The sequence below is a fragment of the Helobdella robusta genome (genome assembly GCF_000326865.2).
Source record: "Helobdella robusta unplaced genomic scaffold HELROscaffold_7, whole genome shotgun sequence".
Classification (NCBI taxonomy): Eukaryota; Metazoa; Annelida; class Clitellata; order Rhynchobdellida; family Glossiphoniidae; genus Helobdella; species Helobdella robusta.
In genome coordinates, this window is record NW_008705398.1 from 4109296 (window position 1) to 4172592 (window position 63297).

Consider the following 63297-nt stretch of genomic DNA (forward strand, 5'->3'; position numbering starts at 1 on the left):
ATGGAAATAAAGAAGTTTAATCTTGTGATATCTCCCATCTTTCTTTTTTTGCCATATTTTTGTACTGTATAAATGTTGCATTAATTGTTTAGACACAAACAGAAAAGAGGTGTTAGGCCTTCAATGACATTTTAAAAATGTAGAGCTGAGGATTCTGGATTTAATTTTAGACAAGATGTGATTGGGTTCAGATCCAAGCCTTGGGTTAAGATAAAGGTTGGGATAATTGTTTGTTCAGTAAAATTTGGGACAAGTTAAATGTGGGTTGACCTAAACAAAGGTTTGGTTGCATAAGGGTTCAGTTTAATGAGGGTCTAATTAAATTAGGTATAAGTTAAATGAGTTTGAGATTAATGAGGTTGAGATGCATGGGGCTGAGTTGAATGTGGTCTGACTTGCATGTGGGTTGAGTTGGATGTGGGCTGACTTGCATGTGGGTCGAGTTGGAGGGGGTTGGCTTAAATGGGGTTGAGTTAAATAGGGTTGGCTAGCCATGGAACCCTACAAAACAGCTACCATTTAAGATACCATCAACCGTAAACAACAACATTTCAATAATAACAAAAACACACAAGACGGAAGTCTTATTTTCTACTACAGAAACTATATGTCATTTGTTCTAAAAAAATTAGTATTTTCAAAAACGTGAATCCAAAAAATACAGACGGTAGAGTAAATCTACGAATTTATTATCAAAATTCAAAAACGGCAAACCGGACAAAAAAGAACAATTGCTCGCCTCTCCAAAATTCAAACCTGGAAAAAATATATGAGTTTAAGTGCCCTCTTGACGGATGCACTCAACAGCCACACCCATATATTGGAGTAACAACTACATCCCTACCTCGTCACTTTACTAGACACAAATGAGAAGGAGCCATTAGAACTCACCTGGAAACAATACATCAAACGATCCCATCACGAGGGATATTAGTAAACATTACTAGTATAATATAAGGTAACAAGAATCACAGCCATCTAAAAATTGCTGAAGACAAAAAAAACCGCAAATCAACAAGCAGCAAAATATGGCAACTACCGACCAGATGAATATTATTGAAATACATTAAAAACAAAGAGAATGAACAGAACAAACATATAATAAATGGGCAAAACCAAGAACTTAATAAAGGAACAGGACAAAACAGAATAAAAACACCTTGCACAGGACAAGGCAAAATAAATGCACTTCGCATACACAGAGAATTGTAAAACCTTGAAATATTCCTATATAAGCGCTGATGATGAGTAAAATCGAAATATGGCCACGATGAACACCAAAGATTTTCTAATTAATTTAAATAAATTGGATGATAATTACAAAATTACTGTTAAAAATATCGAAAAGCTCAATTTTCAAAAGTTATAAATTCGGTATATTTCATCAGATATTATATATATATAAATATATATTTATTTATATATAAATATATATATATATATATATATATATAAATATATATATATATATATATATATATAATTATTTATATGCACAATTAATAAGTGCTTTAATTGTATTAATTTTTTAATAAAATATCTAACTTTACACCTTAATCTAGTATGAATTTGACTAAATTGTTGGCTTTAATCCTAAAATTATCAGCATCTTTTTTATATTTTTATACCATTAATTAACATTAGTGTTCATTTGCAGATTACAGAAAAACGGGAATAGCACTTTGCACAAGGAAGAAGTTTAAAAACGGTAACCACGGGAAGATGAAAGAGAAATATGATGACGAGGAAAATGATCAATTAAAGATTTGACATAATAAACAAGCAATTTATTTCAATTCAGGTAAAAAAATTAGCGTATATTTTAAATTTGATACAAAATTCATATTAATTAAATAATTAATAATATAATTAATTAATTAAATAAATGAATAATTGATAGAAACAAAGTTAAAAATTTACATCTCTCACTTATATATAATGATAAAAGGCTAAAAACGCTATTAGTTTATTGATATACATTTTTCCAGCATTGTTTTGAAATAATATAAGTTGTTTTTTCTAAATTAATTTTTATATTAAGGTTTCATGATAAAAATTGTTAAATCCAGATCATCTGTGCTAGATTCGACTTCTACGTTGTATGAAGATTCATTCTCAAACCTCTGCAAGTACTGTATGTTGTAGAAAAAAAATTATTATTAGGCAACTTACAATTACATTTTAATGAAAATGCGACCTATCACATAATCTAATTTAATCTAAGATTTTTTTTTTATAATTCATGAACATATTATTTAATTTCATTCTACAGATTATATATTGTAGAAAACTTTATTTAAAATTTTTTTGCTATTTATACAAAATATATGCAAAAAACAAAATGCAATGGCAGACAAGAGAGTGGGAGGATTTGGGAATGCAAATCCCTCCACCAGGTGCAAAAAAAATGATGAAAATGAATTTTTTTTTAAATATTTAATTAGATTATAGGTTAGGTTAAACTTTTTTGCTCCAAAATATTTCTTCCATTTTTAAAATATTTTTTCTCGTCAAAAAAACAACTATAAACATTAAATAATGATAATAAATGTAAAGTATTTAGACGCATGTGTTTGTTACGGCTAAATCTTCTGTAAATGATAATGCTTTCTTAATGAACCGCTTTAATAATTAAAAAATTGATTAGTTAATTAACTAATTAATTAATTAATTAATTAATACCAACATCATCAGTAACATTGATTCGTGTACCATCTTTCAATAAGTGAATTTTAAATTTACTGGTCCTCGTTGGAATCTGGCAAACGCTGATCAACTTTTCGATGAGTTCTTCGACAGAACATTCTTGTAAATTTATAGGTTGGTAGACGCCTTGGCAAGATATGTGAAAAAAAAAAATAATTCATCAATTTTATATCCGCTTTATTGATAAGTTTGCATGGCAGACAAATTATTTAGATAAACTAAACCAAAAAATTATTTATTGTAATATTTCATTTGGTAACCCTAACGCCTGATCGGTTTCTGGTACAGTTTTTCAATACCTTGTTCAGTATTTTTATCATTGTTTTTTTAACTTATTTATATAGAAAAAGTTTTTAACTACTTTTCTATTCATTTTATTTTATATGGAGAAAGCTTTTTTCGGTAATCCTTACTACTTTCAATGTAGTATGTTATGAAATATTGTTTGTATCTCATATATATCTATATTATTAATTTATTGGCTCCAAAGTATCACTTTTTGATGATCCATTATTTCTCTTTTAGTAGTTTCTTTGTTGGTAGCAAAGTTACTGCATTCTGTTGGAAATTTATTTCTCTTTGTTTAAGTAAAGTGTTTCTGCAATTTTATGCTGAAACGGATTTAGTACAATAGGATATAGTTGTGTTATTCTTGAGTATTTCTCTACTCTAGTAATTGCTGTTCCGTCGTTATCGATTAAATAATTTTTTATTGCAACTCTGTGCAGTTAATCTTTTTGTCTATGTAGTATGTCCGATATATTCTAAATTTCGGTGCCCGCACTCACCGACATTATATCGTCAAATAGATGGACTAGCTATGGGCTCACTATTTGGAGTACTATTTTCTAATTTTTATAAATGTACTATTGAAAATTAAGTGTCTAAAAAGTTTCGAAAATTAATTATATATTAACGATTCATTAGCTTCTATTAATTGGAACTGCATTTTTCCTATAAAGGACTCAAATTTGGCTTTTTCTTTATTAATCCACGTATCCAATGAACTTTTTCATTTTATATCGTTAAAAAATGAAAAAAGTTACCCTAGCTTACTAAAGGTCACTTACTTTCGTCTTATAATATAAATAAATTGCATTCTTCTATTTTTTAAAAATTGTACTGCTGATAACAAATTACTCTACACTAAATACACAAATATCTTTACTTGATTGAAACGGTTGGCAGAAAACGCTATATTGCTGATTAATTGGAGAAAAATAAAGATAATATTAAGCGAACATGAAAAGTCATCAATAACTTCATGAACAAAAACATCAACAATAAATACCCAAATTGCTTAAATGTTCATGATGAAGTTGTTGACAGCAAAAGTGGTATAAGCAACGCATTTAATAACTTCTTTTGTTTTTTTTCAAAGTCTAATAACTTTTGTCTCAATTTCCTTCTTCATTTTACTAAATACCTATTTGCTCCCATTTTTCAAATATTTTCTTTATAGATGTGGATAAATCAGAGGTCTCAAGAATAGTACACGCTTTGAAAAAGTCTACCACTCTGGCACAGACGACTCTTCAAATTTCCTGATCACACAAACTCTTGGTAATATACTAAAACCCTTAAATTATTGTTATTAATCTTTCTTTTCACTATAGTATATTTCTAAATTTCTTCCTCTGCATGAATCTGGTTTAACTAATGTTAAAAATAACTATAGACCCATCTCAATAAGTTTTACTTTTTTTTAAATTTTGGAAAAAACATTTATTCTCGTTTAACACACTTTTTAAAAAATCATTCTAGAATTTCTAATCGCCAATATAGCTTCAAGTCAAATAGTTCTACCGAATTAACTGTTTTAGACCTTAATCAATATTTACTTGAAAATCTTGAATCAAGTCTTATGCATTACAAATGCTTTTGATACTGTTAGGCATGATATTCTTCTTCTGGTTATTTAAATGATAGATTCCAGTTTGTCTCAACAAAAAATTAAAACTTTTCAACCCTGCCAATTAACCGCGGCGTTCACCACGATTCCATCCTTGGCCCACATTTTTCAATATTTTCATCAAGATCTTATTGCATCTTTTTCTAAATTAAAATTCATCCAGTGGTCCATCTATGGACAATGTTGTTCAAGTTTTCAACGAAGAATTAACAAAGATATATGTTTGAACCCACCCGGATATGCTCCATAATCTTAAATGGTAAACAGATGAAACAAGCTTCAATTATCTCGAAAGTCTTATTCCCTCAGGTTGTAAATGAAATATGGATATTAAAAGAAGGATAGCTATGGCGAAAGATGAATATTCTAAAATGTAAAACATTTTCACCAACAGTAAAATCAGAATATCAACAAAATTAAAACTGTTATGGTGTTACATTTTTTTTAGGCTAACTTACGGCTCTGAAAAATGGAAAAAAAAGAATTTACGCCACTGAGATGTTGTTTTTGAGAAGAATTATGAAAATTAGTTGGACCTCTCATACTTTGAATGAGGATGTATTAAAACAATTTGGTTATGGAAATAGGAAATTACTACAGGTAATCCCACTAGGGCAATTTCGTCCTTGCCACAGCTTTTAGTATTTTTGAAATTGTTAACGATGCCGATTATTTCTCTTTCCTCACAATCCAACAGAAAAAAGAATTAGATTGATAGATTCCCAAATACCCGGATATATCCTGTGAAGAGGAGTCACTTACGGATTCTGCAAAAAATTATTAAGTTTATTACAAACAACCTTTTTGTCAGTAATCAAGTCGTTAGTCGGTTAGTAAAATCGTCTTTAATGCGTAGTTTAGTACTATTATTATGTGGCTTGAGAGTTGTTTTAATCAAACTCCATAACTCTTTAGTGTTTGGTTTGTATAAGGCAAACTGAATATAGTAGTATATAAAATCCAAGCCACCACCCGATCTATTGACAGGATTTTTACATAAAAAGAATATCCAGGTAAAGAGATTAAAATAGAAATGTTGTTGTTTAACCAAGTTTCAGTTAGGCAAATTATTGTAAATTGAAATATTAAATTGAATATATTCAATTCAATAATAATTTATTTGGCAAAAAAAGCACAGGAGATCACGATACTTTTGTATACGCAGGACCATCTTAACTAAGTAGTGAAACTGATAGTATATTAATTATCCGATAAAATGATAATGCAAGTTCATGATATAAATAATAAAATATATAATATAATCAAGGATATATATATAATATAATATATATATATGTATATATATATATATATATATATAATATATATCTATGAATATAATACATAATAGTACACAATTAAAGAAAATAATTAGAACAAATTAACTGATAAATGTTAGCCTTAAATGATTCTAACGAGGGTACACTTTTAACATGAACCGGTATAGAAAAGGAAGAACAGAATAAATCAAAAAAATTGATCTGGGCTTAAATAAATAAAAATCAAGGTTATGTTTTAAACGTCTGGTACTATGGTTATTATATACAATGACTTGATTATAGAGGGAGTAACAATAATTTAATTTAAAAATTAAAAAAAGTGTTAATGAATAAATAATATGCAACTGTTTTATATTTAAAAAACCAGCTAAATTATAATATGAAATTATATGCTCAAATTTGTTCAAATCATATAATAATCGTAAAAATTTTTAGGTTCAAACTTAACAGATGAAGATTAGTGTTAGAACTGCACCCCCAGATAGCGAAAACAGTAAGTTAAAAAAGGCAATGTTAAAGAGTTATATAAAGTTATATACAATATGAACCTAGGAAATCTATGTTTTAAACGATATATTAATCCTAAATTTTTAGATATTTTCCCCGATATATACTTAATATGATTTCACCAATTTAAATTTTCAGAAATAACAACTCTCAAAAACTTAATAGCATTTACTTTTTTAATATTTCTATTATTTTGTTGTCTTTTATTTTGTTAAGCTAAATGTTTATCAGGTTATTCGTAAAACAGGCTATTACAATAATCAATTCGTGAGTGCACGAAGGCATGAACCAGAGTCTGCAACGTAGTAGTGTCAAGAAATCTACGTATTTGATTGAGCTTTCTTATTTGGTACATGCATTCAACGGAAAGCATTCTAATGTGATCTTTCATTGACAAATTGGAATCTAGAATAAATCCCAGACTAGTAGCTTTTTGGCAAAACGGGATGACACTGTTTTTGATAATGATTGAATCAGTTTCTAGCTTCAAAAGCTGTTGCCACGTACCTACCGGCAAAAGTTTCGTTTTACTCTGATTCAATTTAAGAGCATTGTTTTGCATCCACAAATCAACCTTTGATAAACATTCAACCAATCTGTCCAATTCGGCCCGGAAAGTACCAAGCTTACTGGTAACAATGATTTGTATGTCATCCGCAAATGCATGATATGAGAAACCAAATGATTCGACCACTTTGAATACTTCAGATGTATACAGAAGAAACATGACAGGACCCAGAACCGAACCATGGGGCACACCAGACAAAACTATATTGACCTCGGACACTTTACCACCAAATGATACTTGCTGAGTTCTACCAACCAAATACGATTCAAACCACCTTAACACAGCACCAGAAAATCCAAAAGTAACACACAATCTCTTTAAAAGTATTTTGTGATTTACACAATCGAATGCGGATGACATATCGTGGAACACCATCATAGACGTCTTCTGTTGATCGATAGCCCCATAGACATCAGACAGAACCTTTAATAGAGCCGTTTCAGTTGAGTGGTATTGTCTGAAACCTGATTGATAAATCGGCATTAAATGATTATTCTATAGGTGAGTGAGTATCTGTTTAACAACCACACGTTCAATTATTTTAGATATGAAAGACAGATTGGATATCGGTCTATAGTTTTCAACATTATTCTCATCAAGATTGTGTTTTTTTAGTAGTGGAGTTATTATAGCATGTTTGCAAACAGAGAGAAATTTACTTTGATTTAAACACATATTGACAAGGCATGTCAAAAATGGCAAAAATAGATTAATAAACTTTTTGAACATGTGAGTCGGTATTGCATCTTGTTGAGAAGACTTTGTTGGTAAATTTTTAACTATGTTGATCATATCTTCCTCAGAAACATCTGAAAATGTTGCGAACAAATTTTTGAGATTTGATCTGCAGTCAGACGAGTTAGACCAAACTTTGATTTCGATGCTGTCTATCACCTTACTCAGTTTGTCGTTGAAGAAGGACATAAATCGATCCGGCGTGAGTTCATGCGTACTAGAAGAATGATTGTAATCATAAACAACATTAAACTTTGTAGAAATCGACCTTATATTTAATAGAACCAGATTTAATTCAACCTCATTAGAACCAGCAGATATATCAAAACCAAAACCTTCACCACTACTACCACCACCCATCACACTCCTAAAAGCAGCCCAGCCACAACCCAATCCATAAAAATTTACTTTTTTCCAACCGGGAATCTTACAATCTTCTATCTTCCCGGAGAACCGCGAACCTTGAATAAAAAATCTTTATTAGCAGCTTCCTGCATCTTAGCATCATCTAGCAAAATTTTCAATTCACCTCTCTGTTTTTTAGTCAAGTCATGACTAATGCCAATTCGACCAAATTGATCAACCAGAGCTCTTAACAGCGATATTGTCCAACATGATAAGCAAAGGTCTCGACGTGCCATCAGTTTTTTTACCCAATCTCACAATTTTTAGAACATTTTTATCAGACATGGCGTCATCCGTTAAATGATTCAAAATTTTGAAAACTCGCTCTTTATCGTTGACACCTTCCGGCAGTCGAAATAACATTATATTTGTTTCTCTATCTTTCACATCGGACGCTTCAATCAAAGTTTTATGTACATTTTTAACTTCGGCATTAAGAACGTCAACGTTCTTTTTGACTTCTTGACTAACAACCGAAGCAAAAGTTGACTTTACATCATGTTTTAATGACTGCATTTTGTCATTCAAATCTGACTCCGAACCACCAAGTTTATTTAACATGGCTCGCTTGAATTAATGGCAGTTTTTATAATTTCCATATCTGACTTTATTGCAATATTCAAGTCATTCAATTTATCAATTTTTTTTGACAATTCATTTGCTTTGGACAACAACATGACATTTGATGTAGTCTTGATGCATATGTCACAAAACCATTTAACATTGCTGCTTGTACGTATAAAAGTAACGACATTATCCGGTATTGCTGTACAAGTTGAATGATAAATAGATTCACATTGGCAACATTGCAAACATAAACTATCTTTCGCAGACTTTGTACATTAAGTACAATTTTCACGTGTATCCATTGCTTTATGAAAAACAAAAAACTTATCTCCTAAGTCGACTAAACAAACAACACATGATTAAAAAATTAACTCAAATTTGCAACAAAATAACGAAATAACCACTTTTACAATTTAAATTAAACAAAATTAAATTAAGCAATTATCCTAAAGCAACTATTTATATATATATACATATATATATATATATATTATATATATATATATATATATATATATATATATATATATATATATATATGTTGGTAATAGACCATAATTTTTACAATATTCTATAAATTCTACCGAATGTTTGGCGTTAATATGTTTGTAGTTCGTTTCTTCAATTTTTTTCACTAAAGTTTTTTGGTGAACGTTTAGTTTATTAAAATTCAAAATAAACTTATTTTCCGAATTCATGCTGCAAATAAGGCTATATTTCGATTCCGAATGAATCATCATCATTCATTCATTCATTCATTCATTCAATATCCATGTTAACAAAGGCCTGTCCATTCGGTACATGTCCAGACTGTCCACCAGCATGGTTTCTACAAATCATCGCCCCATTCATCTCCAGCACCTTAAGTTCACTCTACAATCACTGCTTCATGCATTCATTCATCCCATCACAAAGGAAATTCAGCACAATTCATCCAATTCCTAAAACAAAATATATTATTGCCCAATATCTTCAACCCTATACTTTCACGTATTCTAGAAAAATTCATCGTTAGGTCATTCATCTATCCATGTTTCAACCATCCATCCATCAAACCACTATTACAAGATCAGTTTGCATTTCGCCCTACAGGTTCATCTACATCCGCCATCATCTCTCTTACTTCCGCAATAACATCTTTTCTTAAAAATAATAATTATGCTCATCTTAATGCTCTCGACTTTTCTAAAGCTTTTAACACTCTCAATCACTTCTTTCTCACTTTTAAATAGGTTAGCCTCTCTTCCTCTTACCGACAACACTTACAATATTATAATAAATTTTATTTCTAATAGGAGTCATTCCATTTTCTTTAGCTCTACTTTTTCATCCACTTTACCTATTAATTCTAGCGTAGTGTCATTGGACCATCTACCTTTATCATCAATGCTTTTATTCTGAAAACTTTTTATAGCTCTTATCTCATCATCAAATAGGCTGACGACACCTACCTTATCATCTAACTCAAACACCATTCAATCAGAACTCGACTCCTTAACTACGTGGTCAAAACGATGCAATCTGTCAATTAATCTCAATAAATCATTCGAACTCATCATTCACAATAGCGTAAGAAAATAACATTACCTCCAGAACACCTATCAATCACTCGCACAAGTCAATTAAAACTATTAGGCATCGCATTCACCTCCACACTTAATATAGCACCTCATATCTATCACATCATCACAAAATGCTTTCAAACATTTCACGCACTCAAAACACTCCCTTCACATAGTCTCAGAGGCATCAAATTATTCGACATCACTGAATCACTCATAATCTCACGCATCAATATGCAGCTCCCTCCTGGTCTGGTTTTGCTACACAACAACAACTTCAGCAACTACAATCTCTCATCAAAAAACTAATCCGCTTCAACTATTTTCCTTGGTCACATCCTACCGTCACTCAGATATTCAACAAGAAAGTAGAAAATAACAACTATCACCCCAAATAAAAACTACAACACACACAACCTTTGACAACGCAAACATAACCATCAAGTCGCCACCCAATCTACATATCAGGAAAAGACTTTAATCACAAGACACCTCAAACATATTAACACTCAATAAAACTTTATCATTCACACAACTAGTTTTTATTTGTCAATTTATTTTATTTTCTTTTATTTATATTAATATTTATTATTCATTTTATTTTATTTTATTCTATTTTATTTTTCATGTTTAAGCATTTTTCTTTCTCAATTTATTTATTTACTTATTCGTTTAATTTTGTACTACTGCTTTGCATGCTGTAACAGTTTCTGCGTCTGTCAGATCCTGATTTTTAAAGAATATGAAGTAGGTGAAGTAATTGAATGGAAAGGTGAAGAAGTAATGGAAGCAAGTGATGAAGAAGATGTTAGAACTGTTACAACTTTTATTGACAAAAAACGAACATTCAACAAGTTGTTGTTGAATGAAGTTTGCATTTGGGATTAATGAAAACGGACAATTAGTCTACAAATAAACATGGAATTCATATGCATGTTGCACTTGTAGAGTTGAAAATATATTACGAACATTGATTTAGATCGGTGTTTACAATTCCAAAAATAAATCAATTATTGAGTTGTGAAACTTAATATAATATAATATCCAAAAACAGGTTTCAAAAAATTTCGAGAGCGATGAAATTTGATAGTGAAAACACAAAATTCCAAAAACTTGCAACCCATAAGAAATATTTGAGTTTCAGAACCCCAGCTTAAAAAAAGTGGTATACCATTTAGGATTGTGTGACTGTAGGTGAGCAGTTGGTAGCAATTAGTGGTAGGAGTCCATATAGGCAATAATAACTCTAAACCAAGGTAAGATGGCATTAAATTTTGGGTTATATATGATAGTAACTCTTATTGTTGTTGGAAAACAAAAATATGTGTATATTTATGATAAGAACAAAGTTAAATGAGAGAAAAAAAATCAATCTTGCAGAGTTGTTCTGGATTGGTGCAAGATTTGCAAGAATCATTGAAAATTTTTGCTAGCGTGCCACTAAATAACAAAAAAAATCTTTTTTGAATATGGGTATTTGTTAAAATAAACATATATTAATGTTTCTGGATAAGTTATTTAATGCAAAACTGAATTGGGTCCAACAGACCCCAATGGTAATTAATGCTATAAAAAAATGCTGGTATTTTTAAGATTAAAAAAAGAATTACGGCCGAAGTTTACTAAAAAATTAAAATATCTTATTTGTGTGTTTTTAAATAAAAAAAATGAGATTGGAAACATTATTATGTCACTGTTCATGTTTTAATAAATAATAATTATTTCTAATAATAAAAAACTGTTAAACCGAATTAATTTTCATCCGATTTTAAATCAGACTTAAGTTTTTCTATTTACTAAATCTTCATAACATTTAATTATGGTTACTTACTTGTCACTTCCCAGCCATCGACCATCAACTCTTCTAGCTGTTTACTCTTTTTAGGGGCGACTATCAGCAGTTGCCATTGAGACGGTCGTTTGTCGCCGCATCTGTTATTGATAAATTTAAAAATGACAGCATTTAATCAATTTTAAAACCAACGTAAAATAAACTTGTTTCACATAAATCATACATTTAAATTAGCTTTAAATTAAACCATTTTAAACCTTTAATATTAAATGCAGGCACTAGAAAACTTTTTTGAGGAGGGACTGCGAAAACGTATCCTCGACGCAAAAGAAGTAAAGTCACTTTTGATAAACCGCCTAAGTGACGTTTTGATAAACAAAGGTAACGATCCTGATTTTCTGTATCTTATGGAAGAAATAATTAGAAAATTGGATCAACAGAGAGTCGAACTACGAACAGCCACTAAAGGAACAGCACCAAATGAAGTAAAACGCGTCCAAGTGACAATCGAGAACAATACGGAAATTAAATTCGAGATCAACCGGAGGAGCGTGAAATGTAGCCTACCTATCCGAACTAGCAACAGCTGTACAAATCTTAACATCATCTCATCAGCTGATTCAACTACTGGCATTCAAATAAACATTTTAGACAAGTCTGTGTTTGAAGCAGTTGTGCCTATCTATCAAAAATCGGTAAAACTACTGTAGAAAGAATAACTTGACAATGGTGCAATATTTAATATTTTGTTAGGCTAATTTTTGTAGCATTTATATTTTTACGGATTTAATAAGATTTTCCAGATAAACTTAGATATAAACTTGTAAGATTCATATGAAATTAATAGCATAAATATTTAAACATATTCTATTAAAATTTTCAGATCAATTTCTCATTAAAAATAATGTTTTTAATAACAAGCCATGTAATAACATTATCCCGTTTTTAAATAACTTCATTTTTTCTCACATTACCTCAAAACTGGTAGAAAAGCTTTTGTAGCATCAGTTTTAACGTTGTTGTCATTTTCATCATAATTTGTTGAATTCTTCACTTTTTTGAGTGTTTCCTTTTCCGGTTCATTGCTCTGTTGAGTTGGTAAATAAAAATGTTGATAATCGAATATTTCTTATGGGGTTCTTGCGTTAAATTTAGATGGTAAATATGTAAAAATTGTTTCACCTGATTTTCTTCAATGTGCTGATTTTGAGGTTGTTTTTTTGAATATCGCTTTTTATGCGTTTGATTGTTTTGAAAATGCTGAGAAAGATACATGTTATCAATATTATGCGCGAGATTGCTGAAGGAACCGTTAGAAACAGTTGAGGACGTAACGTTGTTAGGAGAGTCCGGAGCCACAATATCCGAAGACATCCATCTACGCAACAATACTTTACCTGGTTAACAGTTGAAAGAGTTATTCCGTTCGCAATCATTCGATAAGTTTTTTCAACTTTGAATAAAGTAAACAAACTTTCATGATCCGAAAAATTTTTCGGACTGACGAAAAGCAATAGTTTTGTTGTTTTCATTCTGCAAACGCAATTTGTGTTTTTAAATGAAAGATAAGCTTTTGGTGGTGATCATTAAAAAGCGAGTATATATTTTAAAAACGTTTCCGATTGAGCAAAGAGCACTTCAAAAATCAAAATACGTTGTACAATAATAATAACTTATTTACAATAATTTTTCCATCCGAACAAACTCTAGATAAACCTCACTTAACCCTTTTATGAAATAGCACATTGGAATCATTATGCAAAAATGCTTGCCTTAACTGCTTAACAAACCCTTTTACAAGTGCGTTGAAAATTCGTATCCCTTCAGCTACTCCACAAATAATTTTCAGATCATCACGACTCAACCTGTACATGTCCTCACCTATTGAAGGGTAACAAAACAAAATATTTCAAATTAAATCTAATAAACTCATATTGAAGTAATGTTATTGGTGCAAATAAAATCTTGCCAGTTGTGGTTGCATAACGATCAAATGTTCGAAATTGTGTTTTGCAACGTCCAATGATGCATTTGCATATAAATTTTTTTTGAAAGAATAAGGTAGTCTGAGGTTGTCTGTCAAAACGGTAGTACAGTTTTAAAAAAGAAATTATTGCAGCAATAAAACAAAACAACAATATTGTCAAACATTATAAATTAAATAATTTTATGTAAATATTTGTAGTGTTTAAACATTGCTCCAGTTTGAAAAATTTTCACCGATACCAACTTTTTGCCGTGTATTTTATAACCAGTTAGAAATCCACTTATGTGTGTTTTCAGTGATTCCACTTGCGTCTAATTTTAAGGCCAAATTTCTTTGCGGTACCTTATCAAAAGCCTTAGCAAAATTTAAGAACATAATATTTCTTTTTGTCCAAATTTTCATAAAAATCATGCAAAATTGTTAGGCACTAAGGCCTCTCCATAAATCCATGTTGGCTTTTGTATATGATAATATTTTTTGCCAAGTAGTTAACAATTATCTTCTTAATTATTCTTTTGAGTATTTTGCATACGGTGCATGTTAAGCTAATTGGTCTATAATTTCCTGGGTCGCAACGATTTCTTTACTTGAAGAGTGGCGTTCTGATTGCATCTTTCCAATCTGATGGTATTTCACACGTTGCTAACAATTTATTGAATAGTGTTAACAGTTGTTCATATTTTTCAGAAATTCTGGATTGAGGGCGTCGCTTCCGGGGCTTTTATCTTCTTTTAGTCTTTGCAGTTTATCGACTATCTGTTGTTTCGTAATTGTCACATCATCTAAGACAATCATTTCATTTCCAATGAATTTACTGATTAGTTTTGGCAAAAATGTACAAATCTCCCTTGTAAATACAGAACTAAAATAAGAGTTAAATATATCTGACATTTTTTGTTGGTCAACAGTAACGATACCATTCTCAGTTTGAAAGAGTCCTATCCTGTCGTTGTATTTTTACCTACTTCACACGTAGCTGAACAAAATTTTTACTGATAATTTTGATGTTATTTGTTAATTTTTCCTATTATGTTATGTTTGTATTTGTTTTCTAGCTGCTGCATTCAAATAGATTCTTTTGAATTAGCTGCCCTATTACATTTATGGTTTTTAAACTCATGATAAACCTCCCATCCTTGTATTGAGCTCGTCTTTTCTTCTGTACTTTTTCTGTTATCCAAGGCCGTTTTTTTATTGATTTTTATACTTCGGAACATATTCTGAAACCAACTTATTTATCGCTTTCTTTTTCCACATATAGAGCTAACTCATCCCTTTTGTCGATACTTACCAAATTTTTGACGTTAGCATAAAAAATTTTCAAATGTGTTTAAATGTTCTTCAATTGCTTATCCTCCCATTAAATTATAAAATTTTTTTTTCAATTTGAGAATTTTCATTTTGCCTGGTAGGCCTCGTACCCGATATATCCATTTCTGTCTGTCCTGTTTCGCGCTCAGTTTTTGTCATAGAATGGGTAATTGAAATCTTGAAGAATTTTTTCTTTGCAAATACATTATTGCATTTTTTGCTGCTCTATCCCTAAATTTTACCAAAAGTAATCTGTTCCCTGTTTTTTCCTTCCCCAGTCTAAAAACTTTCTTTATGTCTTTTTCATCGTATGTAACTTTCAATGACACTTCCACCAGTTCAAAAACCATTTTTAGTCGTCTATTCTTTTTTACTCATCATTTGTATCATTACTCTCTTAAAGTTTGTAAACAATAATAATGTTACGTTAAATATAACGTTCCCTTTCTTTTTTTAGGTCATAAAAACTTTTTGGATTTAGTTAGGTTACTAACTTCATTTTATCTTGGACGACCTTCTTCAGTTTCAGATGTAAAGGAGCATGTGACTGTAATAGTGTTCCAGACAGTAATCAAAAAAATTTACGTCGTCCAAGATAAAATGAAGTTTTTATTATCTAGAAAAAGAAAGGGAACGTCGGGAAATGATGAGCAAAAAAGAATAGACGACAAAAATGGTGTTTGAACTGGTGAAAGTTTAATTTAATGTTTTGTTTTGATCACCACAATTTTGTTTTTAATTTGAAATTTTCTCTCATAATGTTATTCATCAAGTTTTCGATTTTTGCTAATTTAGTGTTAGTATCAATCAAAGTAGCCAAGATTTCTTTAATTTTCCTGCAGTTATAACGCTCCGTGTGCACCATCCCGCAATTCTCGCACTTTTTAATCTTATAGATTAAATTTCGACATTATCTTTTTAGTCTATTTATTTTATGAATTTAATCAATAAACCAAATAAACTAATGGATTTATTGCTAGAAATTAGTAATTAAAAGATTTAATTGTAAATTTTGAATATCGCTCAGTCAGATGTTAGGTTTCCGCTACGCCAAGGCTAAACTTTTTTTTCATTGCAACAAATAAACGTTATGTGAAATTGGTGAATAAAGGAGCTCAAATATTTTTGAAAAAATGAAACGTTAAATAATCGTGATATCGATTTAAACGAAGTGGTAGAAAGTCAAATTTATAGCTCTAGAATAAGCATAAAAGGCTTTAATTTAAAAAACTGCTGCAAAGTAGCACAAGGTGTTAACAATAAAAGTTATAAAAAATATTGAAGTTTACTTACTTACCATTGTAAAACTTAAATTGATTGATAAGATCATCGCCACAGTTTTGTGATTTGAGCCAGTCAGTTACTTCTTCGGATGTTGCCCCGACTGACAAATTTGATGAGGATAGCTGAAATATATTAAATTGTAAATTTGTCAAACAAATTTTAAATATATAATTTTTTATAGATTACAAATTAAGCATTACTTTGACATTTTCTCCATTTTTTCGAATGATGTTCTTAATTGCTAGTGGTGACGATCTACTAGAAGATGGCGAAAGCTGAAAAGATGACGGCGTTGAAGCAGCTGAATTAAAATTTTTGTTATCGTCTTTTTCAAATGATTTTTCAATGTCGATGTAATTTTGGTTGCTGTTTAAACCGTCTTTGATGTTGGTGTAATTAATAAAATTGAATGTCCTATCCGTTGATGGGCTACTTCGTTGATCGAAAAATTTCTGTTTTATATTCAATCTGAAATTATTTTTGATAGTTTTATTATTATCATGTTATTCTTATTATATTATTATTAGTCTAAATAATATTAACATAAAATTAAGTGTCAATATTCGTCAAATGTTAGTAGCTAAAATTAACATAATAAATGTGTCTTGAGTAACGTTTAATCAGCTGATAATAACACACACTTGATAATCTTCATAAAAAGTTTGATATTGTTTTCTTAACATATAATCTGAAGGCAGATTATTCCATAATGATACCTCCTCAGAAAAAAATAGAAGATTTAGAATTATTTAACCTAGAAAATGGTTTATAAAAGATATAATTTTTCCTTAAATTTTTGATTTTGTCATATCTAATAAAAAATTTCAATATTTTAATTGGTAATGAATGTTTATAAATTTTATACATAAATTTTAACGCTATTAATTTGTAGAGTCAGCAAGTTGCTATCTTTAAAATAGCATGTGACGTGCGAGCGCTTTCGTAGCATTAAAGACAGCGTATATAATAGTTGTATGATGATCAAAATGTGAATTAACACTATTACCCCACAATATCAGTCCGTAAATTAAGTATGGAAAAATCAAACCGTAATATAACTTTTTAACAATATCAAAAGAAAATCTAAATCTAATTTTAAATATTAAGCCTGTAATTCTAGAAATTTTACTGGAATCATATAAAATGTGGTTTAACCAAGTAAAATTATCCTAGGTTACAAATCCTAAAAATTTGTTAATATAAACTCGTTCAAAATTATGATTATTTATAAGGATATCTGCATTCATTCTATTAGTGGCTATTTTAAGTCCAAATATCATGAACTTAGTTTTATTATAATTGATGGATAAATGGTTAGCGCATAACCATTTATAAGTTAACTCTTAAGATGCTTGTTTAATTTAATAGCAATATCATTAATGTTTTTACCACTGCAGAGAATTGTCGTATCATCCGCAAAAGGAACAGTTTTTATTGATTTTTAAACGTTGGGCAAGTAATTAATAAAGATCAAAAACAACAATGGGCCAAGCACCGATCCCTGGGGCATTCTCCACTTAACAATGGCTTTTGAAGAATTACAAGACTCATATGACACATACTGACACCAATCATGGAGCTAGTCAGCAAACAAGTCAAAAATAGAACCACGAATTCCAATTTTAAACAGCTTTTTAAATAAAATACCATGGTCTATTGAATCAAAGGCTTTCCTCAGATCCACAAATAACCCAACAGTTATTAGTTTTTTCTCCATATTTTGTAAAATAATGATTAATATCCAAAAGAACCAATTCCGTAAACTGGCCCTCCATGAATCCGTAATGCGAATTTTAAAAAATTGTATACTATCAAGGTAATGACGAATGTTTGTCGACACAATTTTTTCCAGAACCTTGGATATAGAAGAAATCAACGATATCGGTCTATAGTTAGAAGAAGAATTACGCTCACCACTTTCATAAATAGGGACAACCTTAGCTATTTTAAAACTCCGTGGGAAAACTGCAAGCCTACAAGACGCGTTGAAAATATAATTTAATAGTTTCAATACATTATAAATGGTATTCTTCACCATAAATGAGGAGATACCATCATGGCCACACGACTGAAAGTTTTTCAAACTAAAAACATGTTTGACAATTCCAATGTAGCTTATGTCGTCAAAATAAATGGAATTACTGATCGTATTCATAGTAAACAACGAGTTAGTATCATTGTATTTAATGAAATTATCATCATCAGCGACACAAGAAGCAAAATATTTATTAAACGCTTCTCATATCGCAGATGGCTCATTTATTGTTATGCCATCGTGGAGTAATTCAGTTACGATATGCTTGTCCGTGCGAGCAATTAAATTATTGATTGTTTTCCAAATAATTTCTGTATTTTGTTTATTATTTTCAAAAATATCGTTATAATATTTTTTCAGAAAATTTTATTAATGCATGTAATTTATTTCTATAATTTTTATAGATTGAGTAATTGCTATCATTAGGATTTTTAAGTAACGTGAGTACAGTTTAGATTTAATTTTAAATGACTTTAAAACTCTTTAAGTCAACCAAGTACTCTTTATTCAACAAGGTCTTAATGCACGTTTTGGACAGGTTTTTAAAATTGCTTCATTATAAATATTCAAAATGTTTTCTGTGTAGTCATTTAAACCAAGAGTTAAACATTTCCCAATCAACATTAGCTAAATAATTATTTAAGTTCAAAAGATTTATCTGTTTTAATCTAGGTACATATGTACTTTTGAAGAAACATTTGCATGCCTATTGGAGGAAAGAGCAAATATTGGGAGATGATCAGACAAGTCCGCATAAATGGCACCCGATTCATGGCTTTCAAAAGTATTGGAAAAAATGTTATCAATGAGCGTGGAAGTTGAATTAGTAATAAGGGTTGGTGACTTTATAAGTGGAACAAATGAGTACGATTCTAGAAATGTCTGTAAGCCATGTTTGGATTTATTGCAATCGTCATTTAAAAGATTGATGTTAAAATCCCCTACTAAGTAAATTCTGTTTTTGTGAGAACCAATTTTACATAGCGAACAATTTAATTTATTAATAAAAAAATTTATGTCAGTATTTAAGGGCGATATGTGGAGTAAATTACTACACTTTCGTTTTTATTAGCAACACAATTAATCTCAATTGCAAACCATTCAAAAATCTCATTCTTACTGCATAAATTGTTACGAACTATATACATAATATCTTTTTGCATTTCTATGCCGGTAACTCAACCAGTTTTAGAAATTGTATTACTATATTCAAAATTAAATCCTTCTAATTTTATTAGACCCGCAGAATCGTTGTTTAACCACGTTTCGGTTATGGAAATTACCTTCCGATTATTTATACCTGATATAAGACAACTAATGTCATTTAACTCACGTGGTACATCAGTAATTGAATAATAATTAGATAATGAATTGTGAAAAAATAAAGTAAATGATTCAGGATCAGAGTCAGGAACCATCAAATTGGTTCCCAAAAAATTTATTGCTCTCCATTGCTGATGGAGATAGGTTCATCATCGGCATTCAGTGTATGGTGCTCGTCATTGCAGATACCTCCGCCATCAACATCATCGACCACTTCGTCATCACAGCCAACAATTTTACCACTGTCTAAAACGTCATCGTTATTATTGCAAACATTGATGAATTCTATTACATTAGCGATATCACCGTTGTCAATTACATTCTTATTGTTAGTAGTTTAAAGCTGTTGAATTTTGGGTTTAGAGAAATCATTAAAAACCCACTTCCAAATTAAAACTCCATTAGGCCAGATATCTGGATTGCTGAACTTGTCAATATCATTGACATTAATTATTATAGCCTTGAACGACGTAGGCATCACATTTTCAGTCAATGGTTTTGGCATCCGATTATCAACAAAATGTTTGAATAAAGAGTAACGTCCTAGCACGCTGATGTTGTGTAATTTTAGGTGATCTACTACATTTTTCGACATGCATCTTTTGATGTTGCCAATATGAAAAACTGTTTCTTTTTTAACTGCTGACTTGTTACATTGTATCAACCCATTATCACTAGTATCTCTACCCTTATTAGTTTTACGGAAAGCTTGTTGATTTCAAGAAGCCACTTTTAATTTTTTGAATAGACTTGTAACAAGTTTATAACCATCAGTGTCACATCATTATTTAAGACGCCAGGTTCAGATTGGCAAAAACGCTGAAGCTGAGATTTATTATTAATATTGCTGTTATTTAGACCTTTCAAAAAATGTTGCTGAGTCACCGCTAATGAGCTCTTTAAACTCACAATAAATGCAAATAAATAGTAAGAAAAACATTTATCCAGCAATAACTGATTATCAACAGAGTTAATGTTATTTATTACAAAAAATAATAAATCAATTATAACAATGGTTTTATCAGTACAATGTATTAGACGCCATACAACTTTAGCATGCACAACGGCATGCACTTATTAAGTGGATACTATTAGAAAACATTGGCCAATAATTTAGAATAACAACTGGGAATATATTAAATTTACCAAATTAAATTCAAACAAATACAAATTATAAAAAATTAATGAAAGAAAATAACAAAAATTTATTCTCCACAATTAAAACTGTTGAATGAAACCAAAATTAAACGCAAAATTCAACTTTAAACTAATTAATCTAAGAAACCTACGGAAAATAAAAGATTTTAATATATTTATTTTTAAAATTGTTTATAAAAATATTTATGTAACCATGATTAAAAAGCATTAAATTTTTAATACGCAAAAATATTTTTATGAATATTTTAATTGAAAATATTAATAATGTACTTGTCAATTTGTTTTGCCTTTCTTACGCTGTCAGTTTCCTTATTATTACAATCAAGATCTTTTGTTGGGTCCGTTTCAGCAGCTGTGATATATTGGCTTGGTTGATTTATAATCAAATTGGTACTTTCTACGTCTTTATCAACGTTGTCGTTTGAAACTTTTGCTAGTGGAAGCTGTAAAACATATTAATTTGATTTATTATTAAGCTGGGGTTATGAAAACTTTATTAAAATCTTGTTCACGTCTAAATCTATTTATTAATTACCCGGGCACTGGCCGGGGTGCACTGGCTATGAGGAGCGTTTTCAGGTGGTGGATTGGGGAAAGTCTTGAGCAGGAAGATCATCTAGGATTGCATCGAATGATTTGGAATAAGATGCCACGAACCAACTGCACCAGGAGAAAGACGACAATGGTGAAAGAGGCGGAGGATCCTAGGACAACGGCTACAACACCAGATGATCTTCTATTCTAAACCCACTGCATTGTGGAACAGGGATCTTTGATCCAAAGACTAAGTGCACTGCTTATAACAGTGCTATCTTGGGCACGATCACGAGATATACTGCAACCACGCTGCCGTGTGTGCTTCCAGCAAAAAGGTAAGGCCCACTGATGGTGGATGTCGTTAGGAATTGGGCAATTTCAGATATAAAATTTTTTTGACCCGAACATTATCCATGTCATCACAAAAAAGAAAAGATCACCTATTTTTTGGAAGACCTTAAATGGTCAAGAGGTGACAATATCCAGGAAGTACGCAACAGTGGAGGGATGTTGCGAAAAATTGAACGTCCTCCTTCTGGAATATCAGACTTGGCACTTTAAATACTATATCGCTTACTGGACGCTCCATGGAGATTGTCAACCTGATGAAAAGGCAAAGGGTTGACATCCGTTCTCTGCATGAAACACGATAGAAATCAAATGGTGTTTCTCTTATTAAGAGTTACGAATTGTTCAGGAATGGCCAAAAGACAGCCCAAAATGGAGTGAGAATCATCATACAGAAATCACTGGCACAAAATGTACTGGAAGTGATTTAAATCAGCTCACGCCTAATGCTGATTAAATTCAGAATGGGAAAACAGGTTCTGACTGTTTTCTCTTCATAAGCATCACAGACCGATTAATGACTTCTGGAACACACTCTCAGATGCCGTCAGGAAAACACCATCATCAGAGATACCATTGATATGTGGCCATGCTAGAGATAAAGCAAATGGATTTCACGGTGTTCATGGAGGCTTTGGCTCCGGGTCTCAAAACGAAGACGGTGTGCGAATTCTGGAATTTGCTAATGAACATGAACTTTCTCTGTTGAACACCTACTTCAAGAAGAGGGCAGAACATTTGATCACATATAAAAGCTAGATGACGTGCACACAAACTGACTTTATTGTCGTCCGACAACAACACAGACGGCTATTCAGGAATACTAAAGTCATTCCAGGCAAAGCATGCATTCCTCAACATTGTTTGCTGGTGGCCGATATGATCATGAAACGATAACACCCTGTGACTGATCGAATGTCTACTAGAATATAGACATGGAAATTGAAGAACCCATGTTCAGGGAAAAATTCGAAAAGTTGGTATTGGCACGGCTGGATCGTCTGGAAAAGTAGACATTAATCTGGAAATCAGGTGGAGTCTACGTAGACAGCTTGTTCCCAAATATCTGGTTTGGCTAGTTATAACAACGTACTCTAACACAAAAACTCTGGTCAGCACAACAACCGGTAACACACATGAATTTGACATTAACGTCGGCGTCCATCAGGGATCAATACTCAACCCCCTGCTCTTCATCACGGTGATGGAAAAAATAACTAAACCGATACGGTCACATAACATGTGGAATGTGATATATGCAGATGATATTGTCCTGACGGCGGCCTCGGAACAAAATACAGCCAGAAAGTTTGAAATCTGGAATACCCAACTCGCCAACCACAGCTAAAGGTAAATCTTAACATAACAAAAACTATGATCACTGGTGGTACCGCTGAGCTTGTAGTCTGGTCATTGGCCATGTTTGTTGTGTGGGGCTAGAGTTAGAAGCAACTCGATCAAATGCTTACGATGTCAGCAGTGGTGTCACAGACGATGCTCGAAAATTACCGGCTTACTGAGGAAAGTGACTGATTTTGTATGTCCCGCCTGTATCAACCCGCAACAACGGGGCCTAGATGAGGATACGATTACCGAGATCGAAACTGTTACTACATTTGAGATGTGCTGGATTGTACTGGAACAGCTGATGCCACCGTTCGTTGCCTCAATACTGATGTGACGTAGCATTCTTTTACCGCTGCGCTCAGATCTATACAACACAGTTATACGTTCTGTCCTGATGTATGGTGCAGAGACGTGGCCGAGGACAACAAAACTCGAACAGCAGCTTCACCGAACTGACATGAAGATGATTTGTTGGATGCAGCACGTTGACCTAAGGGACCATATCCATACAACCAAGATCCTGAACCGATTGGACTGTGCACGTGTAAAGGCACTTGGAGACGCAAACTGATGAATCGAATAAAAAAGTTCGACCCATAACGGATGGAGATGATAAACGAGGATTTGATTTGATATTTATTAATTAACAAATATCCATGAAACATATGCCTTTTGTATAGTTTAAAAATCTAAAAAAAATTAATTTATAAAAATATATTTATAATTATTATTAATAATTTAATGACAGTAATAAAATATTGTTTAGTTTGCTTGAATAATTAACTAAGTTCATACCTCTGCAAAAGTTGTCACCTCGTACGAAGGGTGATAAAGATCCTGTGGTGATGATTCAAATGAATATTTAAATATAAATATGTGTATCTTTGTATCTTTGAAAACATTTAACTAAAACGACAAATTTTTAGTTTAGTTTAATGTTTTGAATAATAATCTGATTGTTTATATATAAAATTGCATTCCAAAATGTTAAAAGTGTATTTTAAGCTTCCAAATTACTTTAACAATAATTTCATGATCATTTTTGCGACTGATTTTTAGTTAAATTTCATAACTGATTGTTAATGAGAAATAAAGTAAAAGTTTTGCGTTTTCAAGCAACACTCCTTGTCAATTTTTATATAAATATCCTTGCATTAACACAATTGAAATATTCCCTACGGCAAATATGAATTAAAATATGTATTAACTTTGACCAGAGAGAGGTTAGCTCTTTATGTGGAAGAAGAAAAACCTGATATTATCGGCATAACCAAATCTTAGGCAAAAGATAATATGTATGATTGAAAGTTTTGTGTCAATAGATATACGTTATTTAGAAAAAAAACAGAGAAAATCAAAATAATCATAAACATGGAGCAGAAGGAGTTATGCTATACGTAAAAAACAACTTGAATGCTAATGCCTAGAATGACATTAAAGGGAATATCAATTTTAAGAAAACAGTAAGGTGTGAAAAAAATTAAAAACACTGTTATTGAATGGAGTATCTTATCAACCACCAAAATAAAAAAAAGATGTAGATAGAGGACTGCGAAAACTAATGAATACTGTTAGTAAAAACTCTTTTATTGTGATGGGAAATTATAATTATCATATAGATTGGTATAATCAAAAAATTGGAAAAAAGCAAGACAATCATTTTTTGGATTATATAAATGATAATTTTCTGTCGTAGCATGTAGAGGAACAAACTCGAGTAAGCAATATTCTAGACTTAGTTATCTCATCTAATGATAATCTTGTCCAGGACATAAAAGTTAAAAAACACTTTTTATTCAGTGACTATTGAATTATAAAACTCAAGTTACAATAGGAACCACAAATCATATCAACATCAAAAGGAATAAATTTAATTATTTCGAAGCAAACTATAACCAAATTAAAATTAAACTATGGAAATTAAATTTGGCAAAAGCTGTTGAAGCAGTAGGAGTGCAGCATGATTGGTATTTATTCCTGAAAGCGATGGACTAGTTGGTTTAGGATAATGTTCCGCAGTATAAGAAATCAATAAAAAAAGTGGAATTGGATAACAGGAAAAAAGTACGGAAGAAAAAACATGCTAAATAAAAAGCATGGAAAGTATATCAAGAGTTTAAAAACCATAAATGTAATAGACCAGCTAATTCAGAAGAATTAGTTTGAATGCAGCAGCTTGAAAACAAATACAAACAGAAAAGACAGGTAGGATATGACATTGCATAAACTTTTCAACAAATTGTTGGCGACGGGTAAAATACCATCAAATAAGAAAAATGCAACCATAGTGCTACTCTTCAAGAAAGGAGATTATTGCGACTCAGAAAATTATATACCAATTAGCCTTACAAACACAGCATGCAAGGTACTCAAAAATATAATCAAGAAGATAATTGTGAACCACTTTGCAAAAAATAATATCATATACAAGAGCCAACATGAATTTATGGAGAAGTGTTAATGCCTAACAATTTTGCTTGACATTTTTGAAGAGGTTTATGAAAATTTGTAAAAATAAAGCAAAGTACATTGTGTACTCGGATTTTGCTAAAACTTTTGACGTTTGGCCTTGAAATTAAAAACAAGTGGAATTGCAGAAAACACACTCAAGTGGATTTCTAACTGGTTGCAAGATAGACGTGTTATAACTGTCTTGGTTGTTTCAATATTCTTTTTTAACTTTAGGCGCGTGTATTGGTGGATGCTGTTTAACCAAAGATTGTCCACAAAATTTGTTATTGATTGTGGGACTTTATGTAGTACGCCATATTTCATATCAGTTGGAGTTCTTATTGTACTTCTAAAAAGGATCTTTGAGAGAGTCTCCTCAGTAGCTATGTAAATGGCACTTCCATATGTTGTGAGGGACAGTGGTATTTGTCAATTCAAGTTTTTTTGGTTTTCGTCAACTACCTTGTTCAATAAGCGTTTAGTTGAAACGTTCCAACATTCCCTCTGACTGAAGATGGAGATGAGTTGTTCCTATCTTTTTTATACCGATTAATTAACACAGCTCACCAAACCGTTGCGACTTAAAGTTTCGACCTTGGGAATACTTGGCAGCTTCATAGGAACACCATACCGACTGATCCAGTTTATTACAATCTCCTATTTGGTATCGGATAAACTTCTGGCCACCTGCTAAAATAGTCCGCTACAACCAGAATGTAACGGTTTTTATCATTTGATTCAGGAAATGGTCCAGCAATGTCGATAGCAATTTTTTCAAAGGTCACACCAACATTATAGATTTGCATTTTTTCTCGTAACCTTCTTTTGGGACCTTTCAATGTTGCGAACTTAACATTTTCGACACCAACTTCCCACATCTTGTCGAGCGTTAACCCAGTAGAACCTCTCACGTATTCTGTCAAGCGTCTTATTAACTCCAAGATGTCCTCCTGATGAGCCACCATGCATTTTTTAAATTTCTGCAATTTTATTCCTAGGTACCACAATCTGCTTGCGATGTTTTGATCCATCTGTTAATTTCTATTTCCGTTTAAGCCACTCATTCCAAATGCTAGAAGTCCCACTGAACCCAGTAGTTTTCTAACGACCAACTGAATTTAAATATGTTTTGCCATTCAGGTCGCTGGCATGATTTCTTTTATCCAATGACGTAGGTAAGCCTTCGTCCGCAGACTGTGCGTTTGCCAGTTCTTTCGGTGTCCATTCTGTATCTGCTGTTATCTTAATTTTTTGTACACTTTTTGTTTGTACTTTCTCTCCCAGTCGACTGCATTATTTGCTACCTGGTAAACAAGGTCGACAAGAAAGAGCATTGGCATTGTTGTGGGAGATTCCTTTACGGTGCATAATTTCAAAGTCGTACATTTGTATTCGTTCTAACCATTATGCCACCTGTCCTTCTGGATTTTTAAAATTGAGCAACCAATTTAACGCTGCATGATCCGTAGAGGTACTTGTGAAAATGTTTTGTTCCCATGACCATCGCTAGCAACATTTTCTGGTGACTCAGTAGTTGCGTTCAGGCTATGTAAGACTTTTGCTTTAATAGGCCAAAATCTATTCTTCTCCGTCAAAAATTTGTGACAAAACCGCGCCAATTCTACAGTTGCTTGAACCCGTATTTAGCACAAATGGTTTATCTGAAATTGGATATGCTATCAAGGGGGCACATAATTCTTTTTTTAGTCATTTAAAAGCGACTTCCCATAATTCATTCTAATCAAACGCTCGATCATTTTTCGTGAGTTGTAGTGGTCGTACAACTTTTGCAAAATCATTTACGAAACGTCGGTAGTATGTAGCTAATCCGATGAAACTGCACAAATCATTTTTATTTTACGGAGTTGGCCAATTTTTTATAATTTCTTCTTTTCTTGGATCTGTCTACACTCCATTGGAAAATATGACATGTCCCAAGTAATTCACTTTTTTCGCAAACAATTTGCACTTTTTAACGTTCAGCTTTAAGTTTGCTGCTTTAAGTCTCAAAAATATATCTCGTAAATTCTCGACAGCTGGTTGAATAACTCCTGAAACAATTATATCGTCTAAGTAAACAAGACATGTTCTCCAGATGAGACCTCGTAATACATACTCCATTAGTCGTTCAAACGTTTTTGGAGCATTGCACAGTTTAAACGGCATTATAGTAAATTGCCTCAAGCCTGATCAGATTGAAAATGCTGATTTTTTCACGGTCGTTTTTCTTGATCTCTACTTGCCAATATCCGCTTTTCAAGTCTAGCGTGGAGAACCAGTGTGAACCGGACAACGTGTCCATAATGTCACCTATTTTCGGTAATGGATAACTATCTTTTTTCTCAATTTGTTTAGCTTTCTGTAGTCCAAAAAAAAGCGGGTGCTGCCGCCTTTTTTTATAAGGACAACTGGCGAGGTTCAAGGACTAGTTGACTGTACGATGACATCTTGGTTTAGCATTATAGTTATCATCTAGTTTACCTCTTTTTGTTTTGTTAGTGGAAGTCGTCGTTGTACTTGTCTGATTGGCTTCGAGTCTTGAGTATTGATTTGATAAGTAACAAAACCCGTTTTTCTAAATCAGTTTTAAACCATGTTTTGTTAGAAATGAACGCCTATAATGCATTTGTCAGTAATATCTGCTATTAAGAATGTGCTCTCAAATGCTAAATCGCCTAGTCGAACAGTTAAGAAATTTTTCCGTAGATAAGCGCTGTACCTCCTTGAGAATGTATAAAAATTTTCTCCTTTTAGGTCGGATACCTGATCGGATCTTAAAATTGACCTTGTTGCTCCGGTGTCTATCATAATTGAACATTTTTGTAAACCAACTTTATCATCCAACCAAAGGTAAGGTCGTATTGACTTTGATGCAGCCTAGAGACTTTAATCAAGATACTGGGAGCGTCAATTCTACCAGACATCTCCTTTTCCCGAAATTGGCTCTCATTTGTTTCCCGCCTACTTGTTTGAGGCAGTCGGTCGTGACGCAGGGTCACCATCTAACAGTTTGTACCATGTTGCTGCACAATGACGACCGTGCAAATATATTTGTTTTGGACAGTCATTTGGACGGTTGATATTGTCGTTTCGTCAGTTAATTTTGGTGTTTTCGTCGTTAAAAGTAATCGTTTATTGATATTTTTTGGATAGATTAACATAATTAGATTTTTGAATAATTTTATATAAAATTTAGTTTGTAAAATTCATTATTTTAGTGAAATTTGATAATATATTGTCTGTAAATTGCTGTCACGTGATAGGAATTTCCCTGATAGTAAGCGTAATTATTTATAATAATAAATTCAATAATGTCGTCCGGTAGTCGCTACTGTTGTACGATGTGTACAATAAAAGTTCCAAGTAAAGATTTGTTGTCATGCACTTGTTGCAAGACTTTTATTCATAATAAATGTGAAACTAACGATGACATTCTTGAAATTTTGAAATGTGTTAAAGGTTTAAAATGGTTTTGTCAACGCTGTGTTGATTTGTCTTAAGATGTTAGTTCTTTGGCTAAGTCAATGGATGCGTCTAAAAATGAATTTGTTGCTCAACTAAATGAAATAAATGATAGTAACAAAAAAATAAAACTTGACGTTGATAGCATAAAAAAGGTTGTTGACCATAACCAATCTAAACTTGATGAACTTGATCGTTTCGATACTGTTTTACGTGAGGAAATTAAAGTTTTTAAAAACGAATTAAAAGAAAAATTTTTAAATTGAATGTTGAAGTAATTAGAAGTGATGTCAAATCAATCCTGAAAATTTTACAAGAAGCTAGTGACGTTAAAGAAAGAGAAACAAATTTATTGATGTTTCGTTTAGCTGAAAGTGATGATGATCGTTCCAATGTTTTGAAAATTTTAAAGCATTTGACAGATGTTTCTGAAAAAAATGTAATCAAAATAATGAGACTGGGAAGGAAATGCGAAACTATCGTTAGACCCATTTTGATAAAGTTAGATTGCGTTTTACTCAGAGACTCAATAATGAGAAATGTATATAAATTCAAGTCGTTAAAAGAATTTTCACACGTTGGACTGAACTATGATTTAACAAAGGATCAGAGGCAGGAATTCAAATCATTTGTTGATAAAGCTAAAGTTATGGAGCGAGAAGAAAACAATCAAAATTTTTTGTTCAGAGTGAGAGGACAGGTAGGGAGATGGAAGATTGTAAAAATACAGAAAAAACCAGTGTTAATTTTGATTCATGATGGGCTAGATATTTTCGTTTTAGTCGAAACTTGGCACGGATCTTTGAATAACATTTCTGTTAAATCATCAATGCCACCAGGATATAGTTATGTTGATTTTTTAAGAATAAATGGGGGTTTAATTATTTACTTCAATAATGAATTTAAGTTTAAGAAAATAGATCTGCCAATATTTAGTTCATTTGAAGCACTTGCTGTTAAATTATTTATTAGCAACAAAGATTTTGTTCTATTAGCCTTCTACAGGCCATGATCAGTTTTAGTTAGTAATTTATTTTTTGAAGAATTTTTATGTTTACTAGAAAATATCACTTCTTTTAGTTTAAATATCATACTTTTGGGCGATTTCAACATTCACTTTAAGAAACAGGAAGATCGTCATACTGTAAATTTATTGGAAATATTAGAAATGTTTCAATTAAAAAATTTGATCGACGAACCGACTCATGAACATGGAGGTATTCTTGATCTGATTATTTGTTCTCAAGATTTTCAGATTTCAGATATCAAGATTTTTCCCAGTGGGAAATTTTCAGACCATAGTTTAATTCAGGTTAACATACCATTAACTCATAAGCGCCCTAAAATAGTCAAGAAACAAGTTAGATCCTGGAAATACCTAAGTGAAAGCAATCTCATTAAATATATACAAACTTCTCCATTATCAAGGTCTTGCCAAAGCAATAATATTAATATTGAGTTTGATATGATGAGTTCTGAACTCAAGAAATTGGCTGATGCAGTTGTTCCACTTCGTTTTGTAGAAGTCAGATGTGATGTTAATGCTCCGTGGTATGATGGTGAATGTAAATCTTTCAAAAGACTTTGTCGAAAGAAAGAAAAGAATTACAGAAAATATCAGACAGAGAAATGTAAAAATAAGTGGATAGCAGCTCTGAAAAATAAATCTAAGCTTTTTTCACAAAAAAGAAACAGTTATTGGAAAAGACTTGTAGCAGACAATAGTGGATCTTCTAAAAAGCTATGGAATGTTATTAATAAAGTTCTTTGTAATCAGGTCACTGGTCAGTCATTGAGTGAAATTGTTGGTTTAGATTCGTCTCAATTCTTAAAGTTTTTTAATGATAAAGTAAATAAAATTAAACAGTCTACCAATGTGAGTAATTGTCCGACTATTTGTCAAGCTCAGTACAATGAGAATTGTTCTTTTCCTGACTTTATGCTTTTAACAGAATCTGACGTTAAAAAAATTGTACTCAGTTTGCCATCAAAAACATTTATGATAGGTGTCTTTCCGACCCATATTTTAAAAAAATATATTGATTTAATCATCGTTTTTCTTACCAGCATCTTAAATCTGAGTCTGAGCAGTGGCATATTTCCTAATGGTTGTAAGCATGCTATGGTTTATCCAGTATTAAAAAAAGTGAATATGGATCGAAATGATTTGTCTAGTTATAGACCAATTTCCAACATCTGTTTCATTTCCAAGATATTTGAACGAGTGGTTGCCAAACAGCTCTAGAATCATTTGAATGTACACAACCTGCTACCAGTTCACCAGTCTGGATATCGCCGCTATTATTCAACGGAAACTGCACTGCTTTATGTGTTTTCTGAGTTGTTTGCTGCCTTGGACAAACAACATGTGGCTCTAGTCGCGTTTTTAGATATGAGTGCGGCATTTGATTGTGTAGACCATCAGATTCTCTTGGAAAAATTGGTTCATGATTATGGTATTTCCGGTACTATTATCAAGTGGTTTAGATCATATCTGTTTGACAGAAAATAACAAGTAGTTTTGACATCAGGAGTGCCACAAGGTTCAGTGCTTGGGCCTATTCTTTTTATCATGTATACCGCTGAAGTTTTTAAAGTAATTGGTAATTTCGGTTTTAAATATCATGCCTATGCTGATGATATTTAGATTATAGTTAGTAATAAGCCAGAATTACTGCAATCTGAAATCAACAAACTTGTAACCTGCCTAAATAACATAGATAATTCAATGTCAAACAATGGTCTTAGATTAAATCAGCAGAAGTCAAAATTTGTTCCAATAGGTACATGGCAGCAGCTGATGAAACTTAATATCGATTCAGTGAAAATTGGAGATGTTAAAATAGAATTTAGTGACAAAGCAACTAATCTGGGTTTCATTCTTGATTCTAGATTATCGATGCATGATCATATAAAGATGATAACAAATTCTTGCTCCGGACAGATTTGAGAACTCTATAAACTCCGTAAGTCAGTAGATAAATCTGCTATTCATAAGTCCGTAAGTCATTAGATAAATCTGCTATTCATACCTTGGTGCATTCACGATTGGACTATTGCAATGGTCTGTTTTACGGTTTGCCAGATAGGTCTATTTCTGCAATTCAATCTATTCAGAATAGAGCAGCCAAATTGATTGTTGGAGGTCTCAAATTTAACCATGTTACTCCAATTCTTAAGAGCCTTCATTGGCTTACTATAAAAAAAAGAATTAAATATAAAATATGTATTTTAATGTATAAAACTGTGCATGGCTTGTTACCAAGTTATTTGATAGATAAAATAAAAAAAAAGTCTATAATGATGAGTGATTAAAAACCTTAGATCAGATGATGGCATTTTGCTGGTTGTACCTGATGTCAATCTGCAGATAGTATCAAGAGATTTTGCAGTATCTGGACCAATGGTTTGGAACAGCTTACCGAAATCTTTTAGAACTAAAGATTTGAAACTTGATGATTTTAAAAAGAAACTTAAAACTTACTTATTTTCGCTTTGATTTTGTTTTTAAGTGAATAATTATTTGTTTGTTACTACCGCCATTGACTGTACTTTTTTCTTTTTGACTTTGTTTGATTATAGATAGCGCTTTTGAGAACATTTTGATTTTAATTAGCGCTTATAAATGTTTCATTAATAATAATAATAATAATGACGACAGTAATTGTTTTTAGAGCATTGTTTAAATCTTGTTGTAGATGTCCTTTTTTCTACAATTCCCGCATTTTAGCGCACTATAATCCTGATTTTTCTCTTCTAGAATCATCTTTTGACAAACATTCTTCACAAATTTGGCGCAGCTTTTCGTTAGTCTATGATGCTTGCTTTGCTGAATCAAATGTAAGACTGTAGGCAACGGCGTCTTTGAGCTTGCGTTTGTCTGCTAGTATGAGGGTTTGTCTAAAATCTGAATCTCGAACAGCCTTTACAAACGTTTTCAATGCAGTTTTTTCTGTATTGTTAGTTGTACATAGGGTATGACAACAGAGTCAACCGTTCAATATTCTGTGCTAGTTGCTGTATTTATTCTCCAGGCTGCTGCGTCCAATTTCGTAACTGGGACCATTATATTTTTTCATGTGTTCTTCACCACAATGTAAATTTAACACCTTTACCAGGATTTCATAGTTGGAATGGTTCTCGACTGTAATCGTTTAGAGAACTTCTGCCGCTGACCCTCGTAACGCTACCTCAAGAGCTGTTGCCCGCTCATTTTCATTCCAGCCATAATTCATTGCTGCTGCTTCAAATTGGGCTTTATAAATGTTCCAAGAAGTTTTTCCGTCGAATGTTGGCACTTTAAATGTTTCCGCGGTCACGTGGCTTACAGACGTGGAAATTATTTTCTTAGTTTCTTCCAGTTCTTGTTAAAGTTTATCTTTTTCGCAAGATAACTTTTTTCGAGCCCGGGAACCTTTTGATCAAATTTCTGTTCTATTTTTGACGTGATGTCTTCCATTTTTGCATAGATTACGGTCAATTGCTGTTCAGCTTTGATATCAAATTGTTTTCTGAGTTTTCTCAGCTGTTGTATCATTTTAGCATAAATCGCGGAAGACTGTTGTTTGATTTGGGCATCAATTTGATCTCTCGTATGTTCAAATTTTGCATCAATTTGATCTCTCGTCTGTTCAATTTTTCTTGTTTGTTGTTCAATTTTTGTAGGTTGTTGTTCAATTTTTGTTGACTGTTGTTTTATTTTTGATAATATCGTTTTAAGTAGAGCCATCGTTTCGGTGTTTGCCCCAGCGTTTACAACTGCATTCAAGTCGACATCTTGATCGTCAAACTCGAATACATCTAGATTCTTGCTTTCATTAACAAGGGTTTCCGCTAGGCGCTGTTTCCACTTGTAGCAAGATTTCGTTTTTGTAACTCTTCTTTGAGTTGCACCAATTTAAGTTGATGTATTTTTGTCATGTTCTTTTTACAAAATAACTTGTTGACGAAAAAAAATAAAATTTTCAACAACGATGCTCACTTATTTTCCACCGAAGATCCCACTACAGACACCAATGTTATATTTGTCTCGGTCGACGACGAGTTCGTTTAATCCCAGTAAAAAATAAAAGCAATATAACTTCCAAATTATTGGTTTATTTATTTACAAATCAATAATCAACGCCTATTAATTTTTCTAATAATAAAATAATGTTCACAAACTATCGAATTAGCGTTCCGAGGCTATCGCTTTCCGAATAACAATTCACTAACGCTTATCGCAAATACAATAGATATACAACCCAGAGTCAAATATCAAATATTTCTTTCGACACTAACAATTAATCGCCTTCTAAAACCAAATATTCAATAACAACCATTCAATATCTCGCATGCCTTTTTATACCCGTTTTACCGACGCTTCTCGAACGTCCCAGATATCTCGCTGTTAGAAGTTTTTAGTTCTTTCTCGAACTCTATGCGAAACTAGCGTCTTTAGCAAATATATTTGTGACGGTTATAATAGACGGTAAAAAGTTTGTATTGGTATAATTTTTTCAAGCTGGAGCAATGTTACAAGTGGGGTTCCTCTAGAATCCGTATAAGGACCTTTGCTATTTGTAATTTACCTTAACGATATTGATCCAGGAAGAAAATCTAAAATTTCAAAATTTGCAGATGACACTAAATTATGTGCTGTAGTTGACAACAATGAAAATATTGAAATTCTAACATGCGATTTGCAAATACCATACAAATGGACCGAGGAACGGAGGATGGTATTCAACACCAACAAATGTGCAGTCATACATATGGGAGCAAAAAATAAGGAAAATATATTTAAGCTTAGAAATACGCCACTAAAAATATATAAGAGGAAAAGGATCTATGGGTAATGATACATCAGCGTGGTAATGTAGCATGACAATGCACAGAGGAAGCTAAAAGTGCAAACACGGCTATGGTTATGATAAAAAGAACAGTGAAAAGCAGGGATATGATTGCCTATTAAACCTATATAAAACATCGGTTCGAACAAAGTTGGATTACTGTGTTCAGCTTTGGAATCTAGATTTACAAAAAGATAGACATATGCTTAAGAAAATTCAAAGGAGGGCAACGAGATATGTTATGTGAAGATAAATTAAAAGTTTATTGTTTGGCAAAATTATAAAAACGAAAAAAAAGAGATTGGACTAAATGAATTGTTGGAGGCAAGGTGTCAAAATCAAATGAAAAATATCCGGCCCCTCAAAAAATTTCGACTCCAACTCCGACTCGGGGTAATATTTCCGACACACACACGACTCTGGGTTAAGAGTCCAAAAAAATTTCAACTTTTATGTATTAATTTTGCTTAAATATTACTACTAAATAAAAAATATTTTAAAAAACACTTAAAATCAATCAATGTAATTGTTTCTTAGTAAAATAATTTTGAAATTAAGTTTTAAAAAATCTCCGGCTCGACCGACTCCGACAGGTGGATGAAGGTCTTATTGTAAGACTCCGATTTTTAAAAAATTTTTATTGGCTCACTATAAGATATATATATAATATATGAAATATATCTTACAATGCATAAAGCAAAAAACAGCAAAGATGAGCGACATGAATCTGAGATTTGATGATAGTGTCTCACATCATTTTGCAGGTAACGTCACAAAATATAGCGGTTTCAAAACCAAATGTATGGAACAGTTCACCAAGATCTCTGAGGACTAAAAAACTGAAAAAGGAAAATTTTAAAAAAATCTTGAAAACTTACTAATTTTTAATCTTATACTTGTTATTAAATATTAATTATTGATAAAAATGCTATCTCCGCTTCTTTCGTCTGGTGGAATCATCGGAAAAAAGATACGTCTTCAAATATTTGCAAAACTTTTGAATAGTTAAACCAGGTTGACGGAGGCTGTATGGCAGTGAGTTCCAAATTTGTGGACCAGCAACGGTAAAATTCCTATTGGCCACCATCAAATCTGTTTTTGGAACCGATAAAAATAACTGATCATCTGAACGTAATTGCAAGAGATGAATAGTTTTCGTTTTGTATAAACACCTTCCGGGCAAATAGCTTGGGCTTAAACCATTTAAACATTTGGAAACAGTAACGGCAAGCTTGAAGATGATTTTTTTTTCAATTGTGAGCCAATGGATATCTCGTAGAGTATTACTGATATGGTCGTATTTTGACCCTCCGGAAACGATCTTAGCAGCACGATTTTGAATTGACTGAAGACGATTAATCATTTGATTTGAAACTCCGCAAAAATGCTGTTGCAGTAATCTAATTTTGGGTGAATGAATGCCTGAACCAAACATTTCAAGGTGTCGTTTATGACTGATTTTTTTACATGCCTGAGTTTGCGAAATTGATAGCAACAATCGTTAATCAATGACTTTGTATGTTGATCCATTAACAATGCAGTATAAAATACAACGCGCAGATTTTTAACAGAAGTGCAAAACTCAACATTAGAACCACAAATGTTGATGGAGTTAATATTAATTTTTTTAATTGCTGCCAAGTACCGACAAGCAAAATTTGTGTTTTGTTTTCGTTTAGTTTTCGTTTATTATTTACCATCCATTCACTTAATTCATTAAAACAACATAAAAAATCTATCAACCATCGCATCATAACCAAGGTCTGCGTTACCGCAACCAATTATTTTCAACCATATATATATATATATATATATATATATATATATATATAATTTTTTAAATACATATATATAAATATATATACAATTTTTAAAATAAGATTTCTCAAAAGCAAAGTTAAAATCCAATCTTATTTCCATGCGATCAGTTGGTCCTCACGTTGTCAGACCACGACGTCTCACTGACGATCATGTCGGAGTCGGAGTATTTAGCATCGGCATCAAGTCTGAACAAAGTGGACGGTTGGCTGTTATCAAGTTTGGGTTAGGGTTTGGCATCGCGTTTCTATTTTTTAAACGCGGGGTATAGGGATATAACCTCTAACCGATGAAAAAACTGTCGTTGGGTTGGTGACTTGAAAAAAGCAGCGAGCAAGATTTTCTAACGCAAAAATTCTGCCACATTTTCATTGTGACAAGTGTGAAACATCAGTTATTATTGGACATTTGAAAATGATCAACGCCGACTGAAGTTTACGTTAACTGCCAGACCACATAAATTTAATTTTTTTAATTAAATTTCAATTTGTTAGCTAAAATCAATTGTTTCACTGTCTTTGTTGAATTTGAAACAGTGGTTAAGAACTCATTTTATAAACTGTAATACTTAATATTATCAAATTTGTATACACTATTTTTCAGTTAAACGGTCTCTCCATTTACTCCGGTTCTTATTTAAAAAAAATTGGAAAATTTAAAATAATTGTTTCCAATGACTTGTAAGTTCTAGAATACGTTTTAAAACGTTTTTGTTTCTAAACAAAAATGGCATTGAAAAATATTCAATAGTTGAATAACGGGTGAAAGAGATGCACAATCAATATCTATTATGGCAGGTGTACGAACAAATTTGGTACTTTCGATATTTTTAATTCTAACAATTGGAGGTTTTAAATAAATGTTTGTTTAACTTCAAAAAAATTTATTGAGTGAGCTGTGACACATTAAAATAAATATTTCACCAACTTTTTCCATCAGGGGCAACTTAGAAATTTTCATAAAATCATTTTTATTTTTGCGGTCAGCACCGTTGGGCTGGTAAAAATATTGAAATACGTTTTTATAATTAAACATTGTTTGTAACAAAATTATTATAAACATAATAAGTTTAAATTTTTTAATTCTAAAAAATAGCTTTTTTAATGCAACCTTAAATACTTTAACAAGACAGTAACACTTGTTGACCAGTTCTTTGATTTTGTAACTGTCTTTTTCTCGTCTGTTCGTTTTTTCTTCATCCCAATATATTGAATACGTGTCGATCTGTAAACGAAAAGGAACGCCTTTTTCTCCACCATGTTTCTTTGCAGTAAACTCGGTACTAATGCAGTTGATTTTAATGGAGACTGATGCCTCTACAGAGGCAGACCAAATAACCGCAACTTCGTTAGGGCGCGGTTTCGGTTCTTGGATATCAATTATGTTATAGGTCAACGGAACATCTTTATGAAATATTTAAAAAATATAAAAATAGATTAATAGTAATTGCTAGACAAATTATTTACAGTAAAAGCTGAACATTTAGAGTATTTTGCAAATTACAATTTAATTGTGTAACCTATATTCATACGTATACATATCTGAGGGTCTTGTTAGACAATGTGCCTACCACTTGCGGACCGTTTTCCAACGTAGTTAGTGGGGAGGTGCAGAAAAGCGTTCAGTCTTTAAATGCAAATGTCAAAATGTTTAAAAGACGTTGATGGATGTTGTTGATCACAAAGATAGGGAGGCCAATCTAATGATGTTTAAATTGAGTGAAGGTCTTGACGACAAGGCAAGAGTTTTTAAAATTATTGATCATTTGACCGGAGGAGAGTGTGGTGAGAAAAACATACTGAGGTTGATGCGGCTCGGCAAAAAAAGTGATTTTACTGTTAGGTCAATTTTTATAAAATTCAACAATGTCGAGGTTGAGAGGCTGGTTTTCAAAAACATTTGAAATATGAAGTCACTGGATAAAGACTTGGCTAGTGCAAAGTTGAGTCACGATCTCAGTAATGACCAGAGAATTGAATTTAAGAAGTTACTCAATGAGGCTAAAAATAGGGAGGTCGGATGCAAGGAGGGTTTTTTATACTGGGTAAGAAGAGATTTGAGAAAGTGGAAGATAAATTAATCAATGGTAGAATTGGCTCTAACTACAGTCAAACTAAACTGGTTAAAAACAATTCTTTCTTGCATGATGATGAATTCAACGGTGGCAAAATAATAAACAGTGTCAGACTTGGATTGTTGATTGTAAGGTCAATTGGGTCAAGTGTAAACGTTATTCATGGGCTTATATGTGATGGTTTAGATGTTTTGGTGCTAACTGAAACGTGGCAAGACAGGGTTGGTAACAATTCCGTCAGATTAGCGATGCCACCGGGGTATTGGTTCGTTGACTATATTAGGAAGCATGACCCGGATCATAGAAAGCCGATTATATATTTTCGCAAAGATTTAAGGCATAAAAAGTTAGTGCTATCTTTGTTTGTCACATTTGAAGCTGTGGCCATCAGAATAATTTAATGGGAGTCAGTTGATTTTAATTGCCATATATAGGCCAGGTTCAGCATGGATAACTACCTGGTTTTTTGAGGAAATGGTATCAGTTTTAGAATACGTTGAAGTGTTAAACTCCAACATTTTGCTAATGGGTGATTTCAATGTGCACATCAAAAAAGTTAATGATTAACATACCATTCGTTTGTTTGAAATATTAGAAACATTCCAGTTGATAAATCACGTGCATGAACCAACTCACATTCTGACCTAGTAATTAGTTCTAGTAATTTTCCTATTTCCAGTACAATGGTATCTCCAAGAAAAGCTCTTCTGACCATAGCTTCATAGAAATTAAAACATCCATTGTTCACAAATGTAGCATCAAAACCAAAAAAAATTGTCAGATCGTTGAAGTGCCTCAATGAGGATCAGTTCATTCAGGCAGTGTTGAGTTCTCCTATATCAGGTCCATGCCGAAGTGAAGACGTTGAAGATGAAATGACCACGTTCAACGGATGTCAAAAACAAACTTCAAGATTTTGTGCAATATTTTATGGACAATGCCACAAAAATTATTTAATCTACAAAGTCAAACCGTATGCCCTTTGAACGCTTTACTCACATCGTTTCCAGAGATCACTGAAGACGATCCCAAAATAATCATTCTTGAATCGCCTTCTAAAACTTGTTCTTTAGACATCATGCCAACACATGTTTTTAAAAAATATCTTGATGTGTTCATCTGTTTCTTGACGAGTTTTATTACACTCTGTCTACGACTGGGTAAAGTACCAAAGTATTTTAAGCATGCTAGAATTGTACCAATCTTATAAAAAACTGGTTGTGAGGGTAATGAGATTGTAAACTATAGACCAATTTTTAAAAATCATGAAGCGTGCTATTTTGAAGTGTCTGCTGAAGTACCTAGATGAAAATAATTTAATGCCAATTCATCAGTCTGGATATCTCAAATACCACTCCTTTGAAACTGCTATATTACACGTTTTATCAAATTTATTTGCTGCTGCAGATGCAGATGATCAAAACATATCGGTTTTACCATTTTAAAATATGTCATCAGCATTTGATTATGTTGACCATAATATTCTTCTGTATAGATTATGCTCTACTTATGGTGTCCCGTGTTTTTCGCAAATGGTTCGGATCATATCTCATTGACCGTCACAACAGGTTGCATTTAAAAACTCAGTGTCAGATGTAGTATTGGTGTCATCCGGAGTGCCTCAAGGATCTGTCTTGAAGCCCATCCTATTCCTGCTCTACACACCCGAATTAATTAAAATAATCAATTCATATGGATTTATTTGTCATGCTTTTGCTGATAACATTCAGATATTGGTTACTGGTCCTACAAACTCGTCTAGAAATGAAATCGTCAGATATAATAAATGCATGACTGAGATTAGTCATTGGATGTCAAATAACTCATTAAAGTTGAACCAATGCAAGACGCAGTTGCTTTCTGTTGGAACATGACAGCAGTTGATAAAGATGAACATTAATGCTATCAAAATAGGAGATGTCAATATATTCTTCAGTACAACAGCTTCCAATCTTGGGGTTCTTCATGATGGCAAACTGTCCATGAAGGACCATATCAAAAAGATGTCTTTTGTATTAGGCACCTAACAAATTTATATCGAGTTAAATATTTGTTAGACAGACTAACATAAAAGAGTTTAGTCCATGCTTTCATATCAACACGGCTGGATTACTGTAATAGCTTGTTTTATGGTCTAAAGCGATTGCGGTTTGCTTCGAGATATTGCTTTTGCTGGTCAGACCATCTGGAACAGCCTACCGGCATCAACGAGAAGACCTTGAATTTGTCTTTCTTTGTTCAAAAATGAATTGAAAACATTTTTATTTTCCGCTTGAATATGTTTATGCTTGTATATATTTAGTTTTTGTATAGAAACAATTTTGTTTTCTGTATTGCTATGGTGATATTGAGCATGCTTATTTATTTGTGACAATTACGCACAATAATAATTTTGTTAAATTGTTCTGATAGTGCCATTGAAAGGTTTTAATTGGCGCATTATAAACTTTTCATAATATATATATATATATTTATATATATATAATATATTTATATATGTATATATATATATATGTATATATATATATAAATGCATTAAATAATATATATATATATATATATATAACTTCGAGATTAAGTTTAGCGAAATGAAATGTAACCAAGAAGTTAATTCTAACCAAGCTCAATCAGCCGCAGGCCAGTTCTACTTTTCAACCAAACAGCGAATTGTTCTTTTTCTGTGTGTTGCAATCGCCGTTGATGAAACATGATTTTTATTTCACTCTGAAACAACATTTGAAACATTTTAACGTTTGAAAAAATGTTTATGTTTCCAAATTTTTACGTTTTTGCTTCAAATCAAATTTTTTGATCAGTACACTTACGCGCAGTACGCACACTACAAACACAGTGTACACACATGCACATGCGCACGCACACAAACAGCAGGGCCGGCCTTAGGTAGTAGGAGGCCCTAGGCAAAGAAAATTTGGTAGCCCGAAGTGACATCAAGTGCACAAGAAAATTTTACACATTTAAAAAAATTTCAACCTGAATACGTTTGTTTAATGATAAATTTTTGCTGCATAATACTGCGATTAATTAAAAATAAAGCAGTTAGGCATATAAAATTAATTCATTGAAGTAGGATTTCTAAATAAAAAGTTGTTTAAATCAGAAATAGAACTAAAATTATAAAACTTTTTTTAAGTTTGTTCAGTGGTAGAATTTTACGGTTAATTCCAAAATTACATACACAATAAATCAAATATTTAAATGATAAAATTTAAATTTACGAGAGGTGTTGACAAAGATACATGAACGATTGTACATTACAGAAACATTTATTTGTTTATTGAAAAATATTCAAAATAGAAATAATAAAAACAAATAATATTAATATAATTAAAACATCAAATGAGCCTAGTTAATACTTAATTTGAAATTATTTTGAAAAAAGATAAAACAGTATTTTGAAAAAATTAAAATAAAGAAACGAAAAATAATAACAGAAGTTATTTTCCAGCTCTGTTAAATTACAACTTTTGTTGAACTTTTTCCTTTTTTCGTACATCCAGGTTGTTCAATTGATATGTCCATAGACGATAACACATCAAAGAACTTGACGGTATCGATGAACTTTTAACTAATTATTAATAAACATCAAAACCCTGACAGAAATTTTGTTCCATTTGATATAATTCTGTTCTTTTTTAATTAATTTGCAAATTTGTATATACCTGTGCGAGGCTTCAAAAATCGCAGGCCTATGACTGCCTGCCTAGTTAACCTATGCATAAGGCCGGCCCTGCCCACAAACACACACACACACACACACGCATATATATATATATATATATATATATATATATATATATATACACAGTATTTTATAAATTGCACAAAGCTACATTTTGCTAATCATTAAAAATTATAAATTAAAATTTAATAAAAAATTTTAAATGTCAACTTTTATGAAATGACAAAAAGTGTACAGCACTTTTTGAAAATCATTGCAAGTAACAATTTCCACAGTTACTACCTACCAAGTAAGCAGTTTGATTTTTTGGGCCATCCTGTCCAGCGTCACCGTCATTACTGGAGAACTGTTTTTTAAGTTTAAGTTCATAAGATTGGCCTGTCAATGTTAATTTTTGTTTTTAAAAATGTTATTTTATCATAGTATTAGTGTAATGGCATTCATATCAACTACAGTAAAAATGTGAAAAAATTCTGATCTATTCTAATAAAATGCATAAAAAACCTTGATTAAGACAGGTGAGAGGTTCTTCTGATAATTTGGTTGCCGATGAAGTCGATGCTGCTAACGTGTAGTTGAAAGTATAACTGGTTTTGGTTGTAAACAGTAAAAATTGAAATTATGATTCATAAAGAATAATGGACAGTAAATCTAAATAATAAAAGAAAGTTTTTGCGTGCTTGCGTGCCTTCGTGTGCCCAGCGGATCGTTTTATTGTTCTAAGAAGTTTTTTTAGCTATTAATTTTAATTATGTTTTAAAATTGCTACTAGAGAATATTTTCGACCATAAAACAAAAATTTTTTAGTTCTATGCTCAGTATCAATAATCTAACTTTAAATAAGAAATTAAAACTGGTTTTGGAATAACGGCTAGTGATACTTAAATTAAATAAATGAATCATAAAATGTCTGACATTGATCTCTTTAAAAAACACTGATAAAATTATGGTATTAAAAAACGTTAGCGCAAATCATGTATTAATTAATAAATGTTTTAACACGATATTTGTTTTTTTTGCTTAACCTTTTTTTTACTTTTTTAAAAATTAAGTTATAGATTACCAAGAGTTAAAAAATAATTACCAGATGTTTTTGCAAAATTATACCAGTTTGGAATGAATAAAATGTTATTCATAATATGTAATTAATCGTCCATGATTATGCTAAAAAGTTCAAAATAATAAATTCTTTCCGCACAAAATCATCAATTTTTTTTATAACATTGCTTACGATTCTTTCTATAAAACAATTTTAAACGTTATTGCAGATATCAGTTTGATGCTTTTTATTATGTAATGTATAATAATAAGTTTTTATAAAAAATATTTTGATAAAACATTTTTCAATTAATAATTTATTGATTGATTTCTAAACAGCATTCCACGTTTTTTCAAACAAATTAAACATTAATAATACTACATTATTAATATTTAATCATGTATTTAAAAAAGGTCAAAAATAAAAAAAAAAGAATAAAAAATTAAAAAATCTTGAACATGGTTTTAACACGCTTCGCCCACTGAAAGGGTTAATTTAATCACCTTATTATATTGACCCTTTCAAAGGTTTTAATTTTTTCATTTATTTTGGATAGATTTTATAACTAATCGGCTTGATATTTTTGTCAACAGTGTCGGATCTGGACAACTTCATGTTTAAATGTTTAAATTTTTACGGGGGGGGGGGGGAATTTGTACGGGTAAACCAAATTTGTGGTAGTGTGGCTGACGACAATTTTTTGCTACAACGTTCAAATTTTGGTCGATTTTACACATAGAACGGTCTTTTTCTGACTTTTATTAAAAAACTGCTCACAAAGGCTGGGCCAGCTCAGTCCCTAAATCCGCCACTTTGGTAAATAATGGTTTGGGGGACGGCAAAGAGCAGAGTTACAATTTTATAAATAATACAAAATATTATATATTATATTATACAAAATACAAAATGAAAGAGGGCAATTTTAGAAAAATTTTTAAATTGAAAAACTGATAGATTAACAATGGTGCCAATGATAATAATAATAACTTTATTGACAATTTTTTGCAACAATGTTTAGATAAATTTTATGAAATCATCAACTCAACTTATAACACGTACCTACCAACATCACGATCAGAGCATCAGATCCTCCATTCATCGGCCCATTTATCAAATAACTATTTTGCCAAAAAAAATGTATTCATGAGATCAGGATCTACCCTCAAAGCCGCAGCGATCACCAAATACACCAATAAACTAATCATGAACTTCAACTCAAAAACTTTCACTAATAGTAAGCGTGGAAGCAAAGCCATGTGGGACCGTGTCAAAAAGATTAGAAGCACTGACAAATCATTCAACACGTCAACCTCACAGCAAATTGATGCTAACACACTCAACACCCATTTTCCTACCATGTCAAATGACTCATCCTACAAAACTCCACCAATAAAAACAACAACAATCAATAGTTGTCAACATCAACAATTTACCCCATACTCCGTCGTGCACATGCTATCGAAGGCCTGTCCATCCATTACAGGTCCAGACTGTCTACCATCATGGTTTCTACAAATCATCGCTCCATACATCTTCAGCACCTTAAGTTCACTCTACAATCACTGCTTAATGCATTCATGCATCCCATCACAATGGAAATCCAGCACAATTCATCCAATTCTAAAACAAAATACTCATCATCACCAATAGATTGTCGCCCAGTATCTATACTTTCACGTATTCTAGAAAAATTCATTGTTAGGTCATTCATCTATCCATGTTTCAACCATCCATCCATCAAACCACTATTACAAGATCAGTTTGCATTTCGCCCTACAGGTTCATCTACATCCGCCATCATCTCTCTTACTTCCGCAATAATATCTTTTCTTAAAAATAATAATTATGCTCATCTTAATGCTCTCGACTTTTCTAAAGCTTTTGACACTCTCAATCACTTCTCACTTTCAAATAAGTTAGCCTCTCTTCCTTTTACCGACAACCACGTCATCCATCCTCTACCACACCACCAGTTAAAACTACAAACACACAAACTTCGTCAGCGCAAACATAACTATCAAGTGGCCACCCAATCTACATATCAGGAAAAGACTTTCATCACAAAACACCTCAAACATATTAACACTCAATAAAACTTTATCATTCACACAACTAATTCTTATTTAATAAAACTTTATCATTTACACGACTAGTTTTTATTTATCGATCAACTCACCATTTTACTAAGTCTAGTCTATCTGCGTTATTTGCGTTTTTATGCCATTACTTCATTTTATTGTCAATTTATATTATTTTCTTATATTTATTTTATTATTTATATTTATTTTATTTTATTTTTCATGTTTAATCATTTTTCTTTCTCTGTTTGTTTTATTCATTTATTTTTTTAATTTTGTACTACTACCTTGCATGCTGTAACAGTTTCTGCATCTGTCAGATTTTGATTTTTTAAAAATAATAATGATAAAAAAGATATCCTTAAGTGTTATTTGTGCTTTATATTTTCTCAGTGCTCAACGCGAACGTAATAAAATCGGTCAATTTATTACTGTCACATCGTTATGTGGAATGAGAAAAAAGTTTTGAAAATTGTTCACAGTTATATTGTTATTATAAATGAGAAAAATAAAGATCTCCGGTGGCAAGGATTAATATTATTTGTACGCCACTAAACGTAATTCTGAACAGAATGTTTTTCATGTAGAACGGGAGCTTAAAAATTTGATACCAACATATCGATCTTGGAATAAGAAAAATTCAGCATAATTTTGAGGGTCATCGAAGTTGCCCTGAATATGTATGATAGTTAATATTATGGAAATTTGCCTACCAACTGCTATAACCTCAACTATCAATTTGTTTTCTTAGAGTTTATTAAAATTTGAATTACCCAACGAATTACTTAAATTTTTTGTTTATCAAAATGTGGTTAAAAATTAAATAAATTTATAACTTAAATTTATGTTTGAAAACTGATAAGATAAAAAACTTGGTTGAAAATTATTGTCTCAATTTTGTTCTCGCCAATTTGTTTTTCACTAAACTAATCATCGTTATCATTAAAATTTTGCAGTCTTGATTCAAACTTTTAAATATTGTAATCAGGGCCGTAGCAATAGCCCATGGAATGTTCGCATCAATGAAGGAAATATGGAAAAGTGGAAATATATCTACAAAAACAAAGTTGAGAATGATAGAATCTTGCGTTTTTCTGAGCTTGCTCTATGCATGTGAAACATTGACAATAAAAAAAAAGAGTCAAAGACAGACTGGAAGCATTTAAGATGAAGTGTTACCAAAATTTGTTGGAAATCAGTTGGAGGTAAAGAACGAAACCATCAGAAATCAACTTGGAAGACAGAAAAGTGTATGACAAAGTCAGAGAAAGAAAATTGAGATTTTTTGGACATGTAGAATGAAGGAAGACAAATTGATTAAGATGGTACTAATGAGAAAAAGAGATTGGAAGAGAAAAGTTGATAGACCTGCAAAGAAATGGATAGACGACATTACTGAAAGGACTGGTTTTGGTATTCTGAATTCAATAAAACTGGCAAAGATAGAAAAGATTTTTGGAAAGGAAAAAAAAGTTATATAAAAAGCATGCTTAGATGTACACCATCGGTCTCGACGGTCCCCTGATGGACAAACGAGGATCATTGATTGATTGATTGAAGCAGGACCATAGCCAGGGGAGGAAGCAGAGTGCCCGAGAAGGCCGGTTTGTTCACCCTAAAATTTTATAAAAAAAATTTGTAATGTTTTTTAATCTTAAATAATTTTAAAATGAAAAAATAAATTTTATTTAAACTAGATTTACTATGAAATTTTGCGCTTGTAATGATTTTTTCATAAATTTCAAATTTGTTGAGATTTTTCTATTAAAATTTTCTTTTTCGGAAACGTATTTTTTACGATTTGCGAACGTTTTGCGTTTTGTCTTCTGTCTTACTTACTAAAGTATATAAAATGTATCGCTTAGTATTAAAAAGAAATCGTGAATGTAAAGCGAATTCTACATTTTGCGAAAGCCAGCCAGCTGATCGTGGATGCGACGTAAGAACAAATTTGGCTTTTCTGGTATCGGCAGGCAAATAAAAGTTGTTAATATTGACAACCTAGCAAAAAAAGGTGAACCAATCAAACAAAACAAACAAATAATAGTCAAAACAAATTTTTCAGGTCAGAATGGTTTCATCATTTCAGGTGGTATTATCCCGCATCTTACGCTGCATTTTGTTTACCCATGTCGTCAGTTTGTTTCATTTTCTAAAGAGGAGACATACCTATACAAAAAAAGGGTTTCAAAATTGGAAAGCTGCATAAGATAAATCAAAAGCTGGGTTTTACAATCATGCTATATCTGAAACTCACAGTCTATGTCATTTGGTCTGAATGAAATATTAGAGTTGATTGTAATAAATCTATTTCAACTTTAGTCAATTGCAATGCTTTAAAAAAATAGATATTATATTTTGAGTGTTTTTGAAGTTATTAGATTTAATGCTGTTAGTGAGCTGCCTATGAAAGGTATATACTGCAAATTATTTTTCATAATTATTATTAACAATTATTATCAATGTAAGTGATATTTGGCAGAAAATTTGCCCCCTCCACTCAAACAAACCTGGCTACGGGTCTTAATGTAATTGACTTTTATATTTTACTTTTTAAAACTGTGCCTAATGCCTTATAAGAGAAGCATCTATATTACAGTATAATGTGCCTTCATGGGTTTCGATCTTTCAATTATCAAATTGAAAAAATCCCCCAAGCGAGGTTCGTAATTTTTAACAATTCTTTGTTAGAATTGAAAACAAATTAATGATACAAAACCTAATCAAATTAACTTATAAATGAAATAATGATAAACAATCAATTAACTTATGAATGAAATAATGATATGATATATAATAAAGTATAAATGAAATAATGACACCCAGTTTCATTTTACTCACTCATCACACACCTTGTTGGCAATGGCTGAAACAAATGGTCCTTGCTCTGTATGAAAAGTAAGGGGGATGTCAAAGAAGCGTGAGAGCTCAGGTTAGCATGCGCCAACGAATTCATTGCGTTGCTAGAAAGCGAAACTGCACTTGAAGTTGAAAGCTGACGATGAGATAAATTGATGTTATTTTTACTGTCATTGTTTGAGATCATGTATTGATTGATTGGTGTCCCACATGATGAAGCTTGCTGATCAAGTTGTCTGATTCTGCTGTTCTGTTGTTGCTGCTGGCAATTGTTGCATTGTTCTATGAGATGCGGCAGTAAATGTTGGTAGCTGAAGCATGTTGTGTCCATTAACAAAGGTGCCTCACTTTTACAAAAACTATACCTGTGGTGAGAATATGTATTTGTTATTTATTTTATAAATAATTAAATAACTTATGTAATAACAACTTAGTAAAGGTTCAATATCATTAGAACTGGTAATCATGTGTCTTGAATCAAAAGTTTGAACTAACGCATATACCTACGACTACAATATTGATCAATGATGCCATTTTTTGATTGAGCACATTTAATATTATTTCCAAATAATATATATAGTTCAATAATAAAAGATATATATAACTTTTTTTATTATCATTAATTCATTCCATTTTTTCTTTTTTAAATATATTAGGCATTACGCAAATAAAATAATTTAATACTATTAAACGAACCCTAAATATTGGTCCAACTCTACAAATTTGCTTAGGTCAGATTCGTCGCTCATTTGGAAGTCCATGCTTCTAAATAGCTTTTAATTTCACTTGTTTGAGATTAAATTAATTTTCATGAGTTGCAAATGTTTGATGCTTAAAGAATATAATAATAAATATATAAAAAATACGAGTTAACAACATTAAACATTAAGAAATAATATATCAATGCAAGCAAAGTGGAATTTGATGCAAACAATGACTCGCCTATAAGGACATGACTGTTTGCTTTTTATAATTAATAAAATTTTGTATAAACTTTTATTAACATATATGCGGGTATATACATCCATACATACATACATATATACATACAGACATACATACATATAGCTATAGACACACACACACACACACATATATATATATATATATATATATATATATACTACATATGCTTGAATATTTAATATAATATAGAAGTATGCATGCATAAAATATATAAATAAATATATATATACATACACCTATACATGCCTATATGGCATATATATATATATATATATATATATATATATATATATATATAAACATATGAATAAGAATGCAATAAATAAATACACACCTATATAAACACAAACATATATAGTAAATATTGAGAACTGCACTCATTATTCATTAATAAAGTTGTCTCTTCTATTATTTACACGCTGATTTCGCTGTCACGTTCTTGTTCAATCGCGCAAGTTCTGACTTTCTTACCTAAGAGTAAATGTTGGTTGTAATTTTAATGCTGGTCATTAATTTTTATCTTCACAATCTTTAAAATGATTAAAAATATTTTAAAGAAAATTAACAGGTGACAAATTTCTTTTCTAATCAAACAAATTATTTTTCTAATCTTAAACCAAAAATAATATAAAGATTTTCACTTGGTAAAAACATTTATTGCTTTTCTAACTACATTGAAATGTTCTTGACAAAAGTTATGCTAGTGCGATTTGAAGCAAAATTAATTTTATTTGCTATGGTTTTGTTTATCATTTATTTGAACAATCAATGATATATTCATTGATAAAACTAACAATTAAACAAAAAACATCTAAAGAAAAGTTAGTGTACGAGACCACCAGCGATGTAACGACACCAATCAGTGTTAGAACAACAATAACATTGTTCTTCCATCCAATACTTCATGATTTATATTTCGAATTTGTCATTCTTCGTACATGTTGTAATTTATTTTAAACAATTTCAACATAACGGTTGAACCGGTCTCGGCTAGGAAAATTGTGATTACGGTGCCTAAGTTGTGTGTTAATATTAAAGTATGATTTATCAACATTATCAACGTGGGCAGAAGATATTTATTTCTATCCTAAATTAATAGGAAAATGAAAAGTTTTTTCGTAGGTATTTACTGGATCGCGTAGTTATATTTACGGTTTTTTACTCTGAAGTTTGGTAATTATTAAAAAATATCACTTCATTTTCAACGTTGATAGATTTCTTGTTCGGTTTTTCAATATATATATATATATATATTTATTTATTTATTTATCTATATTATATATATATATATATTTATTTATCTATCTATATTATATATATATATATATATATACATATGCAGTAATTTATGAAATCTACCGAATTTCTAGCTTTGCATAGTTTTTTATTATATTTTTCAATATTTCAAACAAATTCTTGTCGTCATTATTTACTTTATTAAAGTTAGAATACAGTTTTCCAATTCGTTCTCGAGTGTATAGGACCTGTTTCGATTTTTCAATCATCTTAAGCACTTGTTGCAGTTTTTATTGGGAATTCGTAAAACACAGGCCATTGTACTTCTTTATTAGTTAATATGATTTTTTTTTATTTCAACTAAAAAAGAAGAACAAAGGCCTGTGTTATACAAATTCCCAATATATATATATATATATATATATATATATATATATGATTAAGATTCAGAAATGCAATTATTGATGAAAATTACAGCATGTTCGGCGTTAGTTAAGTTCCAATTTTACTCACGGGCGAATATGAACCATAATATGTATACGTTACAGTCAAAACGCATAAGACTAACAAACCTCTACGACCAATAATCAGCCAAAGACCTGCAATCACTTACCCTATTCCAAAAATTTTCAACAAAATAATTACATACTACAACCCTAACAGCTATAACCTAAAATCAATTTGAGTCTACAACAAAACCATCCATTAACACCCAAATAGCATCTTTGGATGTTGAGTCACACTTTACAAAAACAGCATAATAATAGATAGAATATACAATTCCACTCATTTACCACTACCAATTCCAAAAGATAAATTAGCTGCGCCGTTAAGAGTATGTACAGCCGAAGCGCCTTTTGTTGGCCCGGGTAACACACTATATCAGCAAATAGACGGTGTAGCAATTGGCTTTCCATTGGAAGTAAAAACTTCTCTTAACAACTTTTCTTAACAAACTTCTCTGTTGGACATATCGAAAAAATGTTATTTAAAGAAGAACTAGAGCTAAAACCTAATATATACCACCGATAAGTTGACGATATATTTGTTACATATGAAGATGATGATCAAATAGTAAGATTTCTACAAAGATTAAACTCGTCAAAATTATAGTTTACAATGGAAAAATCAACTGACAATAAACTACCATTACTAGACGTACTAATGCAAAATGTGCAAAATGAATTTAAAACCTCAGTCTACACCAAAGCAACAAACAAAGGTTTATGCCTCAATGGCAATAGTGAATGTTGTCAAACATATCTAGAGAGCACGATTTCTGCCTTTGTAAACCGAGCCTATACGCACTCTTCGGATATAGAATAATGAATATAAAAATTTAATGATCCAGAAAATAACAGAACGCAAAGAACAAAAAATCAACAACAATGCAACCAACAATAGTAACAAAAATAACATTGTAATATATTATAAAAATCACATTTCAACTGCTTTCGAACAGAATGAAAAATCATGAAAAGAATCATAAAAAAATAACGTCCAAGCAATGCACGAAAACGATAGTATTAAACTACGAATTTTCAACATCGTTAAATATAATATTTTACGTGGTTTCATTGTCGATAAATATAACACTTTTATGTGTTTTCATTATCAATAAATATAAAACTTTTACGTGTTTCATTATTGATGATTCCTCTGTTTCTAAATTTATTGGTAGAAAAAATTACAATTGCCCGTTGTTGAATATTTATTATCGGATGTCTTTGTTCTATGAGTAATGTTTCGACTAGCCGTAAATTATAATTGTTGTTATTGTAATGTTAGATTTCAACATTATGGTCCTAGATTTGTCTAGTAATTTTAGTTTTGTGTTTTTTTTTCATTTGATTCTTTATAGTGCCAGTCTGGACACAGCCACAACATATCAATTTAAACACCGAAGATGGTATATGAATACCGAAAAAAGATTTTCTGTTTTATCATGCATAGAATAAACAAAAATTTTGGTTTTGAATTGAAAAAGAAACTTGAAAATGATTTACTATCAACCTTTAGGAAAATCGAAAAGTTAAATTGGAAGTTAACTAACGCCGAAAATGCTATGGTTTTCATCAATAATTGTATTTCTGACAGTTTTAATCCAATATATGTATTATTATTATTATTATTGGGTAGATTTATATAGCGCCTTTTCATCAAATCTCAAAGGCGCTGAAACAAATCACAAGGAAACAACAACCAACGCGATCATTCCGCAAACAGAAACGTTTTAAGTTCCCTCCTGAAGGATAAAATTGAATGCCCCGAAGCACGTAGTTCCAAAGGCAGGCTATTCCATACAGATGGCCCAACAACTGAAAAATTTCTTGAACCTGTAACAAGATTTGTTGAGGCCACACAAAGTAAGTCACGATCATTAGAACGTAACTTGTATGAATTCCATGACGTGCAGTGCATCTATCAATTAGATAGCCAGGTGCAATACCATTCAAGCATTTAAACATAAGCATTGTAATTTTAAAAGTAATACGTATTTTAACAAACTGCCAGTGTAAGTCTCTCTAAATGGGGCTGACATGATCAGACCTAGAACGTCCAAAAACAAGTTTAGCAGCTCTATTCTGAATGGACTGCAACATCTGAATAACTTTTTGTGACAGCCCATAAAATAGGCCATTACAATAATCCACTTTAGAATGTATAAAAGCATGGACCAAACAACTCAGTGTATGAACATCAAGTGAATTCTAGACAACTTCTGTTTTACTGATTTCAACAACCTTAGTTGACTTGAACAGTCTCTAGCAAGACGCTTAATATGTGGCTCCATAGACATATTTGGGTCAAATAGCATAGCCAGATTACTAGCACTCATATAAAAATCAATACGTATCTCTTCAAAAAATAAACGCTTAATATCAATTCTAGACAACTGCTGCCATGTGCCAATGGGCAAAATTTGTGTTTTGCTATTATTTAATTTTAAGCGATTAGATGACATCCATTTACTAACAACTAACAAGCTAAGAACAAGGTTATCCAACAACTCAGCAAAACCAGAATAAGAAAAACTAGCTAATATTTGGACATCATCAGCAAACCATGCCTATTAACAACTTCAGAAAGATCAGACACATACAACAAGAACAGCAACAGACCCAACACAAATCCCTGAGGAACACAAAACGACAATCTTTAACCATCAGATACTTCACCACTAAACAAAAATTGCTGAGTGCGATCACACAAGTAATATTTCAACCAAGAAAGAATGATACCCGAAAAACCAAATAAATGCTGTAATTTATCAATTAAAATCACATGATGGACACAATCAAAAGCCGCACTCGTGTCAAGCAGAACAAGGAACGAAATTTTTTGCTCATCAATTGCCATAAACAATTCTGAAGCCAAATTGATGAGTGCAGTTTCAGTCAAATGGAATCGCCGATAACCAGATTGGCAGGACGGAAGAAGACCATTAACAGACAAATAGCAAACCAACTGCTTGTTGACAATTCTCTCAATAATTTTAGTCAAAAACGGGAGGTTAGAGACCGGGCGATAGTTAGCCAGTGTGTTTTTATTAGGGCTAGGTTTTTTCAGAGTGGGGATGACCACAGCATGTTTCAGTAAGGAGGGAAACTGGCCGGAGCTAAAAGATAGATTGACAATATGCAATAAAAATGGATGGAATAAGTCAATATATTTTTATTATATATATAATCCAATATATATATATATATATATATATATATATATATATATATATATATATATATGAGTAATGATTCGACTAGCCGTAAATTATAATGGTTTTTATCGTAATGTAAGATTTCAACATGCATGATAGAACAGAAAAGCAAACATGAAATTTGAACGCGGCTCTTTTTGTTGCATATATCGTTGAAATGCCCATTGTGCGTTCAAAAGTTTTTTAAACAAAAGGATCAACGCATAAATTCTGGTCAGCTTACAGCGTAAATTGTCGTCTTCAGAGCCAAGTCGGATTACTTTGAGTAAAGTTTAATAATAGTAACAGTTAATTGATTTAAATGAAGTGAATTAATGAAGTTCGGTTAAATAAGATTAAATTAATAATAAATGATGGATCATATTAAGACATTGATTAATATTATTTATAGTAATCCAGTTTGGCTCCGAACACTGCAATTTTGCCGAAACAGATTTTATGGATAATTTAAATATACAGGAATATAAACAATTACGTCGTGTTGGATCTTGTGTTAGAATTTTTTTGAACGCACATTGGGCATTTAATTTCCATGATATTACATATATAATGATCTATGTGACTAAAAAACAACCATTACAATAATAACCGTGTCAACAAAATTTACTCAGCTATTAAAGTCCCAAAAAGCCATAAATACAAGAACACAATCTGGATCTAGAAATTACACAGTACTAACGCGGCTATACTCACAAACACGGTCACTAATAATTGCATTAAACGAATTAATGTCTTATGTCGATAAAATTATCATAAATGTTATTTTGATTTTCCAGTCATGTTCAATTCCATCATCATAACAAATTATGACCTACAACAGATGACTTTCAATTTGAACACACATCATATGAACAATGTTACTAATTACACGAATAAATTAAATTATACATTCCTTCTCGATGTGGGTGTTCTTCTTTTAAAACGCTCTTATAATAAATCATGTTTTGTTCTTAAGTGAATGAGCCGTGTCGCAAATTCGTACAAAGCAAAAATTATGTTAACATTTTATATGTTATATTTCATCGCAAACAACGTATCAACTACATATAATTATATGTTAAAAGATTCGTAACTGCTCAAGTTAGAAAATACCGTAACAAATATTTTAAAGATTTGTATGTTTTCTTTTAATCTTTTCATGGCTTGGTGGAGGAACGTATCTCTCATAGACACGCCACTGTGTGTGTTGTATGTGTGCGTGTGTGTTTTGTGTCACCAAATAGGGCAAACACCCAACCAAAGCTCAATCGTGCTGCAAATGACTATAAATATGAAGATTATGATAGGGCAATTGTAGTAACGTAATTCTATGCCAAAAGCTGATTTCTATGATTACAGTTTTTGAACTTTTTGCGGACTCTTGGCTTTGAAAAAAATGTTACTATTATTTTTTATAATTGTTTATTCAATATTTTTCCCAATCTAAATTTAGCTATCACGACACGCCACTGTTGAAAGAATGTAATTGTAAACGCTCTAGTAAAAAACATTTCGATAATAAACATTTTTTATTGTTGATTACTAATGTGTAGAGCTACTGAGCGAAACGCTGGTTTAAAATTTTATTATTATTTGATTGATGACAAAGTGAGATTTTATTATGTGTTAATGGTGTAAAATTAAAGATGTAGCGAAATGAAAACAACGCTTGTCAAAATAAATTAACGTATAATTAAACTCTTAATACTTACTGCCTGTTTTTCAATCTGGTTTCAGAACTGCTCAAAGTACTGAAACATCCTTACTAAAAATTCATAACGATATCCTTCTCTCTAGAGACAATAATAGTCTTATTTTTTTCCTTCCTCTTGATTTCTTTTGCTCTTGAAACTATTGATCATACTATTCTTTTAAGACTGCTGAATTATTCTTTTAAAATTACTGATTTTTATCTATATTGATTTTCTTATCTCTGTAATCGTTTTTTTTCAGTGATTTTTAATAATGCTACTTCTAACTCCTCTACTCTTACTTTTGAGGTACCTCAAGGATCTTTTTTTGGCCCTTTCCTCTTTATACTCTAAATTTTTGAACTACCTCGTATAATTAATACTTTTTCTTTTATTAGTCAACTATATGCTGACGATTCCTATATTTATACCTCTTTTCCTCCATCTAATCTCTATGTCACTCTTCTATAAATATATATATATATATATATTGTGTAGGTTCATGTACGTGTGTGTGTGTACGTGTGTGTGTGTGTGTACGTGTGTGTGTGTGTACGTGTATGTGTATGCGCGCGCGCGTGTGTGTGTATATATAGGTGTGTGTGTGTGAATAAGTATGTTTTATGTGGGTCTATATATATATATATTTGTGTTTCAATAATTACAAACGACATTCTGATAAAAATGTAAAAGAGTTGATATTTAATAATTATGATTCCATTTTTGGTTTTCTAGGATTTGTAATATGAAAGTGAGTTTACATGCACTAAAATATTTAAAATATGCTCTCATTTTTACAATTGTCACTGGTAATCATTACAAGAAAACCATATTTTCTTTTCGATTTACAGATCATTTCTTTTCATTGATATCATTTTTTTGATTTCTTTGTTTTGATTTGATGAAATAAAAAATGTCAAATGTGTGTGTGTGTGTCACACTAAACGATAATAGAGGAGAGAAATAGAGATCAGATGGAGGAAAAGAGGTATAAATATAGGAATCGTCAGCATATAGTTGACTAATAAAAGAAAAAGTATTAATTATACGATATATATATATTATACATATATCATTTTTTTGATTTCTTTGTTTTGATTTGATGAAATAAAAAATGTCATATGTCAAATGTGTGTGTGTGTGTCACACTAAACGATAATAGAGGAGAGACATAGAGATCAGATGGAGGAAAAGAGGTATAAATATAGGAACCTTATTTGCAGCATGAATTCGAAAAATAAGTTTATTTTGAATTTTAATAAACTAAACGTTCACCAAAAAACTTTAGTGAGAAAAATCGAAAAAACAAACTACAAACATATTAACGCCAAACATTCGGTAGAATTTATAGAATATTGTAAAAATTATGGTCTATTACCAACATATATATATATATATATAATATATATTTATATATATATATATATATATATATATATATATATATATTTATTGGTAAAAGATTATAATTAATAGAGTAATTTATTAAATCTGCCAAATTTCTAGCGTTGGAACGCTGGAAGTTTGGTAAATTTCATAAATTATTGCATTAATTATAGTCTTTTATTAACATCTACGACTAATCGAAGAGACTTATCAAGAGCGAGAGCAACGGATGCTTCATCTTCTAGTGAGTTAACAGCAAAGCAAAACCAACGCTAGAATTTCGGTAGATTTCATAAATCACTGTATATATATTAGGGTGGAGTATATTTGGCAAAAAAAAATTTTTTCTTATTTTTTAATTTCCTGTACCGTTAATCGATGACCTTATGGGAAAGCATCATTCGTACAAAAAATTAAAACAGTGCGACTTTATCTCGAGGTGGCGCACCATGAAGGCATTTCATAAAAAAATTTGTATTTGTACTTCTAACAAGAAAAAATTTTTTTTTTGATACAAGGAAACGAAAGTATGATGATTTTATGAAAAAATCCGTCTGTAGTCCAAGTACTTCGCCTACCCAAATGATAGTTTCAACATCTGGTAGTTCTTGAACTGATATATCAGATGAGGATGAGATTTGCATCATAAAAACGCTTCGTCGATCTAGCAAAGAAATTCAACAAATGAGAGGTCAGTTTCAAAATCTAGCTACCGCATGTGATAGAACTGGAATTTCTGATCGATCTGCTGCATTTATTGTTAACGCTGTCTTGATTGATTAGAATGTTATTAGAACAGACAATTCATCAAAAGTAATAGACAAAAGCAAAATACGTCGAGAGCAAAAAAAAAGTACGCAAATATATGCAATATGCTGCTGAGGGCAATAAAATTATTACGGCTATTTATTTTGACGGTCGTAAAGACAAGACTTTAGTCATGACTACTACTAACAGTACAGCACATCGAAAAAATAATACCGAGAAGCATATTTTTCTCTTGTCAGAACCAGATTCTGAATACATCGGTCATCTATTGATTCTGGAAAAGCAAATACGATTGAAAAAAGCATTGTTGATTTTTTTGAAATGAAATTTGAATTTTGTTTTTCCTTGGTGGCAATTGGATGCGATGGCACAGCGGTAAACACGGGACACAAAAATGGAGTCATTGTTTTACTAGAAAAACACATGAAACGACCTTTGCAATGGTGTGTGTGCCTGTTACACGCAAATGAATTTCCGTTTCGCCATTTGTTCTCCAGTCTCGACGGTACTACAACAGGCCTTAATAGCTTTTCTGGCAGCATAGGAAAAAGGCTCGACAGCAGTTTCGACTTCAAAGTAGAAGCATTTGAACCAAGCTCAACAGAATTGCCAGACCTGAATACTGATTTAATAATAATAATAAATAATAATATAAACATTTATGAAGCGCCCATCGCACAGCTGCTTCAGAGGCGCCCGGAGCCCGTGTTAAAAAGATGAGTTTTTAATCCCTTTTTGAAAAAACTCAACGAGGAGCATTGTCTTAACTCAGGAGGTAACGCATTCCAGACATACGGAGCAGCGTGACGAAAACCGCGGCCAGCCAGGCGGGATCTGGCAACGGGAATGTTTAAGAAACCTGTTGAGCTGCTGCGGAGTGATCTAGTATGTTCATGTCTGGATATGAGGTCGTATAGATATGTTGGGGATTTTAATAAAAGGGTTTTGAAGGTAAGGACTGCAATTTTGAAGATGATTCAAAGGTCCAAGAGTCAATTTTTGTCTTTAACCGCTAAGGAAGCTGCCCAATGAGCGTGGTTATCCAATTGGGAAAAAGTTAGGAACGAGCAATTTTTAGGCCACCTTTTCTAGGCCTCTTCTCGTTTGAAGTTAGCAGTTGCGTCCTAAACAGGCTGCATAGTCACACTGGAAGCTGCCAAAAAGATTCATCATTTTTTTCCCAAGTCTTAACGACCATCATTTCAGAACTGTCTACGTGCAGCACACAGACTAGAGGCTTCCAATTCCATCCACGTTAAAATTCTCCTGCGTCTATTTCGCGCAAAACAGACGCAGCAAAACTTTGTTGCAGCCATCTGAACCCAGTGGCATGCACAGTCTCCAAGACGACTAAAGAAGACTAAAACTGCAGAGGCCTACCGGTTGATTCTAAATGATGAATGCCACCTGACGCGTGATTCCAACGCGGATTTGGATCAAAGTTTTCTTTTTCCTAGACGATGTGCTTTTCCTAGCTTTGAGCTCTATTCACCCGGGTTTTGTTAACGGAGTGCGCCTTCTCCGGGTTTTGAAATTAGAGTTAACTTTCTCCTAGGCATTTGATAACGGGTGCTGTCAACCCGGGCCATCTATATAAGCGCCAAAAACTTGCTTTTGCCTTTTTTGCTGTTAGCATTACCCGTGAGAGGCGACGGGGACGCCAGCAGCTGGACTTTAGGAGCAGAGCCTTTGTCAGGAGGGCATTTCCCCGGATTTAAAGCTGAACCCATGAGATTCATATTCCATTTTCACCACTATATATTGAACAATATACAGTGCTCATGTCAACTACAAACTTTAAATAATAATTATGTTCATCTTATTGCCCTCGATTTCTCTAAAGCTTTCGACACTCTCAATAGCCTTTCACTTTTAAATAAGTTAGCCTCTCTTCCATTACCTGACAACATTTACAATATCATAATTAATTTCCTATCTAATAGGAGTCATTCTACTTTTTTTAGCTCTACTCTTTCATCTACTCTACCTATTAACTCTAGCGTAGTTCAAGGTTCTGTCCTTGGTCCATCTACCTTCATCATCAACGCTTCTACTCTCAAAACATTCCATAGCTCAAATCAAATCATTAAATACGCTGACGACACCTACCTTATCATCCCATCATTTAACTCAAACACCATCCAATCAGAACCCGACTCATTAACCACATGGTCAAAACGATGCAATCTTAATCTCAATAAATTATTTGAACTCATCATTCACAATAGCCGTAAAAAAATAACATTACCTCCTGAACACCCATCAATCACTCGCACAAATTAACTAAAAATATTAGGCATCACATTCACCTCCATACTCAATATAGCACCTCATATCAATTACATCATCACAAAAGGTTTTCAAACATTTCATGCACTCAAAACACTCCGTTCACATGGTCTCAGAGGCGTCAAATTATTCGACATCACCGAATCACTCATCATCTCACGCATCAAATATGCAGCTCCCTCCTGGTCTGGTTTTGCCACGCAACAACAACTTCAGCAGCTACAATCTTTCATCAAAAAATTAATTCGCTTCAACTACCTACCTGCATCATATCCTACCATCACTCAGATATTCAACACACTCGATTCAAGGTTGTTCAAGAAAATAGAAAATAACAACAACCACGTCATCCATCCTCTACTACCACCATTCAAAACTACAACACACAACCTTCGTCAGCGCAAACATAAATATCAAGTCGTCGCCCAATCTACATACCAGGAAAAGACCTTCATCACAAGACACCTCAAACATATTAGCACTTAAGAAAACTTCATCATTACTGAACTAGTTTTTACTTATTGATCACCTCACTTTTATCACTAACTCACTAAGTCATCATTTAGTCTATTAATAAGTCATCAAATATATTAATACTCATTAAACTTTTTCACACACAGGCCTAGCCTTTATTTATCGATCACCTCACTAACCCACTAAGTCATCATCTAGTCTATCGATTTGCCGTTACTTCATTTTATATTCCATCGTCAATTACTTTTCTTTTATTTGTCTTATTATTATTATTTATTTTATTCTAACATATTTTATTTTTCATGTTTTATCATTTCTTTTCCTCACTTTTTGTATTTATTTTCTCACTTATTTGTTTAATTTTGTTTCACTGTCTTGCATGTTGTTACAGTTTCTGCGTCTGTCAAATCCTGATTTTTAAAGAATAATAAAAAAAATAAAAATATAAAGTTTGTGCAAATATAATGTCGGTTTTATATTTTTAAATAGAGTTTATTAAATATATTGATCCCTATATATCATTTTGAAGGTTATTTATTCTTCTATTTAGCCATTATTAATTAATTGGTCCAACTATTCAGTGTCTTCGATATGAGCGATATTTAAGAATGTTTTGTAAGCGTGATTTTCGAATTATTTTGCTTCATGAGTTTAAACTCTGGCATAATGCGGCAGAGGCAACTCGTAATATGGTGGAAGCATGGGGCGACGTCGGTGCTTCTGAGCGTACCACACAAAGATGGTTTAAAAAATTTCGTACTAGTGACATGAGCCTCCAAGATGAAGAGGGTCGCGGGCGACCATCCGGGATTGATGATGACAAACTGAAGGAAATTATTGACGCAAACCCAGCTAAAACTACTCGAGAAGTTGCCAATGAACTCAAAGTTGATCACACAACAGTAGTTTGTCATTTGAAACAGATTGGTAAAGTCAAAAAACTTGACAAGTGGGTTCCACATGAGTTGAACTAAGATCGGAAAATTCGGCGTTTTGAGGTGTCAGCTTCACTTGTTCTGCGTAATAAAATCGATCCGTTTCTTGACCGGATTAGCTCAGTGGTTGGACCATGATGAAAGTCCAAAACATTTTCCCAAGCCAAAATTGTACCAAAGAAAGTTAATGGTGACAGTTTGGTGGTCTGCAGCTGGATTGATTCACCATAGCTTTTTAAAACCTGGTCAAACGATTAATGGAGAGATATACTGCCAACAAATTGATAAGATGCACCAGAAATTGCGCCAACTACGTCCTGCATTAGTTAACAGAAAGGGTCCGATCCTTCTCCACGATAACGCCAGGCCACACGTCGCACAACTAACGCTAAAAAAACTGAACGCGTTGGGTTACGAAATTCTCCTTCACCCACCATACTCACCAAACCTCTCACCAACAGATTTCCACTTTTTCAAACACCTCAACAACTTTTTGCGTAAAAAGTGCTTCATAACCGAAGAAGCTGAAAAAAATCCCTTCTTACAGTTTGTCGCCTCTAGAACCCCTGATTATTATGCTACAGGCATCAATAATTTATATTCTCGGTGGCAAATGTGCATAAATTGTGATGGTTCTTATTTTAATTAAATATCTCAAATGAAAGCAAATTTATTGCATTTTAAAATGGATAGTAGAAAATTGACAATATTTTTGCACCAACCTGATAACTAAAACTTATTTGTATTTACATACGGGTGCGCTTGTATATGTATATATATTATTGTATATATGTTGTATATATATGTATATATATGTATATATATGTATATATATGTATATATATATATATATATATATATATTTTTACAATATTCTATAAATTCTACCGAATGATTGACGTTAATATGTTTGTAGTTCGTTTTTTCGATTTTTCTCACTAAAGTTTTTTGGTGAACGTTTAGTTTATTAAAATTCAAAATAAACTTTTTTTTCAAATTCATGCTGCAAAATAAACTTATTTTTCGAATTCCTCAATTTTTTATATATAGGGAAATATTGACAAAGTCAATATACAACAAGGAGCACTGATGATGATTCATTCGGAATCGAAATATGACCTTATTTGCAGCATGAATTCAAAAAATAAGTGTATTTTGAATTTTAATAAACTAAACGTT

The 63297-nt window shown here is 31.7% G+C and overlaps 8 protein-coding genes across 8 annotated transcripts in view; 3 read left to right on the forward strand and 5 right to left on the reverse strand.

Annotated features, from left to right (window-relative positions):
• The window catches only part of HELRODRAFT_165071 (hypothetical protein), a gene marked incomplete at both ends in the record, with an annotated part of 3299 nt that extends 1529 nt beyond the window's left edge, over positions 1–1770 (forward strand). The window contains one exon of the mRNA XM_009030967.1: positions 1645–1770. Coding sequence (XP_009029215.1) covers positions 1645–1770 — 126 coding nt within the window. The remainder of the gene's footprint in view (positions 1–1644) is intronic.
• A 6517-nt stretch (positions 1771–8287) lies between these two features.
• HELRODRAFT_165072 (hypothetical protein) lies at positions 8288–8674 on the reverse strand (the record flags this gene model as incomplete). The annotated part of the gene is made up of 1 exon (XM_009030968.1): positions 8288–8674. The coding sequence occupies one exon, from the start codon at positions 8672–8674 to the stop codon at positions 8288–8290; it is 387 nt and encodes a 128-aa protein (XP_009029216.1).
• Positions 8675–10906: 2232 nt separating this feature from the next.
• HELRODRAFT_165073 (hypothetical protein) lies at positions 10907–13907 on the reverse strand (the record flags this gene model as incomplete). Its single annotated transcript, XM_009030969.1, has 6 exons — positions 10907–10968; positions 12074–12174; positions 13009–13121; positions 13217–13431; positions 13509–13567; positions 13825–13907. 6 exons carry the CDS (start codon positions 13905–13907, stop codon positions 10907–10909), a joined length of 633 nt encoding a protein of 210 aa, XP_009029217.1.
• Positions 13908–20041: 6134 nt separating this feature from the next.
• HELRODRAFT_165074 (hypothetical protein) lies at positions 20042–22776 on the forward strand (the record flags this gene model as incomplete). The annotated part of the gene is made up of 5 exons (XM_009030970.1): positions 20042–20118; positions 20380–20444; positions 21899–22004; positions 22105–22289; positions 22559–22776. 5 exons carry the CDS (start codon positions 20042–20044, stop codon positions 22774–22776), a joined length of 651 nt encoding a protein of 216 aa, XP_009029218.1.
• Positions 22777–25576: 2800 nt separating this feature from the next.
• Positions 25577–25825, forward strand: HELRODRAFT_69484 (hypothetical protein; the record flags this gene model as incomplete). Its single annotated transcript, XM_009030585.1, has 1 exon — positions 25577–25825. The coding sequence occupies one exon, from the start codon at positions 25577–25579 to the stop codon at positions 25823–25825; it is 249 nt and encodes an 82-aa protein (XP_009028833.1).
• Positions 25826–33089: 7264 nt separating this feature from the next.
• Positions 33090–34006, reverse strand: HELRODRAFT_165075 (hypothetical protein; the record flags this gene model as incomplete). The annotated part of the gene is made up of 2 exons (XM_009030971.1): positions 33090–33229; positions 33673–34006. 2 exons carry the CDS (start codon positions 34004–34006, stop codon positions 33090–33092), a joined length of 474 nt encoding a protein of 157 aa, XP_009029219.1.
• Positions 34007–37799: 3793 nt separating this feature from the next.
• On the reverse strand, positions 37800–43274 carry HELRODRAFT_69669 (hypothetical protein; the record flags this gene model as incomplete). The annotated part of the gene is made up of 5 exons (XM_009030605.1): positions 37800–37922; positions 38037–38329; positions 41619–41724; positions 42987–43078; positions 43205–43274. Coding segments are annotated over 5 exons (684 nt in total), but the record flags the coding sequence as incomplete, so codon positions are not given.
• A 2826-nt stretch (positions 43275–46100) lies between these two features.
• HELRODRAFT_165079 (hypothetical protein) lies at positions 46101–49437 on the reverse strand (the record flags this gene model as incomplete). The annotated part of the gene is made up of 4 exons (XM_009030972.1): positions 46101–46130; positions 47384–47432; positions 48670–49041; positions 49373–49437. The coding sequence occupies 4 exons, from the start codon at positions 49435–49437 to the stop codon at positions 46101–46103; spliced, it is 516 nt and encodes a 171-aa protein (XP_009029220.1).
• Positions 49438–63297: the final 13860 nt, after the last annotated feature.